General features: G+C 33.2%; 6 protein-coding genes across 10 annotated transcripts in view; 3 read left to right on the top strand and 3 right to left on the bottom strand.

Moving 5' to 3' along the window:
* LOC131604586 (riboflavin biosynthesis protein PYRD, chloroplastic-like) overlaps positions 1-59 on the top strand; it is a 2,338-nt gene extending 2,279 nt beyond the window's left edge. Inside the window, exon 3 of the mRNA XM_058877022.1 lies at positions 1-59. This exon is cut by the window's left edge and continues 898 nt beyond it. The gene's annotated coding sequence lies outside the window, so the exon portion shown is untranslated.
* A 2,377-nt stretch (positions 60-2,436) lies between these two features.
* On the bottom strand, positions 2,437-14,565 carry LOC131634849 (protein NUCLEOLAR FACTOR 1-like). Of its 2 annotated transcripts, none has more exons than XM_058905474.1 (24): positions 14,381-14,565; positions 14,200-14,282; positions 13,801-13,919; positions 13,345-13,525; positions 12,820-12,958; positions 12,251-12,374; positions 11,943-12,040; positions 11,750-11,866; positions 11,314-11,394; positions 9,162-9,346; positions 8,237-8,309; positions 7,427-7,486; positions 7,272-7,310; positions 7,085-7,173; positions 5,927-5,991; positions 5,672-5,718; positions 5,303-5,362; positions 4,507-4,578; positions 4,173-4,202; positions 3,972-4,066; positions 3,711-3,816; positions 3,472-3,534; positions 3,175-3,246; positions 2,437-2,895 (listed from the first exon to the last, which is right to left on the bottom strand). In XM_058905474.1, the coding sequence occupies exons 2-24, from the start codon at positions 14,250-14,252 to the stop codon at positions 2,818-2,820; spliced, it is 2,046 nt and encodes a 681-aa protein (XP_058761457.1). In that variant the 5' UTR covers positions 14,253-14,282; positions 14,381-14,565; the 3' UTR covers positions 2,437-2,817. The 2 variants fall into 2 exon arrangements, with proteins under 2 accessions (XP_058761457.1, XP_058761461.1); XM_058905478.1 differs by having other exon boundaries at positions 12,820-12,886.
* Positions 14,566-30,514: 15,949 nt separating this feature from the next.
* Positions 30,515-38,731, top strand: LOC131634840 (histone deacetylase 5-like). Its single transcript, XM_058905464.1, has 14 exons — positions 30,515-30,925; positions 31,041-31,239; positions 31,878-32,024; positions 32,140-32,252; positions 32,503-32,714; positions 32,826-32,890; positions 33,065-33,235; positions 33,421-33,504; positions 35,967-36,069; positions 37,103-37,224; positions 37,628-37,821; positions 37,920-38,049; positions 38,170-38,234; positions 38,312-38,731. The coding sequence occupies exons 1-14, from the start codon at positions 30,672-30,674 to the stop codon at positions 38,478-38,480; spliced, it is 2,028 nt and encodes a 675-aa protein (XP_058761447.1). The 5' UTR covers positions 30,515-30,671; the 3' UTR covers positions 38,481-38,731.
* A 1,385-nt stretch (positions 38,732-40,116) lies between these two features.
* Positions 40,117-42,970, bottom strand: LOC131634826 (DNAJ protein JJJ1 homolog). Of its 3 annotated transcripts, none has more exons than XR_009293679.1 (4): positions 41,119-42,970; positions 40,708-40,766; positions 40,362-40,597; positions 40,117-40,251 (listed from the first exon to the last, which is right to left on the bottom strand). XR_009293679.1 is itself a non-coding variant. In XM_058905453.1 (3 exons), exons 1-3 carry the CDS (start codon positions 42,919-42,921, stop codon positions 40,540-40,542), a joined length of 1,920 nt encoding a protein of 639 aa, XP_058761436.1. In that variant the 5' UTR covers positions 42,922-42,970; the 3' UTR covers positions 40,117-40,539. The 3 variants fall into 3 exon arrangements, 1 of the variants encoding a protein (XP_058761436.1); XR_009293677.1 differs by having other exon boundaries at positions 40,117-40,242; XM_058905453.1 differs by having other exon boundaries at positions 40,117-40,597.
* Positions 42,971-47,064: 4,094 nt separating this feature from the next.
* Positions 47,065-48,292, top strand: LOC131634820 (uncharacterized). The gene is made up of 3 exons (XM_058905447.1): positions 47,065-47,589; positions 47,666-47,831; positions 48,160-48,292. Exons 1-3 carry the CDS (start codon positions 47,134-47,136, stop codon positions 48,180-48,182), a joined length of 645 nt encoding a protein of 214 aa, XP_058761430.1. The 5' UTR covers positions 47,065-47,133; the 3' UTR covers positions 48,183-48,292.
* Positions 48,293-48,380: 88 nt separating this feature from the next.
* On the bottom strand, positions 48,381-52,589 carry LOC131634803 (respiratory burst oxidase homolog protein A-like). Of its 2 annotated transcripts, none has more exons than XM_058905429.1 (14): positions 52,184-52,589; positions 51,608-51,770; positions 51,470-51,518; positions 51,263-51,376; positions 50,757-51,167; positions 50,222-50,608; positions 50,019-50,114; positions 49,791-49,906; positions 49,592-49,694; positions 49,323-49,505; positions 49,068-49,202; positions 48,848-48,976; positions 48,685-48,763; positions 48,381-48,519 (listed from the first exon to the last, which is right to left on the bottom strand). In XM_058905429.1, the coding sequence occupies exons 1-14, from the start codon at positions 52,551-52,553 to the stop codon at positions 48,410-48,412; spliced, it is 2,445 nt and encodes an 814-aa protein (XP_058761412.1). In that variant the 5' UTR covers positions 52,554-52,589; the 3' UTR covers positions 48,381-48,409. The 2 variants fall into 2 exon arrangements, with proteins under 2 accessions (XP_058761412.1, XP_058761419.1); XM_058905436.1 differs by having other exon boundaries at positions 50,757-50,945.
* Positions 52,590-72,089: the final 19,500 nt, after the last annotated feature.

Genomic DNA, 72,089 nt, shown 5'->3' with positions numbered 1-72,089 from the left:
TTCTGGATAGTTTGTGTAACAGACTCACAAAAAAAGTACTTAATTTAAGCTTCATTTTACATCTGTGTTGTATATCTTATAGTTTGTCATCCAGAAATGTTTATTGCTACAGTTAGAAAGATCGCATAATTTCAAGTGTTACATTCAAAGCATTTTTACCCTGGATTAATCAACCATTAGAGCAACATTTTTATTCATTTCCTCTTACAAATAAGCCATTTGAGAGGACACCCAAGTACAAAACATGCACAGGGACTCACATGTAAGAGCATTTGATAGTAGGCATTGGTGCTGCTACAGACAGTCAGTAGCAACTGACTCACATGTAAGAATAGGCCAGGTCAGTTAGGGTCGATACACTCTCCAACCATCTGTTCAAATAACTCGACTGCATTGGACGCCTTTCTATTTATTCCACGTCGATAGATCATTGCAGATTATGCAACTGCTTCCCTTTTTCTCTGGCCATGGAATAGCTCATATGCCTTGTCAATGCTCCCTCACTTTGCATACAAGTCTATTAATGCAGTGGCCAAATGATCATCCAATACAATTCCATAGTCATAAATGTGTGTCTCAATCCAGTGCCAGTGATCTAGATTCCCCAATTGTGAACAAGCTGTTATAACACTAGCCAAAGTCATCTTGTCCGGATGTAAAGAGATTTCTGGTTTAAGTATGCCATTAAATAGGTCAAGGGCTTCTTTTGGTTTGCTATTTTGAGCATAGCAAGCTATCCTAGAATTATACAAGCGCATATCTTTATCATCCATCCAGTCAAAGAGCTCACCAGCAGAATCAACATCGCCACTCTTCGAATACCCAGCGACCAACTATCATAGTTATCAAAGAGACACTTTCTCCTAGGCATCGCATTGAAAAATTCTCTTGCGGAAATCAAGATTTTTCTCTGGCAAATTTCCAAACAAATAACAAGTCAGCTCCATTTCTCCTCCTTTGGCATTTACGAAACCATAGAATTTCAAGAATTTCCTAGGAATGTCGTCAAAAAAACATTGAGCCTCATCCAAGTTACCAGCTTTTATATACCCACCTAACAGAGAATTCCAAGAAACAACACTTTATAAGGTAACCATGAGATGATTGAAAATCACTAAATTTCTTTTGTATTTAATTTGGTAATCAAAAATAAAAATACAACAGTCACATATCAAGCCCCAGCTCTGCAAATGGGGCGAATAACATGTTTTTGGCACCTCTAACGAGAGTAGTCATTGAACGCCCATATGAAGATTCCTTTCTCTACCGCAATCTTGTACCTCGTTTTCACATGGTCTAACATTTCTTACCACATGGTCTAACATTTCTTACGCACTACAACAAATATGTTTATTTATGCATAATTCAATTGATGGTTGAATGCAGGTTGTTAGGCTCATCATCTGTTACACGTCGGTATGGACTACAACTTTACCCTTCATTCTCTACATCGTTGATAGATTACACTAATATTGTTACAACTTTACCCTTCTTACATTCAGAGTACACATCGGTATGAACTACAACTTTACCCTTCTTTCACTACATCGTTGATAGATTACACTAATGCAGATTGAGGGGCCACTCATATACCTGGAGATCTACATCTAATTATTGTGTTTTAGTGACCACTTGCTTTCATGGTCTTGCAAATGCCAAACGCCCAAACCACATTATCTTGCTCCAAGCCAAATATTGAGTCATTGCTAATGTAGTTTTTAAGTTTTTTTGGATACGTAATATACTTTTAGAGTTACGTTGTCCTATCTCAAAACTACCCTAGTCTATTGTGAAATATACTTTTAGAGTTACGTTGTCCTATCTCAAAACTACCCTAGTCTATTGTGATAATGTTAGTACGATAAACTTCTCCAAAATAATTACTCCCTCCGTCTCATAATAAGTGTTCCTATTTGTATTTTTTCTTTGTCTCAAATTAATTGTCCATTTACAATTCCAATACATCAATCATTATTATTTTTCCACTATTATACCCCTATTTAGTAACTTTCACTTTATTCAACTACTATATTAATAGGGGTATTCTAGTAAATGACATTAACTTTTTTACTAAAACCAACACATCCAATCATTTTCTCTTTTTTACTAAAACCAACACATCCAATCATTTTCTTAAAAACCGCGTATTGCTCAAATAGGACATTTATTATGAGACGGAGGGAGTAGTTTTTATTTGTAGTTGAAAAATATACTGAGAAAGAAAGATTGTTATACTCAATTGCTGGTTGAAAGATGCCAATGTTCTAATGTCAACAACCACAAGCACGTTTAACCCTACAAACAAATCGAGTGTAGTTCAAACAAAATCATCAAGAAATTTAGTTTAAGTAGCTCTTTAATGTTTTTGAAAGCTAATATACCAATTCATGTGGGCGTTTGCTTCAGTAAGATCAAATAAAAGTCAAGACCAATCAATTGATTTCATTTTACATTCATTAAAAAATAATAAATTCCTAGAAATAAATATTTCACCACCAAGCTAACGCATGTATTCTGTGGAAATATCATCTAACACCCAGTTGACCCTGGCAATTTTAAATATTGTTCCTTTTAAATTACTTCTGCATCCATGTTTCGTATACAAAAAAAATTCTATAGTTACAGCTGAATAAAACATAGATGGATAAGAAAAAAAACTTCCTACAGAAAAGCTATCCTCCAGTATTATTGTTCGGTAAGAGCCGGTATCATTTCACTCTTCAAGCATCCTCAGAAAAAGCAAATTGACTACATTCTGTCGAAATGAGTTCCAAGAAGCTGCTTTGCATTGTTACAACCTTGGAGTACAGCAGAAATCTAATCGCAAAAAACAAAAACAGGTTTCTCCGAAGCCACCATGGTTTTTGCAGGAGTAGTTCCAACTATTCTTTCCAGCTACAAATAATGAAGGAAGAAAATCAAAAGGAACGTAAGGTTACTTGAATTGCAAAGATAAATTTTAACAGGCACTGCAAAAGACTACTATCCTCCCACAATTTAAGAAAAAAATCAGGAAGGACAGTGTAGCTTTTGCCAAAATTACTATAGCTCAATGGCAATCCCTCTAAAGAATAAACCACACCTTTCTATTCAAATATTAATACAAATCCGCATACTCTACATTCCATCAAGTAGCATAATACTGAAGGGACATAAAAGAGAGTGAGCCATTACCCGAAACTTGTCGAGGGGCGAAAAAAGGACGGTACACGCAGCATTTTCAGACCCATCAAGCACATTTACAATCTGCAATAAAAATGATGAATTTCAGTGAAACGAATAAGACCTGAGATTTAAGAATTAGTTTTCACTTCGTCTCATTCACATAGGTAAAATGAGATAAAATAGTACAAAGCAAATCAACATAATAAAAAGTAAATCAAAGAGTAAATCAAAGAATTAGGCTGGGAAATAATTCCAAGACTTTCACAGCCATGAAAAATATACTATTTTATTTACAAGCCTGCTTACCTCAGGATAAAGCTCCTTCCTCTCTGGGAGAGAATACATGATTAAATTCTTAACCCCGCGAATCTGCAATGAAGTAGTAAACTAAATTTGTCAATTTTGCACCAATTAATTGTTGAGTAAGAGGAAAGAGAGCATTTAAAAATAATTTCAAAACCACCAAAACATACCACTATTAAATACTAAAGAAGTAACTATCATAAAGGGAGGGAGAAAAAAAAAACTATTTCACTGTACACAACCTTGTATCTGTGATAAAAATGAGATCTCTCAGTGTAAAGCATAATTTTTCTCTTCCCTTCAAAGAACCAAAGCCGTGCACGAGAAATATCCTTTTGGGTTGAATACCTAAATAAAAAAGATCCACAAATAAATTAATTACAATGGAACATGAGAACTACATTTTAAGAATATGCAAAAAATGCATTATGAAGTTATGATTAAATATAAGTCACTGATAAAATTAAAGCTATAATAGCACGATAATAGAAAGGGCTCCTTACTCCCCAAGCAGACAGAAGGAGGCATCCTGCGACTTTAAAAAATTTCGGATTCGAATAAATTCGAAGTAAGAACTGATAAATAGCATGATTCCTCCCTGCATAAAAGATTTCGTTAAAACAATTATTAAATATCTGTATAAAAATTTAAATTATCACAGGCATGCATGCTAGAAAAAAAAAAGTTAATTAAAAATATGTTACCTCATCAGAATCTTTTATTCTTGGGAAAACCTGCAAGAATGATTCACATAATATCTCAGTACAATTTTGTGTCATAAATTTAAACTAACAAGCACGTAATAATCATTCACTTAATAAGCCTACTAAACCACCGCTTATTCAATTTGATTTGCATATTATCCTTCATATAGAATTTCAGTCTAAAATGTTGCAAGATCATGTCTATTTACTTCAAACGTGAGCCAAAATACTGGACAAAGACTAGCAATGACTGCGAATTGCGAGAAAGAAAGAATGGGCTATAAATTACTTGAACACAACAAAATTTTCAAAAACATGATTCCATAATGCATACCTTCTTCACAAAATAATCAAAACGGTTGTCATCAGCATCTACTATTGAGTCTATATTAAACCGTACATAAACCTACAAGATAAGATATGGAATAAGTATAATCTGAATAGAATAAAGAGAAAGAGCAAACCTACAGAGATATATCTGAATAAATATTGATAAAACAGGATAAAGAAAAATGATAAGCCTGATTCCTGAACTCTATGAAATCAAATTAACAAAGATGGAACATTCGTATATTAAATAAATTAATCATGACAAGAAAGAATATTCAGCCAACATAGCATAATTATATGGGGTGTCATCAAAAAACAGTCATTTTCCAGTTATATGACAAGTTTAACACTACGAGCAACAATCCAATTAATTCCCCATGGACTTAGACTTTGTGAGCCCCTCGACAGACCCCCCATTATGAACAAACGACAAATAAATCACGCATGATTCTAACAATATGCAATAATTTCAAAGTTATTTGTAATTTAACAGAATGAAACTTTGATCTTTAAGCTAGCTTCTTGGAGTGAGTTACAGGCTTAGACCATTAATTACCATTTTTTTAATGCAATATCAAGTAATAATACAACATTGAAAATCATTCTACATAAGATCAACGAAAATTGAGGAGTAATAATATTGCCTCCTAGATTAACAAAATAAACTTAGACCTAAATTGCTTCCTTCCAATATGAAATGCATAACATGCATCAAATAGAACTTCACTGCATTGCAATAGCATAAAAGCACCAAATGCATATTACTTTCACAAATAGCAAGCAGTTTTAAGAAAGCATGCCTGTTGAATTTTAGGGAGCACTTTTTGTAGAACACCTTTATATTCACACATCAGCTTCACCTGCAAATAACAATTAAAAAGACTAATTACAGTAAGATATAAAAAGCAGAAACATAATTATTTTGATTGGTCTAATTGCTTCAAACCATACACTTCATTGCAATGTTCTCTATGCATAACGAGCCATATCAACTATGCCCTTGAGTTGAATTGTATATATAAGAGTAAAATAATACAAAGGACCGGGAAAAGATTGAGATATTTTGATCAGGTGACAACTTCTCAGCCATGACATATCTCTAATCAGCCTGAATTGAAACCTTAAACCCAAGAAAATAGATAGAAAAGGCAACCAAATATGCTACATACCTTCCCTTCATAATTAGAACACTGATGATTGAACGAAGCGTTTATATCTACAAGGAAATATGGAGGTTATAATATGTTAGGCCTTGTTTCAATCATATTAACAACTACCAGTTATTCAAAAGTCGAATTAAAGAAGAATGGGAAGACCCTTGCCCAGGATAACAGTTACATATGGTTTTCTACAAAGAAGAAAAAAACAGGAAAAAGTTGAATTGTTCTTTATATTTTATGCCAGCAAGAAGGAAAATTCATTACCTGGATTAGAGAAAAAACCCAGAATTATTGTTTGCCTGTAAAATCTGGCATGCTCATCAAGATACCTAAACAAGAAATACAAAGTTATGAATCTCAATATATTTAAGGGAATGTATTTCAATTTTCACTTCAGACCCCATCGTCTATAACAATCTTAGAGTATCATTCACTTCATGCAACACATAAGCAAAGTATTGAAATTACGAGTTTCTGATAAAAGAAGAGGAATAAGAAATAGGATTATCGTGTAAATTCTTAATCTTAAATAAATAGGGAAATGAAACAAACCATGATAATAATAAATAGAAAACTAATCCTAGGAGATAAACTAAGATACTCTAACATGATATCAAAGGTATCATCATGAGATATTTCAGATAGTCCAACATAATGAATTAAAAAAGAAGGGCAGTCCTTTATGTGCCACCCAACTGAGTAGAAATCATAGAGAATACAAATAGCTTGCATAACAACAGGCATGAGATCTTTTGTACTAACCCAGCTTCAGCCAAAATAAATTTTTCACATTAACTAAATTGCATTCTTTTGACCCATAGTGGCATATACACTACATACTTGTAGCTTTCAAATTCGCAGACCTTGTGACTCAACTCAAGTGTACTGATTTTTCTAATTCACACACATCTACACAAGTGTGTGAGTGCAAGTCTTGTCACTTGGGAAAAAATAATACCGAGATAACACACAAATAGTGTTAGTTTTTTAATTTTTACTACTTGTGTTTCAAAGCAGTTCTAATAAAAGCAAAAAAAAAAAATTGTGAACTTGATGGACATCTGACCACTGAATAAGCCACAACACGAACACCCTATAGTGTTTAAGGTCACTCATTCATCCCACTATCGGGGACTTATAAACACTTGCTATTACACTTTTCGTTCATTTTATGTGTAGAAGGATATCTTATCCTCCTCCCTTATTTTAACTTTTTTGTTTTAGCTGTAAGATAATTTATTTAGTTTTTATAATGGAAAAAATAAATAAATGGTCTCGCAATTTTAGTCAATGACAATATTTTTGCCATATGCCAAATTAAAATAACAATGCAAAACAAGCATACAAATTCTATATTGATCAAGGAGGTAGTGGGAAACACAAAAACCAGCTTCAATGAAGAAAAGCCAGAATAGAACATACCATGGTCTAATGCGCATAACATCTGTTCTGGGTTGCTTCGATGGTAAGCGGTTCAAGTGTTCAATAACTGTATGCACATGAGACCAATTCTGACAAGTTTCAACAATAATGAGAAACAGAATTCATACTGTAGTTAAATAATTGGTAAAGTGAGTTTGTTGCAATAACTTAAACAAATAATACAAACCTGCATTGCTATTACATCTGCATGATCAATAATGAGAACCTGCTTAGAAAAACACACTTTGTCAATTTCATACGATATTAACCATATACACGGTAGTCTGCCTATCCACATAGAGATATGAAGTATAATAGAACAATTATGAGTAGGGCAATTACCTCTATGGATGAAAGAAAATCTACATCTTTTTCCTTATTGCTTCCAGTCTCTTCAATTTTCTAAAATTCAGACCAATATGATGTTAGCTTATAAGCAATACATTAGAAAAAATGTTCAGCAAAATTACCCAAGCTTGAGAGGATTATTAATAAAAACCAATTTAAATTCATACGGAGGAACAAAATATACGGCAAAGTTATTGTTGAGATATTTCTACAAATTTCTCATTGTAATTTAATGGGGAACTCATTATAATTACTATAAATTTCTCTGATTAGTACCAGTTTCTATCAATATTCTTCTCCATGACTGATATTCGACTCAGCTCTGTAAGAATTGGATGTAGGGTTCATGCTCATAGAGTGGTGAACAGAGACAGAAAGTAAAGAAACTGAAAAATAGGGAGTCATTAAGTGGTTTGGGAGAGGAACATAGGGATTGGAGTGATAAGGAGGTCATGGGTTCAACTCCCACCTCTAAACAATTAACAACTAACACTGGCTATTTCAAAACAATACGGAAAAAAACAGAAAATGGTATCACATTAAGTTGAGATTAACTTTGATAAAATGTTATTATGAACTGAATAGGCTGAGAACGCCTACTTTAAGTACAAAAGGTAGTAAAGAGTTTGTGACAGCTAGCCTTAGTACACATTAACCTACACTGCATATACACGGGATAAAATAGAAGCTAGAACTATACATTAACAAACTCTAATAAAAAAAAGAGCAAAAATAGATTAACATAGTCAACTATGAATTAAAGGAGACTAAAAAAATCAAAAAGGAAAGAAAAAATTGGCTTACATTAACTAAACAAAGTGGTGAAGCAATAATTAAGTCAGACGTATGGAAATCACTGAACAACTTGATTGTCTTCCTGCAAGGATCGAAGCATAAAACATATATTAAAAATATGATAATAAATACATGTTGAATTAGGTTGCAACAAATATAAAATTTGAAAAAAGAAATTTACATTCAGAACACTTTTGAGTGTGAAAATATATAAGATGGGAGATGGTAATTTTTTATTGGTTTGAGTAAGTAAACTAACTCAGGCATAAACACTTTTGTTTTCAATTTCTAATTTCACTTTTAATTATAAAAAAACCACCTTCATTTCCTATTGTTTCTTGTTTTTTAAATATTTGTGTAGGAAATAACAAACAATAAAAATGTTATTTTACTATTTCCTAGACAAATATTTGAAAGTATGAAACAAAGTGAAATCAACAAGGCCTCTTTCATAGTTGAAGGTGAAAACAGAAACTTAGAACGAAAAACTTTTCATAAAACAAATAGGCCTAGAGATTTTGCATGTGACGGTACCCCAAGGCTGCATTAAGGATCTTTTACTATTTATTGTAGTGTTATATATGATACTGAAGCAGCTGCTGGAACGGCATAATCCATGATATCAAATAATAATTTTAGGCCTTCGTACATGACAAACATGACTACTGATAGAAGCTATAAAGGTAAAAATTTACCAAAAATAATTATTAAAGTAGATCAGCTACAGATATAATTTAGACTTAGGAAAACAAACTATGCTTACACCAACAATCACATCACCATCATCCATTAAACAATTGAAAAAATAACCACAAATAACAAGGATAATGACTATAATTACAGATGTTGATGGGGGACGTCTACAAGTTTCCACAATATGTCTTGGAGTAGGAAAGAGAATAAACAATGCTTATAATGATAGAAGTGTGATTACCTAGTAAATTTGATGCCAATCATAAAGTCGTCCTCATTATTGCCTTCAAAAAGTAATTGAAAGTCGTCCGGTTTGGATGACTTCTGAAGGTCTGCATTTTCAGGTTCTTCACCATTTTCCTTGTCACCTTTATGTTCTTCACCTCCAAATTTAGTGGATAAACGATCCATATGCTCAACGTTGACCTGGGAAAAACAAGCACTAATATTACAAAGCGCCACTAGAATATTTAATCTAGCTCTAGAGAAGTGTAATAGAATAAAACAGAAAACGTTAATAACCAGCACTTGCAACAATGAATCAATGACCACAAACATAAGCAGAAAGTTATATGAAATCATTTTAAAGCAATGTTATCAACCGCAGCCGCTGTAGCAGGCGATTGCGGATTCGTTGACATCAGCTGTGATGCGTTCAACAGATGTGGCAGTCACAATCATGTCATTCTGCAACCCATTTCCATTTTTGCACCAACAGTTAGGTTTACTCGCCTACACTAAAAAGACAAGCAGAAACAGAACCATTTGGTGAACTCTACAGATTCAACTAAAACTCAGAATGTTCATCAAAGTCTTCAATGAGCATATAACTCAATTTCAATTTCAGAAGTACAAATTAGGTTATTCCACATCACATGAAGGGTTTTTAATTTATAAGGATGTTATATAAATTAGGCTCAGTTTCCAACCCCGCTCTTTTTCCCATCTCGGCCATATCACATCATCCTCCACTTCAACCAATATTCTAGCCATCGTTCCTATATGTTTTACTAAGCCGCCCACTCCTCTTATGCATTCCTCACACGTCTCTGTCACACCTAGCTCAACTCAATCAGTGTTTACACCCTCTGTGGACAATCAATTAGCATTAAGGTAAGCTTGGTTGACAGGGGATTTCATCAACATCCTATATTTGATTGCACGTGGACATTTGCACTAGTAATCAAATCTGTTACAGTTCATGGAGTGCTTTAATAATTACAAATTTTTGGACTTTACAAAAGTAAGATGTCAACAACTTTTTTTCTAAAGGGGGTATGTGAAGATGAAGTATACATAACTTAACCCTCGGGTCTGGAAATTTAGACAGGTCACTATTGTGCAGGCTTAACAAAGCCATGTCTATGCTCAAATAGAAACCCCGTGCTTGGCTTGGATGTCTGTTCTACATTACTTAAGTTTGGTTTCAAAGCTAATGAGATCTGTCTCTTTTCATCTATTCCAAAGTGTCTGTTACTTTGTGGTTTAAGTTGATGACATTATTATCATAATGACTACAATTACAATCTGTCCGGTGCTTTATGAAAAGGTCATCAGTAAAACCTTTGGGTACGGTACATTACTGCCCAAGATCAACATGCTAATGTTTTGACAAATCTTTCTCTCCAACACAATACTAGAATGGTGATCCAAGCTCAAGGTGACTGACTTCAAGACAGCTTTCCACCACCACTACTCTTCTAATTTTTTTACAGGTGGATGTAAGAGGATAATGCAATAAACTGATCAGCTGTACAGCTTTCCACCACCACTACTCTTCTAATTTATGTTGTGCATCAGTTTTGTTGGAAAGACAAATGTTAGTATATGTTAGTGTTATGGCGTGGATAGAGATAGAACCCTCAACTTCCCTATTACTCCACTCCTTAGCTTCCCCACCCCAACCACTGAACCAACTTCATATCACGTCATTATGAATAAGTTATTGACTGCTAGAACTGATATAAGAGTATAACTAAATCTAACTGTTTTGTAACAATTCATTAGGAAGATTAATCTGAACCTGGATACATACGTTCATATTGGTGCATTGTACTCTTTAAGTAATAATAATTAAACTTAGAGTTAACTCCTCTCTTTCTCTCACAAAAGCACTATTTCATTACAACAAGCAGTGAAAGCATTTTGTATCCCAAAATATAAGCACAGATAAGGATAACTGACTGAATTTTATAGCAATACAATCTAACCAGTAGGACATTTTATTGAAATAACATGCGCAAAAAAGGGTCAACCAAATGCCCTGTTTAAGGGTTGAAAGCAACACCTCAGAGTCTAGAACAAGCATTGATATTATGTCATGTTCGATAGTCCAGAGTATAGTTAGCTTGACAGCATTAGAAATCAATTTTAAAAGTAGAACACTAAGTTACCTTGTAAGCTGAAGGTGTAAGTTGTATAAGCCTCTTTACAACACGGTACATAATACTTGCCAATGGCAACAAAATTAAAACCTGGATCACGCAGCAGAAAAAATATCTGTTCAGTATCCTTCACATTTCTTAAGTAAAACTTGAGAGTTCATTTTAAGAAAATATCAAGGGAAATCTTCAATTATAATAAAAAATCATCCATCATAAGGAAACTGTTAGAAATGTAGAGAGAGTAGAGAAAGATTGTTTCCATATTGTAACTAACTTCTGTTATAAAATCAATGCTTAGCTTTTACAAAGAGGTGACACCTGTTTATATAGAAACAGGTCACTGGCTATTACAGGTAAGCAAGAGGTAGAAACTGCCAGGTGGCAGTTTACTACCACACAATAATATCTACTCTAATAGAAACAGTCGAGACAAAAGGCCCATTACCTTAGGACGAAGAAACCCTTGATCTCGGAATCTCTCAGTATCAGCACCCTCTTCAAGCCTAGACAGTTTAGCATCATTCTTTTTAACACAATCTCTAGTTCTGAAGACGTGATTTAGCTGTGCAAAACAGCTATTCAGTAATTATGTAAACAGCCTCCATATTTTATATAGAATGAAATGAAAATTTGCTTACAGAATGCATTATGTATGCATCCATGATGCTTATGTCTTCAAGGCCTTTTAGATAGAACGGTCTCTTGTTACAGTGAAGTATATCACGGTAGCTGCTGCCTGGAACCAAGTCAACAAGACGTAAATGCCCAAATAAGGATTACGAAAATCAAAGTTAAAAGTATATCATATACAAATGGCAACATTATGCCTGAGTCCCCTGTAGCAGGCGACAATCAACAAATAATGCAAAACAGGAACATCAACTAACTAGGTGAATTTTGCTATAACAATAAAGAGCACTATACAAATAATGTTTCAACAACTTACAAAGGGAGAAAAACATTTGTTGTTTAGGTGAATTAATATCCTTGCCTCCGGATGTCTTGGACACGTCCATCCAATGCTCATGTAACTTTGCCTTCAGACCATGACAGGAGTTGATATCAAAATCCTAGAAGAGAAAGCAGCAAAGAATGTAATGTGTACTTGAGGCAACAGAAGTTGAAGGAAGAACATCTTTTATAAGCCGGTGTAAGATTATGATTTTTCTTGGATGTGTCAAAAAATGAATAATATAAAATTGCAACAAAGCAAAGACGTGCATAATGATAACGACAGGGGAAATTTAAAATAATAACCAACAACCGAGTCCTTTTTCCCACTAGGTGGAAAAGGGAAAAACCAACATTAAAGGGAAAGTTTTATCCGTCAAAAGATGTTTATTCCATTTGAAACAAACCACTGCATAGTTTATTTTGACTGCAAGGATAACCATTCCCCATTCCTTAATGATAAGGTATACTGATCAGCATGTGGTTATAAACTGGCTATATTTGAACTTTCATAATGAGGCAGCAGAGACAGGAAATCATGGGTATACCAATAGCACTATATACCTCCAAGATGTTTTCTCCAGTTCCTATCCATTTGCTATTTGAGACACCGATAACTGGTACATCCCAGCTGAATTTCAAATTCTTTTGGTTGTTAATTTCCTCTTTTGATAAATCATGTTGCAAATGTAAATCAAAAGAGCTGAGAGAGAAGAAACAAAAAACAATGTGGGATTAAGATAGATAAGCGAACATGGTATTATCATGACCTATGTATAATGATCAAGAAATACAAAAAGTAACAATATCAACTAGCTAGTTAGAATTAATCAGATTCATTAAAAAAACATGGAAGAGATGTCAAAATCATAAGTGATGCCGTTAAAAAAGTATTTAATATGGAAATCAGTTGTAAAACAAATTTAAAAAAACTATGAACAGATATAGCAATTTCCATTTCTAATTAGAACTAAGATTGAAGAGCTTTGGTGCATCTATCCGCCGCTTAGCTCTGTTAATTTTTGTTGTTCTTTTCTCAAATGAAAACTTTTCTATCCCAAAGAAGAGAAGCGATTTAACTTTACAAACCTCAAATCCACTGAATCCTTAGATGTTGCTCCACCATTTGTCATAATATCCTCTTCATCTGAATAAGAAAACTCAATGTCCTCTTCACTCTCAGAACCTTCTATTAATCCAGAATCATTGTCGTCGGGATCTGGCAGCACTCTTTCCACAAAATTACTTCTAGGAGAATCATCTTCAAACCCTAAGAACATTAAAATTTAACAAAATCATCAAACAGATATTCCACAAATATATAATTATCTTACGCTGTCAAATATGAGGGGAAGACTAGAGAAAACAAATCATTAATCACAGCCTAACAAAAGAACTTTACTTGTACTTCTATAACGATGAACAACAACCACAAAACCTTTTATTCAGTGAGCTTATTCCTATAACATCTAATCAAAAACCAGACCACAAACCCCATACAAAAGTCATGATAAACATGTAATAAAAAAACATGATTAATCAAACCTTCTCCATCACTGTCATTCTCCGGCAAGCTCTCAGATTCAATGATGTCAACCTTTGTCACTTTCTCCTCCCTTCTACCTTTTTTCTTTTTTTTCTTATCATTATCTTCTTTCTTTTTCCTGTAAAGACAGGCAGAGCAATGTGAATTTCATCAGTGTGTTGCTACTTGCTAGATGAGCATGATAAAACATTAAAATCATTTGAACAACGTAGTAATTTGTTATGAACAAGTGTAGCTCGAATTTTAAACACGCATAAACAGAATTAAAAGCAAGCTTATACAAAATAGCTGAATCCGAAAAGAGTTCAAAAGCAAGCATATAATTAAAGAGAACGAAAATCAACCAATGCTATAAACAAATATCAGTAGTAGCAGTAATATTAGTCTATTAACGTTACCTTTTCAGGTTGGAAGAAGAAGAAGTAGGAGTGGCATGTTTACACCTCTTCATAGGGTTAGGGTTTGTGCTTAGATGATTACTCTGCATACACAAAAAGGAAGTTAGAGTAAGGAAGAAAAAAGCATTGCTGAACGAAATTAAAATGCGGATTCAACAGTTCAACCAGCAACTGGACTCACCGCCGTTGGTGTTTTCCGGTAGCAAGTTCCCGATATAGGATTCGAGCACCAGACTGAATGTACTGTCAAAAGCGGCGGAGGGATGAACGCGAATTGGAACGTTAAAATTATGAATCCTATTTACTCTTTGCACGGTAGTTCCTATTTGCTTTTGGGTTCTCTAATTTATGAGTCGGGCTTATTTTGCGACTTATTTATACTTAAAATTTTAAACCTAAAATATTAGACTCTAATTTTTAAAGTTTCTTAAATTAACATGCCGTTCCTTATAAATAGAACTTTTGTTCTTTTTTTTCAATCAATCTTTGCTCATATTTTTATTTTAATAAAAACAAAAAATAATATTTTTTTTTAAGAGACAAGAAAGATATTTAGATTTAAAAGATCAACTAAAATTATTGTTAAGATTTACTATGTATTACCTACGATAAAATATTTAGATTTTATCAATTTTAAAAAATTATTTTCAATAATAAAAAATAACAAAATAAATTATTTCATATATGTAATGAAATTTTCAAAATATCCCTTAAATACCGATATGTATATCCGAACTCATCAAATTTTAATTTTTATCTCATATATTCGAAGATACATATCCGAAAGAACCAAAATCAAGATTTCGGATATACATATTCTAATTAAATTCAAATTTTAGTTATATATATATTAACTATCTAACCACCAACCTGACAATGGTACCGGATATAGATAAATATAATAGTGATACATAAAATAGTAGATATAATATTAAAGATTAAAGATAATCATAAAAGTAAAGTTAGATGCGGAAGAAATATTGAAAATATTAAAAGACATGATTTTATTTATGAAAAATACTTTAAAAGGATGACAAATCAAGAATTTTAAGTCCTATGACTGAAAAAACTCGAATGTCTTTCGCAACATACAAATGATCCTTTAATATGCAAGGATCCACACAGACTTGAAACTAAAATAAACTTAAGCATAAATTTTACAAAAGGTAATGACCCACATGACATGAATAATTGAAGTAAAAAAAAAAACTTTAATAAATTAGATAGAGTCAATAATTCAAAAGTAAGTTTGAGTGGAAGATAATTGATGCCGACAAACGGAGGTCTTTGTTGTCCTTATGCTGTTATCTTCACCATAATTGATTTTATCTTCAAATAATGTTGACAAGTGAAATCTTCATAATCTTATCTTCAACATAATTTAATCCCTTCAAAAATATAACCGGGTCAAATCAGATTTTAAAATATAAAAAAAGATAAGATTTGTTCTGAGAAGGAATCGAACTCAAGACATTTAAGTCACATCTTATGCTTTTACCACTATGCCAATGTACATTGGTAACAAATAATTCGCATGATTTATAGTAATATTAAACAATTCTAAATTTAAAATATAAAATATAAAATTTGTACTCATGAGGTCTCAAACTCAAGTCCCTTCAAATTTAATGATAGTCACTTCACTCTAAATATGAAAAGTTATATAAGAGCGGGTGAATCAGTTAGATTAATCGGTATTAGTGAATTTTTCTCGATTATGAATGTTAGCAATGTTGTTCTAATTTTTTCGAAATTGTTATAATAGTTTCAAAAAAATCAGAACATTGTTAACATTCATTATCGAGAAAAATTCACTAATATCAATTAATCTAATTCATGCAACCCCTCTTAGATTATTTTTCATATTTACAATAAAGTGACTACTATTTAATTTGAAGGGACTTGGGTTTGAGACCCGTCGGTACCAAACTTTATGTTTTTTGTTTTAAATTTAGAATTGTTTAATATTACTATAAATCATGCGAATTATTTGTCACTAGTGTACGTTGGCATAGTGGTAAAGGCATAGGATGTGACTTAAATGTCTTGAGTTCAATTCCTTCTCAAAACAAATCTTATCTTTTTTTATATTTTAAAATCTGAATTGTTTAAAAATAAAATCGAAATTAAAAAAAAAATATATCAATTTAGTATTTAGAAAATTAAAAATTAAAAATAAAATACAACTTGACGGTTCAGTCACGGTTTAAAAGTAGAAGAAAAAACCGATTTGAAAAAAATTATTTACAGAAAGACTAATTTGACCCGGTTATATTTTGTAAGGGATTAAATCGGGTCCTTTTTTTGTAGAGGACTAATTTGGGTTCTGTAATTTTTGTGAGGGACCAAAATGGGTCTTCACTCTTAAACTTATCTTCAAAATAATTGAATGATCTATAGAATCTTGTCTATCAAAGGTCTATGATTCCATAACAATCATCTTCATTAGTACATTCATAAGTGTTAGAAGCACGGTCACTTTCAGATAAAACAATTATAGCTTCTTTAATTTTGCTTAAGAATTCTTTATGGCTTGAAGCAGTAGATAAAGAGACAAGAAATTTTGGTTGATCTAACAAGAAAGATGTATCTTCTGGAGAGATGGTCTTTTCTTTGCAAAGACCAATATTGAACTTGAACCAAAAATCTAATCTTGATGGAAAAAGCAAATATGGATTAAACTTTAACCATCATTTATCATAAAATTTCTTCACTAATTGAATGGAGGAGGACCTTTCCCGTAACTTTTCTTATAAGGTTTTTTATAAAATTCTGAATTGTCTTTGTAAGATTGCTTCTTACTTACGATAATGGAAGTTTTTTCTTTCTTTACTAACAGCTTTTTTCTCGGGATTACAAAGACCTCTTAAAGGAATAGCTCCATACTACTCGCAAAATGATCTCATTTCGCGTCTATTACTAACATTTTCATTTTTAATATTATTTTGTTATCGTATACCATTTTAAATTATATAATTAGATAATTATCTTATGGTTAATGACTGATATGAGATTGTTCCATTAAAATTTAGTTTAATATTAATGTTTTCAAAATTATAAGCTAAATTTTCATAAAATGAAAAGAAAATGGGAACCCTAACAAAATTTATTGTGGATAGTCATAATGATAACAAAGAGAATGATGAATATTTTTTGTTTGGTTGTAAAATTTGTCAAACTTGGCAAAAGGAATATAAAACTCTTAAAACTGAAGTTGACAAAGCATTACAACCAAATACATTTTCTAAAAAGGGTGTTAATGACAAAAGTAAGTCCCATCATTATGTTATATGTCACTATTGTTTCAAAAAGGGACACGCTATTGAGAAGTGCAAGTTTAGGAGCATCTTTGTTCCCTGTGGTGCCTCTCAACGGTTGCCTAAATGCAATTACATTTTCACTCACTCCCAAGGACCCAATGAGAATTGGGTACATGTTACCTTTGTTTAATTTTGCAGGATAAATGTCTTGGTTCCATGTAGGTAAAATGGATTCTCGATAGTGGGTGCTCAAGACATATGATCGGAGACATATCCATCTTCTTCGATTTTGTGGCGAAGAAGAAAATATTTGTGTCGTATAGTGATAATAAACAAAGGTGCAATACTTAGAAAAAGTAGTTTAGGTAATCCCTCGTCAACTACTATCTCTGATGTTATGTTAGTTGAAGGCTTTAAACATAGCCTTCTTAGCATTAGCCAATTATATGACAATGGTTACAAAGTATCTTTTAACAAAACTTATTGTATGATAGTGCACTGTGATAAAAAGTGTTATGTGTTTAAAGGTGAGGGGGGTAAACAACGTCTATATGCTTGATTTGAATGATGTATCTTTGAATAATGCCAAATGTTTTGTCTCCTTAAGTGAGGACTCATGGTTATGGCATATGCACTTAGCGCATGTCAATTTTGAGTTATTAAATAAGGTGGTGTCAAAAGATTTAGTAATCGGTCTACCTAAAATAAAATTTGCAAAAGATCACATATGTGATGCATGTCAAAAGGGGAAGCAAACCATACTCTCATTTAAATATAAAAAAACATTGTTTATGCCTCGAGACCACTTGAGCTTATCCACATGGATCTCTTTGGTCTATCACGGACTAAAAGCCTAGCTGGAAATTATTATAGTTTTATCATTATAGACGATTACTCTAGATTTTGTTGGACCATATCTTCCTACATAGCAAAGATGGGACATTTGTGGCTTCCACACATTTTGCAAAGTTATCCCAAAACAAATTAAAAAATTGTTGCTACCTAAAGCGATCATGGAGGTGAATTTGAAGATCACCTCTTTGATGAGTATTGTGATAAATATGGGATTGAGCATAACTTTTCAGATATTAGGATTCCACGACATAATAATGTCGTGGAACGTAAAAATTGTATTTTAGAGGAGTTGGAAAGAACAATGCCCAATGGTAGTTATCTACCTAAATATTGTTGAGCCGATGTCATTGGCACGGCGTTTTATGTATTGAATAGGATACTTATTTTTCCTATACTAGACAAAACACCCTATGAACTTTTAAATGGTAGAAAACCTAATTTGACACATCTTCGTGTTTTCGGATGCAACTGTTTTGTCTTAAACAATGGTAAGGATAACCTTGGGAAGTTTGACGTGAAAGCTGGTGAAGGTGTCTACCTTGAATACTATCAAACGAGTCAAGCATATTGGATGTTTAACAAAAGATTACTTATTGTCGAATAGTTGACACATTTCTTTTGACGAGTCTTACCCAAAAAAACGTCGGGAAAGGTAACTTTTTCATGATACATGTGAATCTACGGAAGACATACTTACGAACACCGATAAAGGAGTTGATCAACCTAAGTCGGTGAAGTTTGAAGAGGAAGATGTAGAGGCTTAAGAAGAGAAAGATGAAAGTTAATAACAGAAGGATGATCTCACTTCGGATTGGACATCAAAAAATATCCAATCAACAACATTCTTAGGGACATCACAAAAGGAGTAACCATTCGATCCAAGATAAGTAACTTTTTTGTCACACTGCTTTCGTGTCTCAAGTTGAACCAAAGAATGTAAATGATGCCTTACTTGATGAGCATTGGCTTATGGTCATGCAAGACGAATAAAACCAATTTACAAGAAATGACGTATGGGACCTTGTTCCTCGTCCATGTGATCATCAATTCATTGGTACCAAATAGGTTTTTATGAATAAACAAGACAAACACAAAGTGATTACTAGGAATAAGGTCCGACTAGTGGCCCAAGGGTATAACTAAGAGAAGGGCATCGATTACGAGGAAACTTATGCTCCGGTTACCCGCCTCGAAGCTATACGACTCTTATCAGCCTTTGCATGCTCTGAGAATTTCAAATTATTTTAAATGGACGTAAAGAGTACATTTCTTAACGGATACATAAATGAGGAAGTGTATGTTTCACAACCTCCCGATTTTGAAAATCACGATTGTCCTAGTCATGTTTACAAGCTAAAATGTGCTTTGTATGGACTCAGACAAGCCCTTAGGGCTTGGTATGAGCGACTTAGCAAGTTCTTGCTTGACCAAGGATACTCTAAAGGGAAGGTAGAAACTACATTCTTCATTAAACGCACGGAAAATATTTGCTTCTAGTTCAAATTTAAGTTGATGATATCATATTTGGTTCTACTAACATGCAACTTGTGAAGGGATTTTCTAAGCTATTACAAGGGGAGTTTGAGACGAGTCTAATGAGGGAGTTGAATTACTTTCCTGGGCTTCAAATCAATAAACTAAATGAAGGAACAATTATATGTCAAATCCAGTATTGCCACGAATTGCTAAAGCGATTTGGTATGGAGGATGTGAAGTGAATTGACACCCTTATACCGACCAATGACAACTTGGATAAAGATGTAATTGGTAAGGATGTAGATGCCAAGCAATGTCGAGGTATGATTGAATCCTTTCTATACCTTATCGCATCTAGACCCAATATTATGTTAAGTGTTTGTATGTGTGCCCAGTATCAATCAACTCCTAAGGAATCACATCTAAAAGTGGTCAAGCGCATACTTAGATATCTCCGGGGTACATCCAAGTATGGGCTTTGGTATTCCAAAGGAAGCAATTGCATCTTGGTTGGTTTCATACCCCAATTTTTGACTCTAAGATTCCTTAATCATTTGCATTTCAACCATTGATCAGGATCACAATCTTAAGGTGCAACTTTAAGCTTTGTGCTCATCTCACCTTTGGTTGGTGTGTTCTTTCATTTTCCTACCTTTAGTAAATGTTGGTAATTCACCTTCAGTTAACGTTGGTGTATTCTTTTATTTTCCTACCTTCAGTAACCATTGGTGGTTCACCTTCAGTAAATGTTGGTGTATTCTTGGTCTCCTTAACATCAGTAAAAGTTAGGGTTTTCGTCATCAATTTACCTTCAGTAAAAGTTGGTAGCTCTTGTCTTTGATTATGACTCGGCAATTTTGGACCTTTTATAAGGTGTTTTCCCAAATAGAGTTTCTTTTCCAGCAGAGTTTTGTTTCCCTGATGGAGTCTTTTCTTGTCTCCCCAATGGCGTTACATTCCTTTATTTGATAACCATACATATACATTCATAAGCACCGCATGTCATCTTAGGTTCAAAGATTGTGTGTTTTATATTTAAGTCTCTTCAATAGCGTTGAAACAATGATTTCAATATTCATATCTCCGGATAGAAGAAACATAAATAGCGGCATCTGTCATATCCCAAATTTTGACCCTAAGATTCATTAATTATTTGCATTCCAATCATTGATCAAGATCACAATCTTGAGGTGCAACTTTAAGCTTTATACTCATCTTACCTTTGGGGGAGTCACCGAGCACCCATGTTAATTAGCTTGTGAATATTTCTTTGGTATGTTATACTAATCAAAATACCAAAAATATTGCTTTGTTCTTCTTGTATATTTGTGTTTTGTAGGTACTGAGCCAAAACATCCAACCACTAGAGCTTTTTGCCACTTTTTCCTTGTACAAATCGATTTCCCATGTACAAGAAATCGATTTCCCTTTGCATTTTGTGCCAGGATTTTAATTTTTCGCAGTGGAAATCGATTTCTCCCATAATGGAAATCGATTTCCTATAACAAATTTGGCAAAAAAGAGTAATTTTCAAGTTTTGTGTTGTTTGGCACCAATTTCAAATTTTGAGAGAATATTCTTGATCACCAAAAAAATTTCCTACCTCATCATAATTAAATTCCATCATACACCCTCATTTGATGACATGTGCACCACTTGATCTTAATTTTGGCTCCAAAATCAATTTCCAAGCCTAATTTTGGTTCCAAACCAAACTCCAAACCACCACAAATAAAAATGAGATGTTGTATTTGAGCATGTTGATAGTAAAAAAAAAAATCGCGGATATTTTCACAAAACCTCTTGCAACCAAATTATTTTTTAACATTCGAATGGAATTGGGGATACTTGATACCTTAATTATTGCCTAGATGCATGTCTTACACGCACTTTATACATACTTGATCAAACTTTCATATGGACGTTTCACACTATGTCGATGCATCCCTCTTTCCATTCATCTGTGAGGTAATATTATTCCATTTCTCTTTGAAAGTAATCTCTTAGCTACTAACATGTTTGTTTTAGTTCCAAATGCTTGATGCATGATACAATACCATGAATTTTCACTTCCCAAAAATTTATCGATTAACCTATTTGTGTTTTTCAATCCATATGCTTACAGTGACTTCATGTTTTAATTTTTGTACTTCATCATTATACATTATTTTTGTCATGACCTAAAGCTTGTACATTTGAACTATATGATCTCGATGTATAAGCATGCTTTGTACCGGTGTTCCTTGCATATAGATGTGATTTGTATCTATTATAACTTGAATTAAGTTTAGTAAATGTGAACTTGTGTAATTCTTGATGTAGCCATGTCATATTTTATGCTAGCATATTTGGTTTTTGGTTTTAGTGGTAATCGTTTGTTTTACCAATCTAGACACATGCGTGTGCAGCCTTGGGGAGCGCCAGTATGAAGAATTGCGTAAATATAACGTGTTTGAAGTAACTAAAGAGTTTACCATTACAACACATTCATCACCTTCAAGTATTTGTACTTCTAATTGTGATGGTTTGTAGCTATCTATTTATGTTTAATCTTTGCATCACTTCGTGTATATGGGTATATGTGAGTGCATGTTCTTACTTTTGCAAAATGACTCTGTGTGATGTGTTCGTATTTGTGTATTATATGATACTTCTCATGACTTGCTTTGTCTCTTTTTGATGTTGTCAAAGGGGGAGAAGCATATGCGAGACGAAGTTGTGATGCACATATTCAGGGGGAGCCTTCATGAAGACATAATATGCAAACCGTCGCAAGTTTTGTCATCATAAAAAAAGGGGAGTATGTGAGTGCACTTGTCCATTAGATGTTTTGCATGATGTCAAAACTTACGAAAACTGTAACATTTATATACATTGAACGGTGTCTCCGAGTCATTATATGTATCTAAGCATTAGGGATCGTATAACACATCCAAAACATGTTTGAAAAAAATATCTTGCATAAAAAATGGATTACGTAGCATCAAAAATCAATTTTATGCTTGAAAAATCAATTTTTGCTCAAAAAGAAAGTGTACAGGTTGACACATACAAGGTATAAGTCGACACATATAGTGCTTTTTAAAGCCAATAACTTATGTCTGCATGAATCGACACGTGCAACATTTTAGGTCGACACATACTGAAGAATTTACTTCTATGTGTCGACACATACGATTTTTTGGTCGACACATGTGTTGTAATTTTAAAGCCTATAGCTCCTGTTTGAGTGTGTCGACACATAACCTGTTAGAGGTCGACTCATAGCATTACATATGTCGACGCATGTCTTATATGTGTCGGCACATGTTGTAGTTTTTCATAAAATTTGCATTCTTTTTCACATTTGTGGTTTCCCTTTTTCCTCCAACCTGCACTACTGTAAACACATCATACATGAATCTTTTTTAATTGATGAAACGGTAAACACATACTAAGATTGCTCATTGTCTTCAATCTTTATGCATACACACAAACAAAATATACATAATCATTCATTGTTTGAGTGTCATCTAGACTTGGTTGATAATGCTCAATATAGGTTGATTGTAACCTAAGATTGGATTGAGAATCATAGGGGGTTTCATGAGAAAAATTGTGAGGGTTTTCACTCTATGATCAAAGTGTGGATTTGAGGGTTTTCGACAAGATTTACGCAATTGGATTCGATCCAGTGAAGAGTTTCGAAGAACAAGTGGTTCTTGCAAATGAGTGGCGTGAGACGGTGAATCAATTGGTAATATTGGGAGACAATAACTCACAATTTGGATTCGACTGAGTGAAAGCTTTGAAGAACAGTGGTTTTTTGCAAAGGAGTAGCATGAGACTGTAACACCCTAATCTACCTGGTAATTATAACAATTATCATAGTATAAAATTCCAAACAACTATTGGAATATTACATTTCCAACTTAAACATAACAACACATAATCGCATCTAAAAAGATACATAACACTTTTAGAACGGATGAACAAATAATGACATACTTTAATCTTTAAAATAAAACCACTTTCATTAATATGTAGTTAAATCTCCATATTTAACATTTGCTCATTCAACAACTCCATTCATTAAAACAACTTCCACGTAATCACGTATTCAACAAAATAAACTTAGTAATTCAACGGCTAAAGTAATGACAACACTGAAATAACAATATAAACAATTATTCATCCACCGAGTGCTACGTATCAGAGCAACGATACTGACTCGAGCTAACAACTAATTCTTCATTCCTAATTACTCGTACGTTACCAGTATAAAGGCAACGGCCAAAGGGTGAGATATCTATCAATATAAATAAGATCATGATAGACAATATATTGGAGTTCGAATCATAGAAATTACCACATCGCGACATATATGTCACAAATCACGTCACATCATTATTTCAACCCAAATGGTTCAATTCATAATACAAGTCACACAATTCATAGTCATGCAAAACAAATGAGACTCTAACAAATGCACATGCATGTGGTACTCAGGGATTCAAACCCCATCGCCAATTGTCAATTAATAGAGGCATCAAACAGGCATAAGCCTTCGTCACTGTTTGCCAATCCAAACCGTCACAAAAAATGCAATCATATGAATGCAACATCACATACATAATCCCAACAAAATCGTCATGAGGCATACACCTATATCACAGTTATTGCCAATAATTAGAGGTAATTCATCGTCACAATAATCCATGCACTTGCAATATCAACAAAATAATAGTAGCACATCATCACTAGCCATAGGCCTACAAGTTAATATCACCACATCACAACAACAAGTCAACAACAATGCATCAACAACAAGCCAACAACCATAATCAACACAACAACTCAATCAAATAAATCGGCACGCGTCCCGTAATTGTTCTGACAATTTTCGACTCAAACCGGTTAATTAATTTATCAGTTAAATTACTAATATTTTCGACAATATACTGATATCATAAAAACCACCCTGCTTCTGCTAATTCACTATTAAATTAACACGACACTACTACTAATAGTTCTTGCTATTTAGATACCAACTCGTTATACTTATTATCTCCTGCTACTAAAGGTTTTCTGCTACATACCATTGCATCAATGTTTACCCCTACTAGCACTTATACTGTTAGTCAAAATTAATCTTTTAATCTATTGTTGTAGTTATACATCGGCTCTACTACAATTACACTCAGCTAATTCAAGCTATTTCATGTGACATGCTTCTACTAATTTATCTGTTGTGCTGATACTAGTTATCACTATAATCAACATAATTCATTAAACATTATACTAAGAATGCAAGAATTATGTTATAGGTCACTGTACCCAGGTACTACACACAATTTTTGGTGGCCCCCACCCCTTAACCCCAACGTGACCGCCCCCTCACATTACCATAATGGGATGAACGTCCCTTAGCATCTAGTGGATTGGGGCGCCCACCCCACATGTGTGGCCCCCGTCCCTTAATATTTTTTATTTTGATTTTTTTTTATACTAGCAACCTAGGTCACCCGCCCCTTATCCCAGGTGGCCCCCGTCACAATCCTCTCTTCCTCCCAGAATTCCCTTCTTCCCCCACTTCTTCTCCAAATTCCATAATTAGTCCTCACTCATAATTTCATCAATCTATTTCCAGGACACCAATTTCCTAATTCCAGTTAAATCTTCACGAATAAATTATTTTAACATTTCAATTGACAGAACATAAACAATTTCATCATTGATTTTCAAAACCAAACATCATAACGACAATATCAACAGAGACAGTAACAACATCAACACAAGCAACCACAATACCAATCACAATAGTAATTTTTAACAACCCAAAACCCCACATATCATCCATCATATTCCCAGTTATAGAGCTAGAACCCCACCCTTGCCCTGTATTGGAGACCGCTCTACAATTTTCGGTCGAATCCGAGCTTCGTCGTAGATTCCAACCCTATGCCTTTTCTGCAACTTTCTGCAATTTTTCCTCTTCACAACAATTTTGTTCGTACCTTCACCAAATCCTTATTTTCTGATAGCACTTCAAAAGCCTCCTTGATACTTCTAATTCCTCTTTTCCTTATAATTAACCAATATAATTATAATACTATCTTTTTGTTATTCTTATTGGGCTTAAGATTCACACCCCCATTTTTCTATGTCAACCACCAAAACAAACCCAATTAAATACTTACTTCATTATTTCACCGCCGGTAATTAAATAATTAATTCCAATAAGATTATTCAAAGTCCGATATTTCACATTCGCTTCATAACTCATCCACTATTTCAAAAATAATTAATTAACTAATTAATCAAATTATTCGGGGCGTTACAGAGACAGTAAATCAATTGATGCTTGTTAGGTGACTTGATCAAACTCAGATCAAGGGAAGAGAAGTGCAAGGATCAACATCAAACATAGGGTTTGTAGGATTGGATTGCTTGACATCTCTTGTAAACATTTTTTTGCATAGTAAGATTGATATCAAAATTTCAAATTGTAATTAGGGCAGACTTAGTTGTAGCGATGATGATCAGTGAACTGCCTAAATAACTCCTCATGTCCTCCCTCTCTATATCTGCCTAAATTTCCATTATCAAATTGTCAAACACATTAATTGAGCGATTGATTAGAAATAAATTCTTAGAAAATGTTTAGATAATTGTTGAATTGTTGATAGTCTTACAATCACTTTGATTGCAAAAGGGTTTAAATATCAATAAACTTGAAAGAAATTTCTAAAAAATCAATCGCACACCAAGTGTTCGATAATTTGATACTTGATTGATGTGTGCTTTAATTGGTTGGAAATTGATTAACATATGCATACTTGAACTGTTAATTCGAGAATTCAATTGTTAACTTCGATTGTCTCATTGTCATACCATATACGACTGCGCGTATCGGAGTTCCAATAACTTGTTCGGTTTAGACGACTTTCGATCTAAACGCAAAACTTCCGCTAGGCAAAGTTTAAACTCTTTTAAAAAATCTTAAAACTAGTAATTCTGAATTAGTGATCTATTCACCCCCTCCAAATAAGGTCTCGTCGTCTAACATTTATCGGGTTACATCGTGATTAAGTAGGGCCTCTATTTATTTTTTCATAGTTAAATTATGGTTAACCTACACAGAGTCTCCAAAAACTTTAGACGACTTTGGTCTTTAATGCTTATTTTCTTCTCTAATCTCTCATCTCTTATGCTCTTTCTTTTTCATCTTCTCTAATATTTAATCTCATTTGTTTTTTCCTATTTCATTATAATGTTTTTGATGTAATTTTATGTATTTTATGTTTTTTATTCCACTTATTTCTAATTTTATTTTTGTATATTAAATAGAAAGTTATTTTTCAAATATGATGAATTTATCGTTATTTAATAATGCATAAGTGACCAAATAGAAAGTTATGTTGTCATCTATATATGATGACAACATATAGAAGACTAAAAAATGCATTTAAGCCATTATTTTAGTTTAAGAAAAATGACCATTTTTAAATAGATAAAACAAGTTCTTTTTAAAAAATAAGTCTTTTTTTATGTCTTATTTTAAGAATATGCATTAAATATCATATATTTGTAATACTAAATACAGCTTAATTTTAACCAAAATTTCACCATTAGGTTGAAAATTTTCATGTTGTTTCGCTATAAATAGCATATTACAACTAAAAATACATTTAAGCTATTATTTTAATTTAAGAAAAATTATAGATTATAAATAAATAAAACATTTTTTTTTATAAAATAGATATATTTTTCATTTCTTAATTATGAATATGCATTAAATATACGACGCAATAAATTTTTTGTAAAAAAATCGAACCAACTGAACAAATTCAAACTGTATTTGTTTGATTTGGTTCAGTTTTATTTTTAAAAGCCAATCGAATCACGCATTTTTTCTCTTGCGGTTCGGATGATTTTTTACGTCAAAACCCCCCAAACTGCACCAGCACCGCGAACACCCCTAATTCAGACTTCTTGGCATGTACAATTTTGTATAGCTTTAAACTATCAAATCAACAATTAAATATGAACAAATATTTTATAATGCTCTGATATTTAAAAGAAATTAAGTTTTAATTACACTCATAGTTCTCACATTTTGATCAACTCATAAAATTGGTCATGCCTTTTTCAAATCGAACAAAGCAGTCCCTATAGTATTATGTTTTTTGCAATTTTAGTCCTAACCCATATTTCCCCCCCAAAAACGCACAAATGGAAAACGAGCGCATATGTGGTAGTGCCAATTTGAAAAATGACATTTACATGTCATTAAAACCGTAAATTTTTTTATTTAAAAATACAATTAAAACATTTCATAAATCAAAACAAAAAAGATTAAAAGAAAAATATCATTGCCTTAATTCCCTATTATGTCTTCTTCATCAATCCCATATTCTTCAAATTGGTTTCTCCTCGTATTCTTTTTCAGTTTCATCCATTTTTGTCTTCCTCCTCATTTTCTCCTCCTTGTTTTCGCTTAATTCCTTATTCTTTCTCCTCGTTTTCTTCTTCAGTTTCTTCCATTTCTTCTTCAACAATCAAAATAAAAAATGTCACAATTATAATAGTTGTGCATCATGAAGAAGAGATGTTCATTGCTTATATGGTCTTGATTCACCTCTCACTACTGCATGGACAACTGAAAATCCTGGGCGTAGGTTTAATGGTTGTAGGTTATACAAGGTAAAACCTAAGTTATGTCAAATGAAGGTATCAACATTATTTTGACAACATATTAAACCTATAAATTGCATCTACCTACACCAAAATACCAACTTATGTGTAATTTAATTTCGAGATGGTTGTATCTTGGTTTTTTCGGGGTCAAATGTTCTTTTACGGAAGGAAGGAAAAAGGTGATTTTTTCGTTCTATGGGATCGTGATTGGGAATTTTGCGACCATAGGGTTTTTATCTTATATATTTTCAATTTTTCGTTAATTGTAATTTTTGAAAAATGTTTAAATGTTTTTGCCATATTAAAAAATCAATTTCATGAATTTATTAACAACATTTTCCATATATGCATTGTCACATAAGTGTTATTTTGGCCACATCAGTTAAAAATTTGACACATTAGCGTTTTGGAGAGAAAAATATGGGTCAGACATAAAATTGCAAAAAACATAATAATATATGGAGTAGAGGCTTTTTTGTTCGATTTGAAAAAGGCATGATCAATTTCGTGAGTTGGTCAAAATGCAATCACTAAAAATTACAAATAAACTTAAAAGAAATTACAAATAAACTTAAAAGAAACTAAAAAGTACATACTTTTATTTTTATTAAAAATATCTACTATATCAAGCAATTAAAGTTAAAGTCCACCACACTACCAATTATGCCCTTTTCTTAAAAATAATTTTCAAAGCTAAAAGGTTATTTTTGTCATTTCATAATCAACTCATTTTATTCACCTCACATTCAACCCACTTTTGCCACCTATCTTCCATTCATTCTCTCTCCTTCAAATTTCATCCTCTTATAATATTACTTTTATTCTATCTCACTTCTCTCTCCACATTTATTTTTCATTTCATTTCTATTTACTTTTCTCTCTCTCTTACAATTTTCTCTCCAATATTTTCACATTCATTTTAATTTTTTCTCTCAAAATTTTAATAAATTGAATTAATATAATTATTAAAAAAATTATTTTCAAATGTCAAAATTATTCATAATTTTTTAAAAAAATATTTTTACATGTTAAAATTTATATTTTTCCCACGGATCACTATGAACAAAATACCTATTTTATTTTAATTAAGATTATACTTATTTGAGACACAAAATTCTTATTTTCAAATGTCAAAATTTTCTATTTTTCTCACGGGGCACTATCAATAAAATAACCATTTTATTTTAATTAATAATTGTCTTTATTTGAGATATGAAATTCTTATTTTCAAATATTCAAATTAAATTTAAATTATTATTATTATTATTCATTTTATAATTAAATAACTCATTTCAAATTTACATGTATATTTAAATCTAATCTATATCGTATTAAATAAATTTGTAATGGGATACGATTAGTTAAATTCACGCAAATTTGTTTTTGATAAAAATTGCTTTCAATATGCATTTGAATACAAATTAACTATACAAAATTATTTTAACCTGTACAAATTTATAAATATCTAATTTTTTATATAATTATATTTATCATTCAATATTCTAAATATCTAAACAAATTATATATATAATATCAAATAAATGTACCCGTGCGGCAGCACGGGTAGTTTACTAGTTAATATTTGTAAAATTTGTAAAAAAATACTAAAATAAAAGCAATTAACATCTATTTATATTTCAAATGAATATTTTTAAATTATAAAAAAATTATATTTGAAAAAGTTGTTGTTATTAGTAAAAAGGAAAAGCTAACATAACATGTGCCCTTGCATGTGCCCCAAGGGCACAAGATAATAAGATATTTATAGAAATATTTTTTTGAAATGCGTGCTTTCAATGTATCGAAACTTTAAATATGACTTTATTGTATTTAATTATTTTTAAATTTTTCTAATTATAGTATCTTAACATGTGCCCTAAGGGCACATGTTAGCATGACCCTTAGTAAAATACTAAAATAAAGTCGGACAGAGTAATTGACTTATTGTACATTTAAAATTTATATTTATGCATTTAAATTATAAAATTGTTGGATTATTTTTTATTAAATAAATTAGCTATGTCTATGTGAGTACTGTGTTGAGAGAAAAAATGAAAGGAAGAAAATATATGAAAATAACGAGCAAGTAGTACGACGTCAACTCGAAAGCCAAACGCCCAAACCCCGTGGACTAGAGAGTCTAACGAAAAGTCCCCCTTAAATTTCAGAACTGAAGAGAGGGAAAAATCGACTACAAGAAAGATGATACTCGACCAGAAAGAACTCTACCTCTCCGAAAACTCACAATCACTTCCAGAGAAGACGAAACTGAACGAAGCAATGAAGTCTGAGAGCGATGAGAACACAAGCAAAACCACCTCTCGTCGCAACGTTGGTTTACTCTACGACGAAAGAATGTGCAATCACTTCGATCCTTTGGACGATTACCATCCCGAAACTCCGAATCGCATTAGATCTATCTGGAACAAGCTTCAAACCACCGGCATTACCGATCGGTAATAATCGCATCGCATCGCATTTCAATTTTTTCTTGTTTTCGTTCTTTCTTGATGTAATCTTCTATGTTCTTGAATGAATTTTGATCTTGTTTTTGATTTTATCGTTTTTCAGTTGTGTGATTTTGGATGCTAAAGAAGCTGAAGATAAACAGTTACTATCAGTGCATTCTGCAAAGCATGTGAATCAGATCAAGAAGATCAGCTCTAAGAGTTTTAACTCGAGGAATAACATTGCGGCGAGACTTAATTCCATATATTTCAATGAAGGTTCAACAGAAGCTGCTTATCTTGCTGCTGGCTCCACTATTGAGGTTTTATTCAATTATTTTCTTTATAGAATAGATTATAATGTGAATATTTAATTAATTTTCTGTTTTCAGTTTTTTACTTAATGTTATTGTCCTTGATCATGTTGATTGTTTACATTTTTGCATGCACATGAAGGAATTTATTGGAGGAATGTTGCATTTCTCTTACTTTAATTGATTATTAGTACATGTTTGGATGGCCTAGTAGGAGTTTGGTAGATTAATTTCCCTTTGGAGTGAGAAACTTCCAAAATTTAAAGATATGAAATAGTTAACATTTATGGTTTCCCATCTGTTCCAAAAAATCAGAAAATGATCACAAACAGGAATTTACAAATAGAAATTGGTTTGTGATTATGAACTTCGTAATGTTTTTCGCCGTAGTAATTTTTTTTTTCTTTCAATTCAGCTCATGGATTGTTAGAATTTAACATGGGAATCAAAATATTTTGTTTTTGTGAATTCTGTCTTTCTCTCTGTCCTCCCTGAATATTTGGTAATTTGAGTTTCAGTGTTGCAGTAAAAAAATTTCTCGTGTTGTAATACTGTATATATTCAACCCTCCTCAAATCTAACACTTAATCTGGATTTGTTTATAGGAAAACTTCATGGACCTAACTGAAAATCTTTTTTACAAACAGGTTGCTAAAAGAGTAGCAAGCAAGGAATTGCATTCAGCTGCTGCTATTGTCAGGCCTCCAGGTCATCATGCAGAGCATAATGAAGCCATGGGATTTTGTCTGTTCAACAATGTGGCAATTGCTGCATCTTATCTCTTAGATGAAACTGTAAGTAATGTAATGTCTACTATCGATTCTTTATTTACAAAGAGTTTTGAGCCTTTGATCAGTCAGTTAACTTAATGCCCTTTAATTTTTTCTGGTTTTGTCATGTGCGTGACAGCCGGAATTTGGTGTAAAGAAAATTTTAATTGTTGACTGGGACGTCCATCATGGAAATGGTACTCAAAAAATGTTCTGGAATGATTCTCGAGTGTTATTCTTCTCCGTTCATAGGTGTGTAGATTATTATTGTGCATTTTTTTATTATCTTATTGATTGGTAATCTTGTATTTATTTCTTAGCACCTATCCATAATTGTGTTTAAGTTAAAGCTCTGCTAGTTAATGCCAAAGGTGTTACTGTTGACTGCTAGATTGTTTCTTCCTATTAAACTGGAAATGTTGTGATGACTTTCAGTTTAAGGATTTAACATGATTTTTTTTGTGGTTTTATCACTTTCATATCCGCTTTCCTATTCATACAGGCATGAATTTGGGAGTTTTTATCCAGCAAATGATGATGGATTTTATGACAAGATTGGAGAAGGAGCAGGTGCTGGATACAATATAAATGTGCCATGGGAGAATGGTGGATGTGGTGATGCAGACTATTTAGCAGCGTGGGACCACATCTTGCTCCCCGTTGCCAAAGAATTTAATCCAGACATAATAATAGTTTCTGCTGGATTTGATGCAGGTTCATGGTTGCATAACTTTGGAGTTTTATTTTTTGGTTGCTTTGAGTTTGGATCAGTGTGATAATTTTATTGATTTTATAGGTGTAACTATGTACTTTTTTGTGTAACAGCCGTTGGAGACCCTTTGGGTGGATGTCGTATCACACCATTTGGTTATTCTGTCCTGTTGAAAAAGGTTACTTTTTAAAACTGACTTTCTTACTTAGTTCACATGTTTATTATATATATATATATATATATATATATATATATATATATATATATATATATATATATATATATATATATATATATATATATATATATATATAAGTCTCTGTTACTTATGCTTTTCCCTTTTATATTTCAGCTGATGGATTTTGCTGAAGGTAGGATTGTACTGGTTTTAGAAGGAGGGTATAATCTTGACTCCATTGCAAAATCAACACATGCTTGTTTGGAAGTTTTGCTTGAAGACAAGCCTCTAACGGGATCATCTGAGACCCATCCATTTGAGTCTACATGGCGTGTGATCCAAGCGGTAATAACACGTGTCACTGATATATGTTGTTTTATTTCTTTCTTTCTTTTTTCTGGAGAGTTTGTGGCGGGGTGCTATCCATTTCTTGCATGCTAGTTTCACGCGGGACTTATGGAGCCTTAGATATTAAGCAGATGTACAGAAGATTGATTTAGTACTAATGTGCTGGCATGCATATTTTGCAGGTTCGCCAGAAGTTAAGTCCCTTTTGGCCTACACTTGCGTGTGAAATACCACAAAAAATAATTGGTCAAGTGGCACCTCCTCCGGTAATGGACTTTCCATTAATTTTTTTCCAGTTAATTCATTTAATGTTATATCATATTAGTGTTGTGTAAATGACTTTAAAAGTTGTGCAAAATTATAAATTGTCAAATCTAAATTATAAATAATACTAATCAAATTGTATTATTGACTTATTTTTTTGTTATTTTGTATAATGTTGGGTTATAAATAATTATAAATTGGAACTAGGTTGATTATTTGTGAGTAATATTTAACTTATTTGTATCCAGCAAGTTTTTATTGATACACTGTCCATCAGCCTTCATTGGCTTACACAATTTGAAGTCGACCATGGTGGTAGTTTAGTTAATATACTAGGCTAACTAATCCTTTTTTTTATATTTATTTATTTTTGACCTGATGATATAGCATTATTATCTTTTCTCAAGTATATATTCCAGTTATAGACAAATTTGATTTTCCTAAAGTTTATGTTAGAGTATGGTAGGATATATAGTTGAAGTTGTGGAATTGTTGGTAAAAATGAATGAAAAATATTATTGATAATAATTTAATATTGATTCGATTGAAAAAACTCAATACTAATCTCTATTTATTGGAATATCCTAATCCTAAATCAGTAATAAATCATGATAATAATAACTAATATAAAATCTGTGATATACTAGAAGTTAATATAAACAATATTATGCGATATTTTATGATATTCTAACCCTTCTTCTCAAGCGGAAACTTATTAATTTTTATGCTTCACATTAATACCCTTTAAAAGAAAAAAACGTAACAAATGAGGCAAACATGCTGTGTTACTGAAATACATGATTCAGATAAATCTTCAACTTTCAATCTTCGTCTTGCATCACGACAATCCTGGCCCCAAAGAAATATTAACTCCAAAATGGCAAAAAAACACAAATGCCAAACAGACAAACACTAAGCTTAATCACTTAACAGAAGTAAACAAGCTCAACAAGAAAAAAAATCAAATTGCAATAACATTAGGTCAGTGCTCGCTCTAGCAACCGAAGCTTTAATTGAAAGATGTCACCACATCAAACCAAATCACGTTGACATTGGGTCAAGCTCACTTCAACTGCTGAAGCCGAAACTTGAAGGTGGTCACAACTTCAAACAAACAAAAAGGTGTTAGGTTAGAGCTCACTCCCGATACCGAAACATTAACCTGGAAGTATCGCAATTTTAAAACAAAATAAAACAATACTGTGTTGAGTTAGAGCTCACTCTAATAGTTTGAAACTCTAATTGAAATGGTTTATGGTCTACTACATGAATCAAAATACTGATCTTTTTTAAATATTCTATTAAAGATCATGTTTCTATCCAATTCGTTAATCTCGAGATTTTTTTAAAATATTCTCTTATAGTTTTTCTAGGTTTTGCGCTACCTCTAGTTGTTTGCTCCTTTCTACAGGATCTTCTCTCCTTACAGCAGAATATACAATCATTTGTTAATTTCCACCATCTTTGCTACTAATGGGGCTACCCCCAACACTCTACAATATTGACATTTTTAATCTTATCTCGTTTACTCTTACCACACATCAAACACCACTTCTCCATTTCCACTACACTTATCCTCGTTAATAAATTTTGTTCTTCAGCTTGAGTGGTACTTTTGTGTCGTGTAAAAAAAACCCGAGACCTTCCTCCATTTTAACCATCCAACTTAAATTCAATGGTTTACATCTTCTATTTCTCAATCGATTGTTATTTTGGACTCAAGATATTTAAACCACGTGACTTGTGGTATGATATAACCACCAAATTGATTTCAGAACAAGACATTTGGCGAGCAATTTCTTTTCCATCAATAAAACCTTTCATTGTGAAAACAAGTTGAATGGGACTATGGTAATAACAAAACCTAATTCTGAGTCAGGCACCTAAAAAATCATGCCAGACGCCCTGCCCGCGACTGTTGGCTGCCGTGTGTGGTTTTATCCGAGACGGTTGATGGTGGCGTGTTTGAGTACATGGATGTATTTATATAGTTGAAAATTTTGGGATTGCATAGATTAAGAGATTCAATACACAATAGATGTAGTTGCGACAAAAAACGCATCGAATTATTTTTCGGTGGTTAATGGTAGTTGATGAGGATGAAAGTTAAAAAAGAAAAGGAAAAACATTATGATATTCCCAATCTTCTAGGAATTCGACAGCAAAATAATGGCGAGACTATTCAAGGTGAATCAAAATAGGCTATGATACCATGTTGAAATTGGGGAATTTTAGATAAAAGATGAAAGAAAAATATTATTGATAATAGTTTAATATTAACTTGATACAAAAGACTTGATACTAACTCATATTTCTCTTGATTATAGTATTAATAACTAATATAAACTCTGATACTTAGAGATACTCTAAATTAATATAAAAGATATCATGAGATATTTTATGAGATTAATAACTAATATCCTTCGTTTGGTCAACAATTCTTACTTCAACTTTGTTTTTGCAGCATACTCTTTTGTCAAGCTCTGACTCTGAGACTGAGGATGACAAAGCTCCACTCAAATTAAAAAATATTGCTGACCTTCTTTCGAAGCTTAAAGTTGATGCAGGTTCGTACCTAATAATATAACTTCTAAAATTTTAGACACACTTTGGAGGTTTAAATGTATTTTAGTAAAATACAATGATTGATTACATATATTGTAGCCATCAATGGAGTGTGAGCCTAGGTTGGTCCTCTAGACTGGATTTGGTGTTACTGAAAATGGGGGACTTAGCCTAAGACAACAACATTTGAATACAAGAGAACAAAACTTACAAGATTAAAATAGTTCTGTGTTTAAATTTAATAGTTAAATATTTTTTGATATACTATGCGTAATCTCTTATGCATAATCTTTATTCACTTCATCTACAAGTCTCCTATGCATAATCTTTATTCACTTCATCTCTTTTTTGAATTAGATGGATTGATCTAGTGGGTGTGCTAAGTGTTTCCAGATTGTTTGTGAATATCTTAAGTGTGATCATCATCATCATCTTTATTCTTTCTTCAACTTGTTTGCCCTCTTCAGTCACCCCTCTGATGGTTCTCTGTACTGATATGGCATGACCATCTCTTGGCTCTCTTTAACCAACTCCTTTGTTAGAGTAAAGGTAAACCTTCCAAATTGTTTCTTTCCTCTGGAGGAAACCTTCCAAATGGTGGGCATCTTTCAGTTCAGGTCCAGCACTTGGTCACAGTTTAGATAATTTGGCCCTAGGGTCCTATCTGAATCTGATCATTATCCTCATTAACCACCACCAAATGCAGTAGCGGTTGCAGAACTGGCCCTAAGGCTTTCCTCGGGAGCAATTTAGCATGATAGGCCGTTTAATTGTTTCAACAGAATCTCTTGATTTGCAGAGGCAGTTATAAATTGCCATCTGTTGCCTTCAATTAGGTCTATTCACATGATTTGTTAATGCTTGCCCTGGAAACATGAATCAGGGGCATTGGGCTAGCTTATAAATTAGTTTCATGGACCTTTGTATGGCCCAGGTGAAGTTCAGTAAGGGACATGTAATTGTAAAATTCAATAGCTATAAGACATGGTAGGCAGAAACTTATATATAACTTGAGAAGCTCTATGCTTGATGCAGATGAAGAGTGTGATGCTTCTTGTTCATGGCGATCTGAATTGTCAAATGTTTACATATGGTATGCTTCATATGGCTCAAATATGTGGAGACCAAGATTTGATTGCTACATAGCCGGTGGACAGGTATTATTGATATCCAAGTGTTTTCTTATCTTGTCTTATATATTTTAATGATAATACAGTTATGAAATAAATGATTATATTTCCTTGAGTTCAATCATTCCATCAGCATTTAAATTATTTATTATTATACCGCAGTCCAGTTTGAAAACTATTCAAATTTCTGCCTATTAGTGTTAAGGAAAAATGATATTGTAATTTGCTGTAGGTGATTAACAATATAAAGAGTGGTCCCCTTGTATCTTACAGGATTAGATCTTGTGGTTGGAGGCTTTAGGGTGATCATTATTTATGAAGGATTTGTTGCTCAAGTTATAATGAATTTGCAACACACCTATCATTTTTTGTTTCCACGCTTTCTGCTGTCTGTTATATTTTTATGAAGATCCAAAAAAATGATATGCAGGTGGAAGGTATGCAGAAGACCTGCCCTGGTTCTCTAAACAAAACTCTTCCGAATGAGATCCTTTGGAAGACTTTCCCCTGTCGTTTATTTTTTGGACGTGATTCCTCATATTCATGGGGTCCTGGAGGTGTTGCTTTTCTTAATCCTCAAACAAACTCTCAACTCAAGACCTACATGTGCCTGTATAAAATTTCGTAAGCAAATCTATCTGGCCGTTCAAATCTGCTTTTATTTGCTCAGAACCTTCCTCTTTCAAAGAGCTTGACATTGTTGGGATCCTCACTTATTACAGGTTAGAGCAGTTCAATGATGTTTTATTTCAGGAAAATGTCTTAAGCCTTGATGCGGATTCTTCTTTATTTGATATGACTACTCTGAATGACATATCTAATAAGGAATTCAGTTCTCAGGAGGTTGTCAAGGTATATTCATTGTCCCGATTCATTTTCTGAGTGATTATTGCTCTTCTTTTACTTCATTGTTTTCTTAATTGTGTGCACCTTACTTCTTGGTAATGGCTTCTTTCTGATAATGTCGTGCAGGATAGTTGGTATGGCAATGTTGTCTACTTAGGAAAGGACCAGGACATTCCTATAATTACTATGACGTGAGTAACAAATTATAGTTTCTAATTCTCATACTTGGGTGAATTTTTGTATTTATACTTATATTTACATGTACTAGGTGTTCGGGTCTTGCTATTGAGAGCTTCAAATCAGGGAAGCTACCATTGCGCCCACCTAATAAATCGTATGCTAATACCTTAATAAAAGGGTTGGTAGAGGGAGAACAGCTCTCAGAGGAGGAAGCCATTGCTTACATAGACGCTGCTGCTGTTGCTGAGTTGTTGTGATTTGCTTAATTTTTCTTCTTAAAACAGTTCACTGGTTCGTATTTTGCATAGTTTTGTATATACCTGTGTGGGTGCTTTTATTTGCTACAGTGCTGATGCATGCATTGCGTGTACATTTATGCTTGAATGCATTGCATGCATACATATTTTGTAAATCCTGACATTTAGTCGTTAAATAGAAGGACGATTAATTGTCTGAATGCTTCAATTGCTGCTACATTTATCACCAATGGCATCTATTTTTTCTTTCACGTCTGCCAGTTTTGTTGAAATTGCTTCCATTGTCTTGTTGACCTTGTAGCACTCTAATTGCCAGTTTAGAGTTATTCCCTCCAAAATTAAACTAGCGTGTAGTATTAAAAAAAAAAATCAGATGTTTTATAATTTTTACAAATAAAAATCTAATAGATATTGTAATGATTCATAATTTTTACAAATAAAAATCTAATAGATATTGTAATGAGAATTCTCTCATTACAATAAATTTGTTGATTTTTTTAATGAGAATTTGAAACAGTTAAGTTAAGTAAAGGGATAGTAATACTGTTGTGAAAAAATAATAGTAAAATTAAAAGAAAAATAGTACACTGAAATCACATATACCCTTTTGAAATTTATTAGTCTATTTTTAATTAACAAATCTTGAATTATTCATTGCATCCTTTATTTGCAAAAACAATTTTATTTTTAACACATGTAAAAGATTTTTGAAAAAATATCTCATAAGGATTAATCAAAAAATTCCAAAAAGTTAGATAATAACATAGTAAAATCAAGGGTAACTTTGAAAAACAAAACACAGTTAAAAAAAAATCTTCATAATTCAAGCATGGCAGATCAATAGTAATTCTATAATGTAAGTCAATATCAACACTACAGGTTTTTTTTTTCAAAATATTGTTATATCTGTTTTTCTTTTTAAATTAAAAGATTAATTTTATCATCTTATAACATAAATATGCGTCATTGAAGACAAAATTATTATTTTTTCATCCATATCTCAAAAATATTTGTTATGAAAAATTATTTAAAATAGTAGTTTCAAAATTAAGTAATTTCTTAAAATTTTGACATAAAAAAATTCAATAAAATGGTTATTAAAACTACATTTTTATTTGCAGTTGACAAATAATTTTTTTTTAAAAATTGCAATAAAATTGTTCTTGTTATAATAAAGTAATAGTTTATTTTAATTTTTTTTCCTCGAGATAAAGTAATAGTTTAAATGAAGAGTATAATACTGTTGTAAAAATATTAAAAAAAAGTACACTAAAATCGAATACACCCTTTTTGAAATTTAGCAGCCTATTTTTAATTAACAAATACTTTTTGAAATTATTCACTGCATATTTCATTGCAAAAACTATTTTATTTTTAAAACATGGAAAAGATTTTAGAAAAAATAACTCATAAGGATTAGTCAAAATTCCAAAAAGTTAGATAATTACATTGTAAAATCAAGGGTAGTTTGGAAAACAAATACACTAAATCTATAAGAAAATATTCTTCACATAAATTTAAGCATGATAGATAAATAGTAAGTAGTTTATGTATGCCAATATCAACATTCAACACTACTCCAATGTTTTTTTTTATTACATGTTATTTAAAAAAAATACTAAATTATAGATCACTATACTATTAATGGTATATTTTTCTCCTTTCTTTCATTTTTTTAAGTTCTCTTTTCTGTAGGATCCACATCTTCATAAACCTTCAATCTTGTGTTTCATTTCACTATTGTAACAGGACATAACTCCATCTGCACACACTAGAAAATCTATCACTAAAACAGTAAAACCATCACATAGGCTATATTTTTTGGGAGATATGATAGATCAAAATTTTGCTTAAATACAATCTATTGAGATTCGGGTGTACCTTATGCACTCTGGCATAAATGACAGCATGCTTTCTGTCAAAGGCTGGGTTACAATTGATCAAAACACCAAAAAAAAAATAAAAATAAAGAATGGACCAAAAATGGAAATTGTCCCGTATCCTAGACCTGGAAAACCACTTGATACATTTGAACTGATTAATCATTACTGTATTTTCCTTATCGACTTTTCATTGCTGCGTGCCCAGATTCTCCCAGATGCCTATGTAATTTATTCCTGAGAATCAAATCAAACAATGTTATGTAATCGTTTATCCTGACAGCGACAATGAAAGAGTTACATTGATGAGAATAACTTAATTCAATATAAGAGAGGGTGCAATCTACCTTGACTCAAAATCCTCTCCACACGTCTCACAGTAATGGCCAAGATTCTTTGAAGTATTCTAATATAAGAAACAAATACAAGAAATCAGAATAGACCACAAACACTTCTGTTTAATTGTTAGACATTTAATATAACATATATATAACCAGTATTATTATACGAGAAGACTACAGAATAATATAACCTAAAAAATTGGAAATCTGAATGTCAAAATTGTGGCCTTGGAAATTGGAATTTCTTATAATCTAAACTAGCCACATTTAGAAAAGCAAAAAAATGAAGGCAAAATGCAGGTTTTCAAGTTAAGAAAACCACTACAGCAAAAGACAGCATAATACATATCTCATTGGTCATGTCAGCATAAGGGAATGGAACAGAACAGGTTATCAGGTACATTCATAAATTCATACCTTTGCTTTTCTCCCTCTGGATGAAATTTTTGCTTTGGTTTTTGTGTCCTTTGAAGTTCCTCTCTTATCAATTGGTTGATTTGAAATCTTCTTATTATCTCTACCCAGCTGCTCATTCTCTTTACTCCCATTATCCTCATTATCATCGAAATATCGGGAACTGGACTCTTGTGCATTAGAATCATCATTTCCATTAGTGTGTATATTCTTCTCATATTTTCCATTGGTAGGCATATTAGATTCTTCCGCATTTTTCCCACCCTTCTCTTTCTTGGCTCTACGTTTCTTTTTTGGGATCTTTCGGTTGTTATATTCCATAGCATCAACCCCATCATTCTCATTTTCACTCTCAATTTGGGTGGGAGTTACAGAAACCGTGGGCTTGTATGTTGAAGCACCAGGTTTTCTGCTCTTGTGCCCAGCCAGCATTGCTTCGAGAACATCAATCTCATCATCTTCATCATCATTATCATCAAAATCTACTCTTTCTTTGTGCCCTGCCACCATTGTTTCAAGAACACCATTTTCATCATCCCCGTCGTCATCATTGTCATCTAAATCAACTGATACATCATCCTCTCCCCCCTCTTTTGCATGTGAAGCATCAAAATATTCATCATTGTCATCATCATCATTCAGTTCAACCCCGTTTGCACTCTCCTCTTCTGCAACATTAAGACTGTCTCGAATCCTCTCCTCCAAATCATCAACTTCAATTCCATCCTCCTCACTTTGTAATCTCTCTTCTTCCACCCCATCTCTTTCACTTTCACTTTCCTCGTCCACCTCAACTTCTAACTCCTCTTCATCATCAAGTGAATCCCTAAATTCAGCAACTTTCTCCTTATGTTTCTTAGACTGCTCATGGTTTTTCCACTGCTTCTCACTCTTAAACTTCTTCCCACACAACACACAATAAAACTCCTTCTCGTCTCTCTTCTCCTCAAACTCATCACCCTCAAACAAATCCTCAACTTCTTCATCATCAACCTTAGCCCAATCAGGCTCCTCATAAGCCATTGCCCTCTTCTGTTTCTCCATCTCCAACTTCCTCTTCTTCTCCTTCTCCTCTTCTTTCTTCTTCTCCATCTCCAAATTCTTCTTCACCTTCATATCAATCACTCTCTTGTCCCTCTTCTTCACAAAATCAGCCAACCTCCTCACAGTATCATTATACTCCCTCTTAGCCTTCCTCCTCACCTTATTATTCTCTTCCTCCATCAACCGCCTCGACTTCCTATTTGGACCCGCCATCGCATCATACTCATCCGCCCAGCAAAAATCCATCACCGTCGAAAATCCCAACCAATAACCATAAAAAGCCGTAACCTGCGTATAAGGACTATCTAAATTCCCCATAAGCGGAGCCTGTCTAACAGAATCAACTCCTAAACCTAATTTCCTAGCGAAATTGATCTCATTTGCCAGAATCTTATCAAATACATCGGAATAAACCTTGTAAAAACCCTTACCGGTATCGGAATAACTAGAATAAACTGTGTTTGAGAAAAACGAGAAGAGGTCAGGGACCACGGAATTAGTTTGGGAATTTGGATCGGAGAAGAGGATTTGGGAACGATGAGAATCGTACCATGCGCGTTCCTTTGGATCGGAGAGGACTTCGTAAGCGTGCTGAAGCTCCTGAAATTGAGCGGTTGCTTCGGCTTGAGAGAGGCCGGATTTGACGAGCTTGTCGGGATGGCGCTGGAGGGCGAGCTTCCGGTAACCGGATCGGATTTCTTCCGGCGAGGAGTCTCGAGAGAGACCGAGAACTTCGTAGTGGCATCGTTTCGCCGATGCCATTGTTGCCTCTCTGCACAATTAGGGTTTGTATTTTTGATTTTTTGACAAAGATAAGATAAATAGCATAATAAAGTTTTTAATAAAATTTTAATCAATTATTTAAAATTATAAAATTACATTTAAATATTGAGCTAACACATCTTAATTTTTTTTCAGTCATGTGATTTATTTTATATATAACTTATTTTACCTAAAAAAGCTTATTTAAAAAATAATTTTTTTAATGACTTTAATTGTCATTCAAAACTGTTGAGAATCAAGTGTGAGTGTGGTTAATAGTCTCACATTGGAAATGTGTGTGGTGACTTGAGCATATATAAGTGGGAGAACCCACTCACCTATCACCTTAAGGTTTTAGGTGGAGAAGTGGTGTCTCTCCTACAAGGGTGTGTTGCTCAAAGGAATGTCCCGGAATTATAAACAATGCTCCTGACTCGACCCTCCCCCGATGTTGCGCTAACAAAAACAATATCAATATAAAAAGTTTTATTTTGGCCATCTATTATAATAATTCATAAACATGATTTTATAAATGACTATAATAAAAAATGTAAAAAAATATTTAAACTAAAATGGCTAAAATTGTATGAACTAAATCTATAAATATATATTTTTAATAAAAAATAACATAAAATGATGATTTGGCATATGCAACTTAAGAGATTGAATCATAAAATAATGTTTTTGACATATGCAACTTAAAAGAGTGAATCATAAATATTTTGAGACATTAATAGTGTTTTTTTTTTTCTTTCTTGAAATGAGTCATCCCCAAAATGTCATTTTGATTTGATGGAAAACTTTAGAATTTTACCAAATAACTTCTTATTTTTTGTTCTTTCTATAATATCCAACGTCTTGTGAACCATTTTTTTATGAGAGATAAGACCACATAACAAAGAAATGTGATTCCTTGAGTCATTAAGATATACGCTATAGTACATATGTCCAATCATATGTTATATCATATCGTCGAAAAACAAAAATACAATAAAAAAATAGATGATTTAAGTTTTTATCAATTCCATAAATTTCTAAGCATTTTAAGGATGTGTTATTAATGATCTTAAATCAGTTCAATTTATCTTTATACGAGAAATATTAGAGTTTGACCTAACTCATCCTTATAAAACCGGTTGGTAAGGTGAGGAGTGTCCCTCTATATATATTCTTTGAAAGCTCTATCTCTAGCCAATGCACCCCCTCACGCCCAGCACTCTTTTGGGCTTGGTGCGTGGATATTAATGGTGGGCGGCCCATGGTCCGATCGATAGGCTCTGATACCATATTAGAGTTTGACCTAACTCATCCTTACAAAACCGGTTGGTAAGGTGAGGAGTGTCCCTCTATATATATTCTTTGAAAGCTCTATCTCTAGCCAATGTGGGACTTTAGGATCTTCCTAATACACCCCCTCATTATTAGGAAGATCCTAAAGTCCCACATTGGCTAGAGATAGAGCTTTCAAAGAATATATATAGAGGGACACTCCTCACCTTACCAACCGGTTTTGTAAGGATGAGTTAGGTCAAACTCTAATATGGTATCAGAGCCTATCAATCGGACCATGGGCCGCCCACCATTAATATCCACGCACCAAGCCCAAAAGAGTGCTGGGCGTGAGGGGGTGTATTAGGAAGATCCTAAAGTCCCACATTGGCTAGAGATAGAGCTTTCAAAGAATATATATAGAGGAACACTCCTCACCTTACCAACCGGTTTTGTAAGGATGAGTTAGGTCAAACTCTAATACGAAAGAACTTCCATGCCAACAAAGACACTTTTAAATGAATAAACTCATTCCAAACCCAATTTATAGAGATTTTAAAATCAACATCCAAACTCTAGATAATCATTCAATAAATATTTGTGACATGATATAAGGAAAGTCTCCATAATTATTTGTCTTTTTATATATCCTAAAAAAAAAAAAAAAATCTAACAAAATAAAATGATAATAAAAAATAAGTCTTCCTTTCATGCAAACAGATAATGTCTCTATTTTTGCAACCATCATTCACCGACGTTTCTTTATCTAGAATAATATCTTAGAATCTATTAAATTTAACCTTCAATAATGTTTCATCCAATTATCTAGAATAATATCATAGAGTCTATTAAATTTATCTTTCAATAATGCTTCATCCAACAAAGGATTCTGCTAGGAAAATATACTTTCGTCATTTTCCACCTATAAAAAAGAAACTCTTTAGACCACTTCTCCTTAGACACGGCCACTCATTCTCTAATGAAAGCCAAATCTTTCCATCACTCTAACGACTTTCTCCCACTATATTGCACCTCACTTATCTTACTGTCATACTTACGAACCAAGATCCTAGACCATAATTCATCATTATATGATCTATGCTTCCTACACCATTTGCCGAATACAGAAGGATTGAACCTAAATAACCTCTCCACCCAAACCCCATCATCTCAATCAAGACAAAATTTATCTTAGTGATTCTAGTGTTCTTTGCTTATATTGTCTAAAGTGAGGTCACAATCACAAAATTTGTATTATGTTAAAATCATGAAAAATATGAAACTTTATAGCATTAACCTAAGAGGACTTAAGAAAATTTAGGTACCTAAAGATAAAATTATATACATTACACATATGTTTATCAATCAGATAAAAACAAGAATCTGAAGGGAAATTATAAGCAAATGTAGCGAATAAACAAAAAATGTCTCTTTGGTGGATCCTTGCGAATGATTATCATTAGTGACCAAATGATTACTTCTTGGAGTGATGAACCTTTAAAGTTGATTTCACAAATTGATCACGAGAACTGCATGAATAACATCACATTTACTCAGTCCACACAAACAAAATACCTTCACTCATAGTCATAATGTTACTTAATTTGAATGAAGACTTATAAAGAGAGAGAGTGATGATACAGTTTTAGGTTTAAAAAAACTAGAATTTCTAAAACTAATTTAGTCATTATTTACTTCAACACAAGAATTTTATTTATAGAACCACTTGTGTGGACTACAAGTTGAACAATACCACTTAAGTACATTGTACCTTTTATCAATTTTTTCTTATGTGTGTGATCCTGTAGGTTGTCATAACGTTTACAATTATATTAAATCACATATTTAATATAACAAACAACGAGTGATATCTCACAACACATCATTTCTACCCAAGTGACACAAATTTCATGTGATCTAATGAAACCTTTATGTGATCATTATTATGTGTACAATTACCCATTTTTTCTCATGTCTATGTTGAACACAAGATATAAACCGTATAACCCTTATCCATTTTAATATTGAGCAGTTACGCTCAACAAGCTCTAAGGAACACTAGACTCTAAATCAAGATTCTAAAGACCAGATTATAAAGACCAGATTATAAAGACTCTCTCATACAAACTATGATTAATGTTTTTTATGTCTATGTGATTTTATTTTTAGAGATGCTGCTAGACTATAAATGGAGTATGTTCTATGTCATATGTGTCTCTTGATGATTGTAATACCAACTTATTTTTTACTTAATGGAATAATATTAATATTAAGTTAGAGCTTTGCATAATTCACACTCCAATTTAAGTGGGATGTTACTCTTATTTGTCACATGTTTTAGTATATATATATATATATATATATATATATATATATATATATATATATATATATATATATATATATATATATATATATATATATATATATATATATATATATATATATATTTGATAACGTAAACTCACTTGTTTTTACGAAGGTCTATTTTAGCAACATGCACCTTAAGGTGCATTTAACTATTTTTTAGTTAAAATTTACTAAAACACACTTTTATAAAAACAAATGGATGTATTTTAGCAGGCTCATATGGAATTTGCTAAAATACACCCACTTATTTTTATGAAGGTGTGTCTCTTAGCAACATGCACCTTAAGTTGCATTTAATTATTTTTTAGTTAATACTTACTAAAATGGACTTTTATAAAAATAAATTGTTCTAATTCCAATTTCATCAATAATGAGAATTTATTCTCCATTGTTTTTCTTTTGGATACTAAGATTCTAAGAATAATTTTTCTTTTTTTTATTTTCATAATCTAAATATAATTTCTTTTAAAGAATAAAATAAAAATCTTTGAAACTTATCTCATTTCTCAATATTCCTACCTTATGTTTTGCTGAAAATGGCTACTCTTTATCATTGCTCGTTTTTTCTCCACGATGAACCTAAACTTACAAACCCACCCTCCAATCCAAACCAGAATTCATCATCTTCCTCTTTCACCACAAAACAACAGATTCAAATGCATTACTGCAAAAGCCACCAACGAATCAATTCCACTGCCAACCATGTCCGAAATTCTAGAATCATCAAAATCACAAAAACTCGACCTTCACCTCCAAACTCTAGGACCCTTTTTCAGAATCACAGCAAAGAGTTTGATAACAGATAGAGAGCTTGGAAAAGCTGAGGGCTTGATAAGAATATGGTTTGGAAGAGGTAGTATTCTTCACTTGGACTCTATTAAACTTCAAAGAGAAACACTTGGTATGGAAAAATCAATCTTTGGACTTGGTTTGTATATTGGTGCTGTTGCTATTCGACATGGATATGATTCTGGTTGCAAAACTGCTCAGTTACTTGCTATCAATGATTCTGATCTTTACCATTCTAAGGTTATCCATCCCTAACTTCACTATTTTGTTTACTATCTGCTATATAGAATTTGATGTTTTTTTATTGTAAAAACAGTTGATTAGGTTTTACACAAGACTTGGGTTTAAACCTGTTTATGAAGTTACTGGCTCATCTATTGGGGATCTAACACACATGCTTGTTTGGGGAGGAGTTGGTACTCGCATGGATGCTAGTGTTGAAGAACTTATGATCAAATGGTGTAAAAGATTTAAAAAGACAAGTGAGTTATACCATTTCTCATACATGTTGCCGGAGTGTTTGTGAGTGCGCAGTTAAACTGTGGCTAAATAGAATCTCATAAAATATTAGTGCAGTTATCCTACATAGAGCTTTCAAAAATTTGAGACGGTATTGCATATTGCATAATATGAATAATGCATTTGGCTGTAAAATGTGTGCATTTCAGTGATTATATAGCATACAAATGAATACATTATACATGTGTAGATATATCTTCTTTCAAAGGATATTCATGATTATTAACTATATAGTAACATTTATTCACCATTTGTATTTATTTTTGACAGTATGATTTGCTGCTTATTCAGGTGTACGTGAAATACCAAACTAGCCCACTATGATTCTCAAAATTACAGTTACAATGAGGAATGAGAAGGGCTATTATTGATGTATAGTTGTATATTCTTTCATTTATCTATTGCCAAACTGCGGTCTGCAGATATGTATATTTACAGATTCTCTGGCAAAACAGAAGGTAACTGGTAAAGATTTTGAAGGTAACTATGCTTTTCTGATTGAGAAATTGATGGTATAGATGTGATTCTTTCGTAAGCAAGTTTAGTAATTTTCCTTGTGGAAAACAAATCTAGTTGTGGTTTTGGTGGAAAATTTGGTGCACAGATTCTTCAATTCTGTTGCTAGGTTAGATGGTCCACAATAAAAAACTCCTGCACAAGAAAGTTCACATTCTTAGTTATCTTAGAAGAAAACATTTAACTCAAAACTGAGGGGTTAGACGAAGCTTTAACATATAACACAGAAATATGAGAGAGTATACTTAGTCACGAGTTTTGGTTATAAAACAATCCTAAATTACGAGATGTTTTTCTCACCAATTTTAGCTCCTACATGCTTGCGAGCCAATCTGGAAAATATGTTGAACCAATTCGGTCGAGCAAAATGTGTATGTATCTGAAAATTCCAACAAAATCACGATATACTTTCATAATTTGGTTACACGTATAATGCTCAAAGTTAAGGATAAGATGCACTTACAGGAGTCCTAGAAACTATGTCGATGCCATTCTTGGCATGGTTTAATGCCTGAATGACACTTAGTAAAGCCGAACGAACATCTCCCTCAGGATATACACTGGTCAGGAAGTTATGCATCTCCACAACCGACTTAAAAATATTACAAGAAAACTATAATGGTCAGAAAATGCTTGAGGATCTTAATTACATATTTAAGATAAGTTGCAGTATGCATACATACCTTTTGTTTGGTTGAACCTGCAATTTCCTTGATTACATCTCTAAACCAATCAAAGGAGTTTTGTTCTCTTGTAACCCAATATAAGTAAGCTTTTGATGGTGAACCCTTTGTTAAGCTGCATTCTCTGAGACCACTCTATTTTCAAATGTCCAAATGTGTCATTTGTTTCATAGAATAGAAGCAGAGAAATTGAATTTTAGGGAAGGCACTATCACACACACATTTAAGAAAAAAATAGTAACAAAAGAAGTTTACATGATCATTTTGTGACGTCTGGACACCATTAGCAACATCTTTGAGGATGCTAATGAAAGGCGTGGCTCCAATGCCAAGTCCAATAAGTACCAGAATGTCATACTTTACATGGTCTTGAGAAGCAGAACCATAAGGGCCGTCTATGTACAGTTTTGGACCCCCTTGTAACCCGGACAACACTGCCTGCAGAATATTGCACTAACAAATTTGAGACTGCAGAATCTTGAAAAGTATATACTTCTGCATTTTAGAAAAAATGTCATCTTTACCTCTTGGAATAGAGCATATATTTGGTAGCTCCAGTCACCGAGAGTTCTAATGTGCACACTGAGGTACTCATCTTGTGGTCCTGATGTCAAGGAAAATGGGTGCCTGAAAATTTAGCCAAAAGAAATTAAAAAATACTGCAAGAATGCCTTAGACTGATATTAGATGAAAATGGTGAAATGTTGAGTGTTGAATGAATACCATTGAAAGGGCGAAATTTGGGGGCACTGGATGAATATATACATGCCACTTCTGTACTTAAAACCGTCTGGTTTTTGCATTTTGAGGTGCAGAACTTTTCCTGGATAGAGACTAGCCTGCATGGAAAATCAAAGAAAGAAATCGGTAAATATTTGATCATATGAAACAGAAAAGTTAAACCTGAAGATTTTATGCATATTTTGAAGATAAAGAAAGTTGATCAAATACCTTCATAATATCAACTTCATAAGATCCTGATCTAATGGCTCGAAAGATCCTCTCTCCGGCATACAGTAAAACTGGAAAAGCAATGTACATCCATGTCTGCATATAACAACCACCTAATATTAGTAACATATATAATCATTACATTCTTCTGATTTCGATCAAGAAAGTAGTAACATTATAGTAACTAGAATGGAGAGGCATACCGTTTTCTCGATCCACTTGTCGGTTAAGAACAAGAACATGGAGTGAACAATGAGCAATACATAGACAACAACAAACAGATGGTGAGAATACCAAAAGGTGTTATATCCAGTGACCCTTCTGAGGGACAATGGCAACACAGGCGACCGACGCCTTGGCCACTTTGTTGCAAGCGAAAACGCAATGGCCATTAACACCACCATGCCAATCCCACTTGCCACCTCTGTTGTGGCCAAAATTTCCATGTAGGTAGGTTGGTGGTAGCCAAATCCTGCCGCTATTGTTTGCCGGAAAATTGATTTGTCTGAATCACTAATTCTTGGGAAATCACAGGTAAGATGTGTCCCACCATGCAATATCACACCCACCACTATCCCTCCTGCAATAAGCTGCATATATATTCCAGAAACAAACTATCATATACTAATAATCACTGTTAAACAAACTATCATATACTAATAATCACTGTTAAACTATCTCAGTTGGTAGCTCTGTAGAGATATCAGATATCAGATGCAGAGTGAAAAACACTCTTACCTTATGAAAGTTAATGTTGTCATTAAAAGGAACAACATAGTTAAGACGACGATCCTTTCTTAACCAAGTGATTGTATTTCTACAAACAGGAAGAAGAACAAGAGCCATATTGAACTTCAATGTCTCAGCAGCACCCTTAGCAGTTGGAAGACAATAACCCATCACTTCAAAACCTGATCTTCTACGATACTGTTCAAATTTCCAAACAAACAAACCTAAACAACCTATCAACCAAACCATAACAACCCAACAACGTCTCCAATATGTTCTAAACAACACTTCTGTTTTAGACATTCTTTCTTGTTCTTCTTCATAATCATCACTCTCCTCTTGTATAATTTCTTTTAATTTCATTACTGGAGAATGTTCCTTTAATAAACTTGACTTCAATACACTCTCCATTTCACTTATCTACACATTTATATGTCACCAATAATAATTATTACATTATATTATTTTTTTCATTAATCATTATTAATAATTAATTAATAATTAATTAGTACTACCTCAATGTAGCCTTTGTTTTTCTTATCCACAGATTCCATTATCAAACCTGCATAATCTTCTGCTTCATCACGTGTCACCGATAGCTTATTTATAGAAGCGGTTAATAATATTGTCTGCATAATATCATCAATTAGTATAACTTAATTAATGTTTATTAATTCATTAAATAAAATAAAATAAAATAAAATAAAAAAATAAATAAAAACCTGTTTTATATCTGTCTCAGTAATTCTTCCATCCATGTTTCTGTTACACCTAAAGTCAACAAAAACAAAGACAAAAATTACAAAATTATAAAAATTAATTAACCGGAGTTTATTTAATATAGATGTTTTTTTTTTTACATGTCAAAGAACATTCGCATTCTTGAGTTAAAAGAATCCTCATTCATCCGTAACCAAAAACTATGCAATTCAGTTTTTGTGATATCTGATTTCCAATCCTGGCATCCTCTTAGTGCCCTTAGCAATTCTCTAGCCAATTCTGGTGATGATTGCATTCCTATGCCTATAAATTAATAATTGAAAAAAAATAAGATTAAATTAATCAGGTAGGTATATAGTAGATAAGAAAAATTGTTGATTAATTAATTAACATTAACATTACTCATAATTGAAATAAAGTAAAGTATATGAAAAAAAATGAATAATACAAGTTGTCTTATATAGTGGCAACTTAGTGTATGCATAGAACATGGGTAAGGTGGCTAATTAAGTGCTTTATTGATTCTTAGCGGTGCCACAAGGCAAATAGAAAAGACATGAAATTGACTTATCAACGACACCGTTTTTGGCTATCATAATCGTCATGAATTATTATTATGATCATTGAAACAGTTTTGAGATGATAATAATTAATGTTATGAGTATGAATTAAATTAAATGTTTGACTTAATTAATTTCATGTATTGTCACACTCACCAATGCAAAACCCGAATTCGGGCCATGACATTACCGGTTCAGGGGAGTTTCCGGTCCAAGCGACTTGGTCGAACCGGTTTTCTACATCCTTCCATTTCAGTATTCCGCCGTGGCCGAAAATATCATTGAAGAATCTCATTCCCATGGTTTCAATAGCTTCATTTTGTGCCACGTGGTGGTGGTGTGAAGCCTTGAACCCGGTTCGAACCGGAGTGAATGAATGGATAGCATTTTGAGCAGGGTATGGAGAAGTAGAAGAAGAAGTATTAGAAGAATAAGAAGAAGAAGAATAAGATAATGATGAAGATGAAGGTGATGATTTGAAGAGAGCTAAGAGAGAAGTTTTGGATTTCACATGTTCTTCATCCATTTGATGAGTTTTGAAGAATGAAGGTTTTATGATTAAGTTATGTAATGTAATGGTGAAATGAAATTTCTTCCATAAAAAGAAAGTGATAATATAATTTTATTTTTATTAAATAGTAGCTTAGAGATAATAATTGAATAATTGATTTAAAGTTTGACCCTAAAAGCAGTTAGATGTTAGCTGGAGTTTGCAAAATGGATTAGTTTAAAATTGTATAGTAATAGAAGAAAATGGGCATTTTCTTCCCATTCTTTTCATGAGAGTATAATTAATTTATTTTGGAATTGAGTGGTTGAGTAAGAATAGATGAAATACAAGTTTAATGTATTATTTGTATGGTTTGGTGGGAGGGTGTGGAATATGCTGTATAGTTAAATGAAGCTAAGTAGTAGAAGTTTTGGTGGATGTTAGTCAAATTAAGTGAGGGTGGGTGTAAGTTTAACAAATCCACGGCAATGAAAAGTCTGTGACATGTTACATGTGTGAGTGTTTTTTGTGTGTGTTGTTTGGTTGATCTGTTACGGAAAAAGGTATTTCCTCTGGTCATAATTATAAACAAATATTTTTTTTAGGTTTATTGAATAATGAATGTATGCGGTGATATATATTTATTACTCAATAATTCTAAATAAGAATTTTTGCTTATAATTATGGCCGAAGAAAGTATGAGTATTAAGAAGCAAAGTTAAAAATTCATTTTTCTAAGTGCTATATCAAAAACAGGTAAGAATGTGTGAAATTATTCTTTGTATATGCAATTTTGAGGCACCAGTCGACATAGTGATATGTATTATTTTGGGTAAGAAAGAAAAACTCATTACTCATATGTCACTATCACTATGTGTGATGGCTTTTTGTGTATAATTTGGCTTAGATTGAGTCATCGAATAACATGCATATTATGTATGAAGCAAATATCTATTCAAAAGTAAGTGCTAAGTACTAGTTTATATTGAGAGTTTGATAAAAATAAAATTTATATAAAAATAAAAAGGGAACAGACATATAGAAATAAAAGACAAACATGATAGACTCATATTGTATTCATTATTGTAAAAAGATGTGAGCCATTTATTTGATGGGATAGGCTATTCTCAATATTGTAGCATAATTGTTTATTGAAATAAATGTTTATATATATATATATATATATATATATATATATATATATATATATATATATATATATATATATATATATATATATATATATATATATATATATATATAAAGTTATAAACTAAAGTTTTAAAATAGAAGTGAATGAGTTCTGTTGGTAGACTCTTTAAAAGAAAAAAACGGTGCTCCTTCTAAAGTAAATGTCTGCATTTGTAATGTGAGAGATTCCTGTAAAACTATGAATGAGCCTATGACTACTACCAGTACCACCGCTACGCATTTTCAACACAATTTTTCAAGAGAGTGTTTTGTGAGAGTATTTTCTACTACCACATGCGCTACCTTGTTTTATTGAGGAATGTTACTTAACGAAAAAATACATCAACGAAATTGCTTGCAAATTGGGGCATAAAAATAATTTTAAAATATAAAATAGCTACGACAATATTGTTTTTTTTTTAGCATGTGATATATACGTACTATCTTGATACACGTTCTTCACAATTTTTTTTTTTAATTTTGTTTTTATATATTTTTTACACACCTTTTAGAAAGTAAATCTTTGAACTTAAAGAGCAAAGAGACAGCTCAAGCCAGAGACGTGTGAGTTTAAAAATCAATATATTATAGGCAGCTCATAAGACTTACGCATCAAGATCAAATCGCAAACATTGAAGAAAGGCACGAGAAACAAGTGTAACATTGCTGATGCACGAAACATGTAATTTCAACATCGTTCAAGTGCAAAGCACATAATTTTGACCTCCTGCTAAGTTCTTATAGTTAGATCTAATCGCACAGTGATTTATGCAAAATGTCGGATTAAGCGGAAGCAATTCTAACCGCTTAAACTTTATAAATTTATGTATGCGTTAAATTTAGGTATTTTATTCACTCTCACACTCAAACTACTTCTCACTCTTTCAATCATTTGGGCATTGGAGTGTTAATCTTATAAATCTATTTCGCTCTGCCGCATTGAAAGCACACTCCAACGCTTATGAATCTCATTTCACTCCGTCATCAATTATTCTGGTTCATGAATGAAACAATGGCGTCGTTTGAGAGAATCTAACATCTAACTCCCGTAAAATTCCACGAGAAACCACCGTTTCTTCACCGCGATTCGCGAAACATCCAATCTTTGTCTTGTTCGAATCATCGATCAAGCTCGTGAAACAATGGCAACATCGAAAGCTACTCGACCGGCCGATCAATGCAATGCCGCCGCTATAGTCATTGCAACAATCAATATTCCTGATCTCGAAAGGGAGACTCCAGTTCCTCCTACGGTAGAGGATGATCCTGTCTAGATGACTTATCATTCTACTAAAAATCCAGTCCCTCTGGCAATCAACCAAGGTTCCAAGTCCTTCCGATTTTCCAGTCTTTTTCAACACCAACTTCAAGGGCAAACTTTGAAGCAACCTTCTTCGCAACCGTTGATTTTTGGATAAGAGATGCTTCAAAGCCTCCAAACAGCTGCAAGCCAAACTCGATATGCATGGGGATATCGATTTTCTTAACATTGTCTATAACATGGAGCAACAACAGAGTTCACACTTTTTAGCAGAAATAACACTTTGAATCGGAAAAAAATTACATTATGCTCCTCATATGGAACATTATGTACGCAAGGCTGCCTCACAAAATGATCAAGGAGTTGAGTAAAAACTGATTCTTATTGACACCATTTTTTCATGTAAAACGGTCCTTAGATCCTCGGACCACAACCTACGTCAAAAGCATCATACCCCACCATGTGATTCCAAGGGAAAAGGAGACATTCAGACTCCACCAAAGAATCATCATCCCCACTGCACCCTGTCATACTACTTTTTAAGAGATGAAAGACACAATATCAAGGCTCGAGCTCCCCAAAGGAATAGGAACATGTTACCGAAGCGCATCATTGATAGTAACATCCCTAAATCTCTCGAGAAACCTCCCAAGTTGGAGAACTACGATGGCTCAGGAGATCTAGACGAGCATATCAAGCATGTGTGGGGATTTATGGGGTTTTTTAAAAAAATTGATCCTCTAAGCGGAACAATCTCGATAAACGGACTTTGATTAAATTATTAATCACAAATAAATATCAAAGTTCTGATTATCGGAATACCTTTTGAAGCATGATTTAACTTTGATTAGGAACGTAGAAAATATCATCATTTATACGAAGTCCATGCAAGTACAAAGGGGAACGTGATGCTAACTGTTTTTTTCGAGAATGGCGATAATTAAGATTAGTAGAGTTTCTAAAACTATAATACTCTTATTTTGCAATTTTTCAAAATAAATCCAATCTTAAATATATTTAATTAAACTCTTTTAATTAAATAAAAATTAATTAAATTAAATCATATTTAATTTAATTAATTGTCAATTCTTATTTATTTAATTAAAATATATTTAATCAAATAAATTATATATGTGTTAATGTATTAAATAATTTAAATACTAGGATTAATGAACTTTTTGGTCCCTCTAAATATTCCAGATTTCGTTTTTAGTCCCTCTAAATATTTCCTTCAAAGAATGGTCCCTCTAAAATTTTTCATCCACGCTTTTGATCCCTCATGCTAACTTCCGTTAATAAAGCAGATGTGAGACTGTTACACGACAATGCCAGCATGACAAAGATGCTGACATGGATGCCACATGGCACTCTGTCTCCATTTTATTATTTTTATATAAATTTTATTTATCGCGACATATATTCTGTCACAAAATCCGTCGCTAACATGGACATCATATAAAACCCCAGAATTTGTAGCTAAACCATAACTAATTCCTAGCTAATTCAAACTCATCATTCTTATGACCTAGAATTCATTTTTTTAATGATTTTTTTTCAAGAAAGTTAATCACATTATAAGGATGCCTCTCATAAAAATTTATTTTTACTTCAGATGAATTAAATATGAATTATTTTACAAGTCAATTTTCTATAAAACGGAAACAAGAAAAATGTTATCATATGATTGATTTTTAAGCTATTATTTTGTAGGGAGTTATATCATAACATATATAAAATATCTCCAAACTTTAATTGCATTACGAATAAGTCTCAATTTATTTCGATTTTTTAATCAAAACACATATATGTGTTTTGATCATAAAATCAAAATAAATCGAGACTTATTCTAAATGCCATTAAACTTTCCAGATAATTTTTATGTGTTATCATCTAATTCCTTAAAAAATATTAGTCTAAAAATCAATCATATGCTAATATTTTCTTTGTTTTCGTTTTAAAGAAAATCGACACGTAATTTTTTATTTATTTAATTCATCTCAAGTAAAAAATAAATAAATTTTTGTGAGAGATATCCTTATAATGTGATTAACGTTATTGCAAAAAATCATGAAAAAAATAAAGTTCAAGTCATAAGATTGATGTGTTTGAATTATTTAGGAAATAGCTACATATTAGCAGGGACCATTCTTTGAAGGAAATATTTAAAGGGACCAAAAACGAAATCTGAAATATTTAGAGGGACCAAAAAATTCATTAACCCTAAATACTATTACACATAATTAAATTAAATATTATTTAATGTAATCATTCATTTCACTATCAATACTTTATGCGTGTGATCATATAGATTCTCGTAATATTGACAATAATAGTTAATCTAGTGTTTAGTATTATAATTAGTGAGTCAATATCTAGCAACACATTATTGTTATTTAAGTTATGAGAGTGTCATGTGATATGACATAACCTTTATATGATTATAATAATATGTATACATTTTTTTTGTCCTTATATCTATATTAAACACAATGCATAAAATGTCACCCTTTTATAGTATAATATTATATTTCTTGATCTCAGAGTATATTTGATAACAACAAATAAACTTAATATCCCATATTGACTTATTTGAGCACGGTCGTGCATTTTTACATTCATACTTAATAAAAAAGGCCCATAGATATTACTCCTGTGTATGTAGGAGAGGTAAATCCTGTCTAGGTCACTCATGTCCATCAACATGAGTTGTAGAGTATCCATCAACCATCTTTATGGTCATCCTGTAATAAACAACGTTTGATTGAGGTACTAAAGTATTCGACTCCACATCTAGATTCTATAGTGATTTTATGACGCTTATATAACTAACTATGTAGTATTTTTTTGGTCGGTTAATCTAGTATAAATATTACTCCTAATATTTATACCTATGTGTAGATTTGCTATCACTTATCCATGACCTGCAAGATACAGTCACCAGTCTGCTCACATAATAGTCTTTACACATGATTGTTGTCATATATGATGGTAAAGCTTGGCCACAGATACTCTAAGAATAGTGTTCTTATATTTAATGATGTCTTATGATTAAGTCACACTTAATGTGTCAATAAATAAACTAATTATTCTAAGGATTATATTGTGTCATATAGAAATAGCACAATAAATACAATGCCTCAAAAGTGTGTGTGCGCGCGTGTTCGCAAGTATGCGCGCGTGTCTATATTAACAAACAACATATATCAAAGTCCTGATACAAAAGAAAACACAATCTATATTTATTGAATATTAGGGATTATTCCAAACTCTCTCACTAGCACTAGAGTCAATCATATATTAACTTAATATTTATTTACTTAGTGTGTACATCAAGCATCATCTAAGCAAGATATTTTATTAGGGTATAGGAAATTCTTTCCTATGTTGGTACTTTACACCTCTTCCATTTTCAACTTTTGATCTTTTATCGAAAGGAGATTGAAGTTTTAAAATATACATATATGGATTGCAAGCGAGATCTAGTTTCTTGTATTTGCAAGATTAACTCATTATCATCATAAATAAGATCAATGAGATCTGTAATACAAGAAACACAACTTTAGTTTGCTCAATTATGAGCAAAACGATCCAAATCATATATTTGACCTTTGTACTAGAAACGACAATTGTTTGAAACATTTTTCAACTTACACAATTGACATATAAGCATAATATTTATTTTAGACTGTGATATGGATATATTGTTTATCGATTTAGAATAACATCAATGTAACTTCTTTCCAATGATTCTTCCAAGATTCTCGTAAGAAATGAGTATCATGTCCTTTTAAGGTATTCATGGACCTTCTTTATACTGATATAGTGATAAACACTTTTATCAACTTTGGCACTTAGTGTTTATTCTTCTATCATATGGTTCAACAAGTACAGTATGTATCATGGTGTACATGATTGATCTAATTACCTAAGCATATGGGTGCTTTTCATGTACCATTCTTCTAATCGAATGAGATAAGCTATTCTCCATTAGACAAAATATTATGTGATGTGTGAAACAATCTTAATTTCAGATCATGCATATTAAGTGTCTCAACCCTGGGTCAATATATGCACCTAGGCTTAGGCCAAGGTGCATTAACAATCTATCTCTATAGATTTGGATTCCTTACCTTTCAGGAAACATCACCTAAGCATTTCATCAAAATCATTTCCTCAACACTTTCCTACATTTACGGTGTAGAGAACTTATTTTGTTGATTAGTATGTTGCCTACATACTATACTAGATTAATTCAAATACTCCCACCGACATCCCTGTGCGCACAATGTAACACCCCATATTTTTCCATTATAATTTAATTGAAATATAAATTAATTATTTGGAATTAATTAATTATTCGATGAATTATTGGAGAATTGTAAATAATAAAATTGGGCTTGTGTTGTGATTAGTAGAAAATGGGGTGCTAAGTGTGCGGGGCTCGCTAATCATATTTCTACTTTTCATAAAATAGAGAAATTTGTGAAAAAAGGGAATTAGAAGCAAAAAGAGTCAAAGTGGGAGAACAGAGAAGATACGTGAAAGAGGAGCAGAAGAGGAAGAGAACCTTCAAGATATTCAAGCTATAAGGTAAGGGGGAACTCTTAGGGTTAGTGATTACTGTAACACCCGTATAATTTTAATATTAATTTAATTTGGAATATTGAATTAATAAGAAAATTTCTTTAGCCACCTCCCTATGGGGGTCACCCCCAGCGAAAATCCGAAAATACCCCTGCTTCGGAAATGAACTTCCGAAGCGCTTTTTTTTTTTTAAAAATTTCATAATTCGGAAGTGCATCTCCGAAAACACCTCATGGGGGGTGTCTTCGGAGAGGAACTTCCGAAAACACCTCATGGGTGAATTCGGAAGTTCATTTCCGAATTATGCAGAAACTGTGTTTTTTTTTATGTTTTTTCTTAAACAGTCTCGCATTTTAATTAAACGCAAACGCCAAATAAAATAAGCGACATATAAACAGAAAATACCAATACGATAAATAAAATCCAAATAATATATACAAGCCGAACCAAATAGTAATAGTGTGCGCAATATACAATCCGAAAACAAAAAATAAATAAACCCGACCACCCGACCACTACTGGGTGTGCCTAACCCTCTCACCCTGAGCCCTCCTCTGCCGCCTGTACCCTGCCGCACGGCCCGCATCAGTGACGATCGCCTCCATCACGGCGACTGCATCTGGACCGCCCTGAAGAACGACACCCCGATCCAAGGCGTCCCGCCCAAGCATCTCTATCCGCTGGCAGATCGGCAGGAGATCAATGGCGTGGTCATCCTCGGCCTGCTGGTTCTCCAGGATCTCCTCATGTGCTGGCCTAGGAGCGCCGGGTCTCAGTAGAGGATGGGACACCCGGTAGAACCATGTGACGTACCCCTCCTCACTGTGCCAGTCCTGTGTGACCCGAGTGAGACGGTACTTCTGCGGTACCACATGATGCTGCCAGTCCTCCCATATGGCAGTGAGCTGCACGGGTCACTGTGTCGGGAGCTGCCTCAAAGGGTGACCTGGGTATCCGCTGCACGAATCCGAATTGACACATGCACCGCTCAGGGAGATACCGGACCATGATGCCGGTCCCGCATGCCAACCAGCCTGAATATAGAGCAATGCCATCAAAGGGGACAATCTGAGCGTATTCGACGAACGGCCTCCAGGTGACGTCGTCGTGCATCGTGCGGTCCAGGTACAAACGGTATGGTCCCACCGCATCGTTCCCCCTCTGGAGAGCGTATCTGGCGGCCCTGGGCATGGCGTCAACGTACGCAGGATCGATGTGAAAGACGTGGATGCGGGAGAAGTAGGAAATGATCCAACTCTGAAACACAAACACGATAATGTATTAAAAATAAATACGAAACATAAATAAATAAATAAATAAATACAATAATGTGTTAAAATAAAACGTACCGTAAGTAGTGTGCAGGATCCGACCAATTGCCTCGTCCTCTAGTTGGAGGCCTCATTCAGCTTCTGGTAGAGGTATGACAGAGTAGCTGCCCCCCAGTTCCACTGGTGAACGGTATCAAGGTCCATGAAGTAGCGGAGGTAGGTCACGTCGACGTACCTGGCACTCTTGTCCACAAAGCATGCAGCGCCTACCACATGCATGTACCAGCATCGGAGAGCGCAGTCGCGGTGGTACTCTGTGAACAGCTGGTTACCCTCATCCTCAGCATCGGCAGCCGCGTCTAGATGGTGGTCAAAATAAGTGCTCAGTGTGGTGAACCGGACATGAGGCCTAGAAGTCGTGGTGCACTCATAGTGAGCAACCTCGTGCTCCATGCCCAAATAGAGCATCATCCACTCAATGGCCTCCACCCTCTGGATCTTGGAGTGGGTCAACAGCGGCCCCCTAATCGGCAGGTGGAGAAGACACTGCACATCGTGCAAACTGATCGTCATCTCCCCAACCGGCAAGTGGAAAGAGGACGTCTCCTTGTGTCAGCGCTCCACAAATGCCCCCTGCATGCCGGTGCTGATGGTGGTGTACCCCGTCATGCAGAGCCCGCTGAGCCCTGAACCTCGCACATGGTCGTTAAACCACTCAGCTGCTGGTTTAAATAGACTGAAAATCTTGCGGGCGTGGTTCACCATTTTCAGCGGCTCTCTCTCCTGTTACAAAAAAAACAAATAAGCGACATATATTAAATAAGCGACATATATTAAATAAGCGACAAATAAACGGTTAAATTATAAAAAATGGTGACAAATAAACGGTTAAATTAAAAAAAATACCTCTCCCTCCCAGATCCGCCGAGCGACGTGATCGTGGTAGTGAATCAGCACAGAAGTGTCAAAGGGCCCTCCCGGATAGCCGTCCTCCTGCTCATCTTCCTCCCTGGCTGGAGGGTCAACATCCGGTACCCCCTCCGGCTCGTGGTAAGTCATTGCCGCCACCTCCTCCTCCTCCTCCTCCTCTCGCTGGCGGGAAGAAGATGCCCGAGCCAGCCGACTCCTAGATCCTGAACCAGATGTACCCTCTCCCACGTCCTCGGGTACTCGCACACGGCGTCCCCGGCCCCGCCCCTGTCCCTGTGTCGACGCCAGCTGCGCCGCCGCCCGCTCGCGTCTAGCCGACGCAGTCTGGGTCTCCCTACCCTGTCTGATGCGTGCTGGTTGGTTGCCTGACATGTTCCTGTAAACAATCGAAATCGATTAATATGCGAGACAAAATAAAAAACAAAAAAAAATGCACTTCTGATACAGTTCGGAAGTTCATTTCCGAAAACTGGGATGGAGGTGTTTTCGGAAATGAACTTCCGAAACACCCCTGCGCAGAGCTTCAAATCAACCTCCAATGGCAGACCCCAAAAACCTAAACCAAAACCATTTTTATGCCTACTAAACATCCTAATATCAGTACTAACCTATCTTAATGTGATTTTTTCAGTTTCTAAACACCCTAATATAGTTTAATCAAATAGATCTAAAACTTGAAAAAACAATGATAAACTTACCAATTAGTGTTTGATGATGAGTTTGGTTGAGTTTGGAAGAAGAGTTTGGCTACTTCACACTTGCCAGATTTTTTGCAGAGATTTCTCCTTTGAAAGTGTTTGATGATGATTAGGGTAAATGATTAGGGGGAGGGGGGCTGTTTTGCTTAATCTGCAAAACGCGCATTATTTCGGAAGTTCATTTCTGAAATGCTGTTTTCGGAAATGAACTTCCGAAACAAGACAATTTTTTCAAAAAAAAAGGCGTTTTCGGAGATGCATCTCCGAAAACACCTTTTTCTTGCATTTCGGAAATGAACTTCCGAAGTCAGGGGTAGTTTGGGTTTTTCACCAGGGGTGGGCTAGAGAGTTGGGAGGTTGGCAAAGAAATTCTCATTAATAATTAGAATTATTAAGGATTTTGTGAAAATAATGGTTTATGGCATTTGGGCCATGTGAGAAATAGTAAAAGAGGGGGTATGATATAGGAAGGCCCTTTACTAATTTTATTATTATTTTCATAAAATAATTAGAATTGGGAAGGAAAGAATAGAACGTGAAAATAGAAGAGTTGGAACACGAAGAACGTGAAAGAGGAACAAAGAGGAAGAGACCAAAGATCAAGAATTTGGCTAAGGTAAGGGGGGACTCTTCCAATTATCATCTCTTATTGTGATTATAGATGAATAGTGTGTGAATAGTTGTGTTGTTGAGTCAATTATGTTTGTATGTCAGAGTTAGGTTTTGGGTCCTAAGAATTGGTTTAGATTTTGGGATTTTGATGTGTAGATTGATAGGTGATGATAGATTAATCTGTATTGAATGAATCCTGTGAATGAAAACGTAGAATTGGACTGTTTTAGACTCAAAATCGTGAACTGGTATGAGTAGAAACGAGTGAGAATTGGACTGTTACGTAAATTGCAGAATTCTGGGCATTTTCTGGTTTTTCGCGTATGGAACAGTGTCATACGCGTATGGGATGGAGTCATACGCGTATGAGGGACATTCCCCAAGGGCTATACGCGTATGATACGCAGCTGCCCTGTCCCAAAATACACTGTATTGGCTATTTGCGTATGAGGATGCTCATACGCGTATGTGAATTTTTCAGGAGGAAATTGATTCTGGTGATACGCGTATGGCAGGATTGATACGCGTATGAGGTTGTTTTTAGGCCATTTTTGCTCTGATGAAATTCGTATGGTACGCGTATGAGGGATGGTGATACGCGTATGGACGCGTATGTACTTGATGATATGCGTATGGCTTCTGTATGTGAAAATTTCTGTTTTGTGATTTTTCTGGAAAGTTCTATGATGCGTAACTTTCGATCTGTAGGCCTGTTTTGTGTACTGTTTGAGAATGAGTAGACCTTGTGATGTGATTTTATGGTTTACTGATAATTGATTGTAATGAATGATGTTAATGTATATATGAACATGCTTAATAATGATGATGATGATGATGATGAAATGAGTATAGATGATGTTACTCATAGAATGAAGATGATGAAAGTATGTTATATATCTGTTTGCATGCATTCATAAGCATTGATGAGGGCTGAATCCTAGATGATGAGGGGATTCAGTGAATGATTGTGTGGAATTTGTGTTGGCAGGGCCGTATCTGGATGATGATAGATCGGTCGGTGGGTGATTCCCATTGATGATGTTGGTACCACATGCATAGAGTCAGTTGCATTCATTTACATGGAATTGATAACATGACTATATGTATACTCTTGTATTGTTTTGATGGTATGTGTGTATGTTGATGGATGATCTGGATATAGATGAGTTGGGTGAATAATATGACTGTTGATGTACTGTTATTTATAATGCAATAATATTTGTTAATTGCGAATGAGACTCACCCTTACACTATATTTTTCAGATTGAGGATAGCGGCTTCGACTCAGTGAGGATTAGCTCATGAATCAATGTGTCGGTTATCGTCGGGTCATGCTCTGATAGGTGTAACACTGGGGAACGCTATTTTTAGTTTATGACATTAACTCTGTTTTGTTTATCTTGTTTGAAGATTAAAGCATTGATGATGTAATGCTGGTTTGATGACTTATTCCGCTGTGTAAACATGAGATAGTTTATTTATGAGTTATGTTAAAATGTTTCTTCAGTGAATGCATGACTTATGACCGATGCGGTTTATTTTATTTATTAATTGTGACGCCCTTGTGCATGTTACTCTGATTTTAATTTTATTAATTGCCGCGGGGTTTAGAAGGGTGTTACAATTACTATACAATCAAGGGTAGTAGAACTGATTAGGATTGTTATTTGATTTGATTTCATGTTTAGGTTTTGGGATTTTGGGGGATTTAGGTTGTTTATGTTGATTTGATGCAATTGATGAATGGTTTTGTTGTTAGATGACCTCTAAAATGTGTTATAATTGTAGTATGTTATGTTACTTGATGATATTTGGTGTGGGAATTATTGTGGTGTGATTGGACTGAAATTGAGAGAGGAAGGATGTCAAAATTGCAGCAAAATTCTGCATAAAATGCATCATGCGTCGACTTGGGAGAAGCCAACGTCGATCTAAATGAACCAGCAAAGGAGGGAACCTATTTTCCTTCAGAGATGCGTCGACCTACGCAATATATGCGTCGACCTAAGCATACCCAAGGGAGACAGAAACTTTCCTGCGTCGACCTGGGGAAAGCCTGCGTCAACCTAGGGATTCAATTTTGAGAAGATTTTGTAAAGACAATAACTTTTGATTCGTAACTCCGTTTTATGCACCGTTCAAAGCGTTAGGAAGCTAATGAAATTATCTATATGATAGGATAGAGGTTATTGATGTTGAATGGTTTAATTTTTATGTTAATATATGGATAACATGTGACTTACTTATGTGTGCTTTATGAATTAATGACTTGTGACTAATAATCATAGAAATGTTAAGTGATAAAGTATCCATGATATGTTGGGATGGATATATATATATATATATATATATATATATATATAATATACTATTTGAATGTATCTTGTTGATAATTATCATTTAAATGTGTATGTATCGAGATGTGGATTGAATAATAATGATGCTAGAATTGAATACATGTTGATATGGTTATGAGTGATATAATTGAATGATTGATAAGACATGTGCATGCTTATTGGTGATGAAACGATGAGTAGTGATGAGACGATGCGAAGCATCAAATCGGTGATGTTATAAGTATGTCATATGTGTGCATTCATTCATACGCATTTTGGTGATGGATCCCGGTGATGTTGTGGATCAAATGGTAGGCATAATTCCCATTGTGTGGAATTTGTGCCGGTTGGGCTGTATCTTGGTGATGAATAGATCAGTCGGATGGGTTTAGCCCATGTATGGTACCACATGCATAGAGCCAGTTCATTCATGTGCATAATGATATAGTATGACTGAATGGATTGCGTATTATGTTCAGTGATGTGTTTTGTTGGCATGATTATTTGATTAACTGTTGTGAATCTGAAATATATGTTATAATTGGGTGAATAATAATTGTATGATGTTTTATTGCTTATGAATGTATAATACTTATTAATTCGAATGAGACTCACCCTTACATGTTAACATTTTCAGATTGAGAAGTAGCGACTTATTACTCGGTGAGGATAGTTTGTAGAGTTCATCCGGTAGTTGGTGTCGTGTCAGTCATGCTCTGATAGTGTAACACTGGGGAACGATATAGTTCAGATTTTAACTATGTACTCTATTTCATGGTTTTGTTTTATTACCTTGATTTTGGTAATGCGTATTTACCGCCGTGATAAACATGATGTTGTTATTTGACAAATCGTTTCTAATAATGCATGACAGTTGACACACGTTTGGTTTAAATTAATTGTGGCACCCTTGGTTGCATGTTTTTACTCTGATTATTTTAATAATTTCCGCGGGGTTTAGAAGGGTGTTACACACAAGATTTAAATTAGACATTTATCAATTCAAATCTTCATAAAACTTCATTAATAAAAATGTTTTAACTCCAAAAAAGTTATTCTAATCCATAAATGAATAGATACATCTTATATATTTTTCTAGCATCCTCTAGATTTACAAAACTTTCAATATTTGTCACACACATCTATGAGGTCATTCCAATTAAGGAATTTGTCCTTGTTGTCCATCTTTGAGCACCTTTAATAAAAAAATATTCGGTTATTAAATTGGAGAGTCTGAATAAAGTGAGTCGACATATTAAAAATATGATGGAGACCGCTTGATTGAATTGTCACTTGGTGTTAGTTAGACCTTCTTAGGAGCACCCTTAGTTTTTATCGACTCCGATGGTGGTTTTATACTTGTGGTTTTTGGATAGGCTATCTTTCGCAGCTTCTCTTTAATGTAAAGTTTCAAGTTATAACTAACTTTCAGAAATTTCTCTTGAATCACCTCTCATTCTGTCATAATGGATATATTTGATGAACCCTCCTTAATCACACCATCATCATCAACCCAGAGCCTTTTCTAGTGCGTGTATATCCCATCCATGCATATGGGTCGATCAATTTTATCTTCTTTCAAATTAAACAAGTTCACAGAAGGCTATATGTTTTTCTATGTGTAAAAACACACTTGGAGTTATCTGGGCATGTTTTTTCTGCTCACACAACTTTGTGATAAATAAAGTTCTATCCTGCTGGAGATATATGGTCAACCAACTGTGAATACATATTACTCTTTGAATTTATGTTAGAATATTGTGATGTTGTAACCAAATAATGTTTGTATCTCGCTGTGTTGATTTTGAATCATTTGTTTAACTGATTTCCAACCCTTGCACAAATCCCCTTTACTATTTTTCAACCGGTTCTTCAATGTAGCACGAGCAGATTCAACTCTATTAGTTATAGTGTTTCCAAGGTGTCTAAGTCCTTGCACAAAATATTTTCTCTTGCACCTAGTCTAATATAGTGCTTTCAACATATTGTAAGAAATTTAGATATTTTGCGCAAGCCCTTCTGAACTGCATGACTGATTCGAAATATAACTACTAAGTAGAAGAATTTTTATTATAATATTTCAGGCATTCATTATGCTTTTCAAAATCTGACTAAGTTTGACCATTTTCTCGTCTTCATCCTTGATTTGTTTGATTCCTACCATAGGCTTAAGTCGACCTCTCATATTTTTTAGTATATGATACCTACATAGTAAAGCATGTAATGTAGGGAACAACTTTGTAACCAAATTCATCAATGTGGTATTACGATCGGCGACAATCGCATATGGCATGTTTTCTCAGTCTTTCAAAAAAATTCGACACACTTTCAAAGCCCATGTAACATTATCCTCTTTTTCACATTCCAAAAACACAGACAACTAAATAACTCATCTCTATAGAAGTAACACCAACTATTTCTAGAATAGGAAGCATGTACTTGTTGGTCTTATATGTTAAATCAATTATCAGCACACTGAAAAATGTGTTGAACAACTTCATGAAATCGAGATGGGCTTAAAAGATATCTTAAACAATTTTTCCATCTTCACACACTTTGTACATGGATATATAATAATCATCTTCCAACAATTTCAATAATTGTTGCATTTCATATCTATGTCATTTTAATGCCTTGTTATTTTGTATGCGAACATTGTATACTTGCATAATATTTTAGACATTTTTAATGCGAACATAGTATGTATTTGGTTTGAACCATGTTCAATGTCATTTCATAAATCAGTTTCTTCCCTTCAGTATTGAGACTACATACAATTAGATGACCATCTAACTTGTGACTCAAACCATGATTATGTACACCACAAATTTGTTTAAATGTTCATGTATCATTTTTCTTATGATACCCGCGTAACATAAAGGACAGTCAAATTTCCTTGTTTCGTTGTCATTATGTTTTAACTTCCTAATATATTCTTTATAGTAGTCAATTCCTTCTCATTTCATCGTAGCAAATGTCTCTTCTATTAAAACCTGAATCTAACCTCCTGATAACAATGCCAAACCCTAATTTGATAGCCTCTGTGCAGATCTATGCAAGTGGATGTTCACGTGAAGTAAACTTGTATTTATCGGTAAGTTATTTTCGAACATCAACATGGACAACAACTTGTTGGGATAATTCTGAATCACCATCTTTAGATGCATTAACTTTAGTCACAATATCAGAGTCTTTAATCACATCATCAGGGTGTTTTGTCACAATATTATAGTGCACCATAACTGCAACCAATGAAAGAAATAAGATAATTCCAATCAACATTGAACGACTCCATATTCCAATTTTCGGACCAACCCTTATATAATTCATATTTCAATTTTCAGATTACGCGTTCGTGGTATGGATAGAAAAAGCATATTATTCATATGATCAATAATATAAATGTACATTATCTATTATTCCAAATGATATTAATATAGTTGAATTATGTTTACAAGTGAAAATTTGATTAAGAATATAATGAAATTTCATAAAGATTTGAATTGTTGTGTTATGATTATAGAGTGTAGTACCCATACAAGATAATGCAATATTCGTTTTTTCATCTTATGTTTCCGAGTCCCAAAATCTGTAAAATATATATGGATTTCAAAATTCGAACTTTTTATCCTACAATGAAGGGATTGTTATATAATTGATACATTCAGATTTTAAAATTCAAACGGTACACCTGTACCATCTTTATCTACTCCACTCCACACTATTTTTTAATTTACTTTAACGAGTCTAGGCTAAATAGAACATATAATAGCTAATCTTAAACTAAATGGGAATTACAATGGTATATGAATAATGAGAAGTGTTATTTAGTACGAAATAATTCGAAGAAGAAATGCAAGACTGAATACGTGTCACTATTTTAATAGTGAATTTTAAATTAATTTTAAATTTAACTTCATTTTTAATAGGGATCATAGGGTTGTGGTGATAATGGATGGTTAGGGTTGTGGTGATAATGGATGGTTAGGATCTATTTTTATATTTCTTGTTTTTCCATTTTCTTACTAATAAGCATTTTCCATAAATAAATTATTAAGGATTTTCAAAAAAAAATCGTCTAATTAGCGACGAATAAAAGAAAAAATTTAATACATGATTAGTCCTTTACATCTACTTAAAGGAAGTACACTGTCAGTGTAAATTTATTTACATGGTCAGTGCATCACAACCATTAAAACTAGAATTTTTTTTTAAAATAGCCATGTATTAAAAAAAATTTACGCAAATAACCACGCTTCGAAAAAAATTACGCAAATAACCAGGTTTCTGAAACCCTTAACACCAAGGCGCCATCTCACATGGCTTATTCCCTTTTTTTTAGTCCTAGGCGCCATCTGACATGGCACACTCAGTCCCAATAAGCCATGTCAAATGGCGCCTCCCTTCAACTTTTAGGAGGAGGAGCCATCTCATATGACGCCTCCTTGTATATTTTTGTTCAATTTTTCATTTGAAAATACACCAAGGCGCCATCTGAGATGGCTTATTGCAGAAAAGTTGTACATAGGAGCCATCCCAAATGGCGCCTCCCTTCATATGATACAATGGTGGCGCCATCTCACATGGCGCCTTGGTGTCAATGTTTTCTAAAACTTGGTTATTTGCGTAATTTTTTCCGAAGTATGGTTATTTGCGTAATTTTTTTCTAATACATGGTTTTTTAAAAAAAAATTCTTAAAACTAAATACTTTATATTTAATTTAAAGAAAAAAAATCAATTTTTTACAAAATTTAACGGTTTGGATCAAATTTTTACAAAACTTTAACGGTTTAGGTTTCACTAATAGTATAAAACTGTTTTACACTGTCGATGTATTTCCATTAAATCCAAAGAACTAATAAGATCCATTTGGAACCATTTAAAATCAATATGATCTTTTTTTAAATTAAGGGAAAAAAATCCAATATTAATAGACAGCTTAAATTATTAAATCAATTTCTAATGATTACTAGTTCATAATTCACAAACTAAAAAAAAAAAAGATTTTTTGTCATTAAACTACAAATAAATCACAATTATGGGAGACCGTGCATGGTGTGGTACACACTTTTATTTTCTCCATATAATCTTTCTCTTTCACGCTTTTGAATTTACTATATATTCTTTTTATCAACCGTCATTTACACCAATCACCTCTTTTACCGTAAAAGTATTCCAAGCATGCTTCATATCAATTTTCCACGCATGCTTTCTCTTCCGATTCCTTTCCTCCATATTTAAATTCATTCTCTTAATCAAATATATCTAACTCACTTTTATATCAAACAGAAGGTTTCTTTTCATCTTCCTTTACCTCATTATTTTTTCATCTCTAGCTTTTTTTTATCAATAATCTGCTTTTTTTTTATTGATTTTTCATAATAATGAATTCTTGGTATTTTATTTTTCAGAAGTTGCTCAGTCTACATCAACTGCCGCCGTCTACAACCGTGCCGCACATCCCTTCCGCCGCTCAGATCCGCAGCACCAACATTGTCGCCGTTTAAAGTCGCCGATGAAGGTTTCTGTTTTTCCCCTTTTCATTTTTTTTATTACTGATTCAAGCTTTAAATTTCTGGGTTTAATTTCATAAAAAAATGGAGAATGTAACCGTGATGATTGGTTTTTGATTTTGTAGAAATTTATTTTTTCATTGCGTTGTTTTGGGATGAGAAAGGAAGCTTTGGGAGTTTTTGAGCAATTTATCGATGCATTTTCATTGGGTCATGCAGACATAGAGCCAAGTGAAGTCTGCATAGTTTCAAATTTGCAAACCCTTTCCCATTCCCCTCATTCAATTTCGTTTGCCTCTTCAATCCTATAATAACTGCATAATGCAAACCCTCATCCAACATCAACCACTCTAAACCCTATTATTTTTCATATCTAATTAAATCAACTTCTTCTTTGTTTCCCATTCCTATTCATTTTCTCTCTATTATCATTTTTTCCCATATTACAGTATCTCAATGTGTTTCTCATTATATTTGTCTAATTGGGAGTTTTGAATGTTGTTACAATTTCAATGTTTACTTCTGTTATTTAGGGAAGTCCAAATTTGTTGAAACATAGATCTTCTAATCATGTTTAGTTTCAACTACTAACATGCTTTTTCTAACATTATCGCTATGTTTGCAGATCAAAACACGTTCAATGTCGATCACAAGTTGTTTCTAAACGTTTTTTATTTTCATCATCTTCAAATTCAAAAACGATCTATGGCTCACCCTATTGAAGAAAAACACTAAATCGCAAAATTAAGTTCTAAAGCATGGAACACTGAATCTGCAGATTTATTCTCACGAACAAACATCAAAACACTGCAAAATTGAGTTCTAAAGCATGAAACACTGAATCTGCAGATTCATACAATATATTTCCCTTTTATCTTATCATTTGGAAAAACCTAATTTTATCTCTATTTTGTATGTTATGGCCCTGTTTGGATTCTTTTCCATTAGTTTATATATAGTTTATATAAATATATGTATGTTATTTGTATTCAAGTCTTTTTTCGCATCCAGAGAATGAATCACACACTTAGTTTAGTTACTGATAGCGATTTATGTTTCCTTTTTTCATTAAGGTTACTCAAAGATTGTAGCAGTACAGTATTGCTGAGTAGAAGGTCAGATCCATTTGATAACTCATCTGAAGATAAATTATTTGATGGGTGCTAGAGCTATTT

This window comes from Vicia villosa, linkage group LG1 (assembly GCF_029867415.1).
Source record: "Vicia villosa cultivar HV-30 ecotype Madison, WI linkage group LG1, Vvil1.0, whole genome shotgun sequence".
NCBI lineage: Eukaryota > Viridiplantae > Streptophyta > Magnoliopsida > Fabales > Fabaceae > Vicia > Vicia villosa.
This window is presented reverse-complemented; position numbering and strand designations above follow the sequence as displayed.

What these genes read in the sequence shown, in the direction of transcription:
- LOC131634803 (XM_058905429.1), bottom strand. Translation starts at nt 52,553, where the DNA reads ATGGATGAAGAACATGTGAAATCCAAAACTTCTCTCTTAGCTCTCTTC. An exon ending in TATATGCTCTATTCCAAGAG is followed by an intron (nt 49,506 to 49,591) that starts GTAAAGATGACA and finishes AATATTCTGCAG; the next exon opens with GCAGTGTTGTCCGGGTTACA. An exon ending in AGACGTCACAAAATGATCAT is followed by an intron (nt 49,203 to 49,322) that starts GTAAACTTCTTT and finishes ATTTGAAAATAG; the next exon opens with AGTGGTCTCAGAGAATGCAG.
- LOC131634820 (XM_058905447.1), top strand. Translation starts at nt 47,134, where the DNA reads ATGAACCTAAACTTACAAACCCACCCTCCAATCCAAACCAGAATTCAT. An exon ending in CTGATCTTTACCATTCTAAG is followed by an intron (nt 47,590 to 47,665) that starts GTTATCCATCCC and finishes TTGTAAAAACAG; the next exon opens with TTGATTAGGTTTTACACAAG. An exon ending in TAAAAGATTTAAAAAGACAA is followed by an intron (nt 47,832 to 48,159) that starts GTGAGTTATACC and finishes CTGCTTATTCAG; the next exon opens with GTGTACGTGAAATACCAAAC.
- LOC131634849 (XM_058905474.1), bottom strand. Translation starts at nt 14,252, where the DNA reads ATGAAGAGGTGTAAACATGCCACTCCTACTTCTTCTTCTTCCAACCTG. An exon ending in AAGGGTTTCTTCGTCCTAAG is followed by an intron (nt 11,395 to 11,749) that starts GTAATGGGCCTT and finishes TGCGTGATCCAG; the next exon opens with GTTTTAATTTTGTTGCCATT. An exon ending in ATTTTTATCACAGATACAAG is followed by an intron (nt 3,535 to 3,710) that starts GTTGTGTACAGT and finishes ACTTCATTGCAG; the next exon opens with ATTCGCGGGGTTAAGAATTT.
- LOC131634840 (XM_058905464.1), top strand. Translation starts at nt 30,672, where the DNA reads ATGATACTCGACCAGAAAGAACTCTACCTCTCCGAAAACTCACAATCA. An exon ending in TTATTCTTCTCCGTTCATAG is followed by an intron (nt 32,253 to 32,502) that starts GTGTGTAGATTA and finishes CTATTCATACAG; the next exon opens with GCATGAATTTGGGAGTTTTT. An exon ending in GCTACATAGCCGGTGGACAG is followed by an intron (nt 37,225 to 37,627) that starts GTATTATTGATA and finishes AATGATATGCAG; the next exon opens with GTGGAAGGTATGCAGAAGAC.
- LOC131634826 (XM_058905453.1), bottom strand. Translation starts at nt 42,921, where the DNA reads ATGGCATCGGCGAAACGATGCCACTACGAAGTTCTCGGTCTCTCTCGA. An exon ending in CCAGAGGGAGAAAAGCAAAG is followed by an intron (nt 40,767 to 41,118) that starts GTATGAATTTAT and finishes TTCTTATATTAG; the next exon opens with AATACTTCAAAGAATCTTGG. An exon ending in GGAGAGGATTTTGAGTCAAG is followed by an intron (nt 40,598 to 40,707) that starts GTAGATTGCACC and finishes TTTGATTCTCAG; the next exon opens with GAATAAATTACATAGGCATC.